The 72,089-nt window shown below is 45.0% G+C and overlaps 3 protein-coding genes and 1 long non-coding RNA gene across 9 annotated transcripts in view; 2 read left to right on the top strand and 2 right to left on the bottom strand.

Annotated features, from left to right (window-relative positions):
- The window catches only part of cadps2 (Ca++-dependent secretion activator 2), a 91,866-nt gene extending 80,852 nt beyond the window's left edge, over nucleotides 1–11,014 (bottom strand). For all 5 annotated transcript variants that reach the window (XM_056415730.1, XM_056415731.1, XM_056415732.1 and 2 more), the window contains exon 1: nucleotides 10,321–11,014. In XM_056415730.1, coding sequence (XP_056271705.1) covers nucleotides 10,321–10,704 — 384 coding nt within the window. In that variant the 5' untranslated portion in view covers nucleotides 10,705–11,014. The remainder of the gene's footprint in view (nucleotides 1–10,320) is intronic.
- Nucleotides 11,015–23,568: 12,554 nt separating this feature from the next.
- Nucleotides 23,569–25,631, top strand: LOC130195543 (E3 ubiquitin-protein ligase TRIM21-like). Its single transcript, XM_056417130.1, has one exon. It carries the CDS (start codon nucleotides 23,861–23,863, stop codon nucleotides 25,181–25,183), a length of 1,323 nt encoding a protein of 440 aa, XP_056273105.1. The 5' UTR covers nucleotides 23,569–23,860; the 3' UTR covers nucleotides 25,184–25,631.
- Nucleotides 25,632–34,830: 9,199 nt separating this feature from the next.
- Nucleotides 34,831–37,687, top strand: LOC130195468 (uncharacterized). Of its 2 annotated transcripts, none has more exons than XR_008832069.1 (2): nucleotides 34,831–35,108; nucleotides 37,099–37,687. It is a non-coding gene; the product is annotated as an uncharacterized LOC130195468 (long non-coding RNA). The 2 variants fall into 2 exon arrangements; XR_008832070.1 differs by lacking the exon at nucleotides 34,831–35,108 and adding an exon at nucleotides 35,662–36,333.
- Nucleotides 37,688–39,846: 2,159 nt separating this feature from the next.
- On the bottom strand, nucleotides 39,847–67,093 carry pot1 (protection of telomeres 1 homolog). The gene is made up of 19 exons (XM_056415846.1): nucleotides 67,059–67,093; nucleotides 62,510–62,676; nucleotides 62,074–62,146; nucleotides 61,247–61,335; nucleotides 59,869–59,976; nucleotides 59,492–59,584; nucleotides 58,561–58,687; nucleotides 57,580–58,004; nucleotides 55,320–55,475; nucleotides 48,014–48,204; nucleotides 47,735–47,826; nucleotides 47,331–47,357; nucleotides 46,748–46,904; nucleotides 45,090–45,349; nucleotides 44,145–44,280; nucleotides 41,816–41,901; nucleotides 41,608–41,702; nucleotides 40,652–40,757; nucleotides 39,847–40,059 (listed from the first exon to the last, which is right to left on the bottom strand). Exons 2-19 carry the CDS (start codon nucleotides 62,666–62,668, stop codon nucleotides 39,944–39,946), a joined length of 2,496 nt encoding a protein of 831 aa, XP_056271821.1. The 5' UTR covers nucleotides 62,669–62,676; nucleotides 67,059–67,093; the 3' UTR covers nucleotides 39,847–39,943.
- Between the last annotated feature and the right edge of the window lie 4,996 nt (nucleotides 67,094–72,089).

Genomic DNA, 72,089 nt, shown 5'->3' with positions numbered 1-72,089 from the left:
CCTCCATGTTGACTGTAGGGAGTTTACAACGATGTCGGATACAGCGTGGAGACACCGGATCATAAAATGCCTTCATCCTCTTTCTCTCTCTCCCTCAAATATCTGCTTCCTCCTTTCTCTCACATGCGTCCTTTAGAGCCGACTCAGAATGTATTCTCTCCTCCTCCAGTGCCGAGTCATGAATGATTGGAAAAAGAAAGAAGATCAACGGGTCAGACTTTAGAAGACCGAGAGAACCAGACTGCCGCCGCTCAGCGAGAGTCGACGCCCCGCTTGGTATTCGGCTACTGAATAAAAGTAAATTTAAATGGCTCCCCAACTTTTTGGGCCTCTCGTCTGTAGAGACACATCTCGATTATCGATCCGCGCCTCAAGTCCACGGCGTTGTTACGTGCTAAGCCCTCTGCAGACATGCAGCTCGGGGTTTTCTGGTTCAGATCCAGGACTCCGTCCCCTCTGGTATCGAAAGGAAGGCGATCTCTGTTTCCTCAGACGTTTCCTCGCATTGTTGGAACCTCGAGCTCCGGGTGACCCGACGGTTCCCACGTGGTTCAGGACCCAGGCGAGTGGAAAAGCCTCAGGAAGTGAGACGGAGACGTGGTGATCTTTGTTCGGCACCGCGGACGCCAGAAGAAGTCCCGTGTCGAAGCGTTTGATTGGTGCCCAAATGTTTGACATCTCTGTGGAGCAGGAGACTTTTCTTCCTGTTTTCCCGACGAGACGCTCATATCAGCCGTATTTAATGACGAAGAGCTTTATAATGCTAAATGGAAACACGACTGCAGCTGACTCCCGCTTGGTCAGAAGTGCAACTGAAAGCCTCGCCATCGAGACACGATTCGTGGAATAAACGGTGGCAGGGGCGGTTTTTCCTACAGGCGGTATAGGCGGCCGCCTAGGGCGCCATTCAGAGGGGGGCGCAAAAAAATGCGCCCAGCAAAAAAAAAAGAGAAGAAAAATATATCTCTTTTTTTTTGCTGGGCAGTTTTTTTTTGCGCCCCCCCCTATATCTCCATCCAATATTTTGACATTTAAAAAATAAATCTAACATGAGGGTAAAATGAGCCAAAAATCGAAAACGGAAGGGGTACGTACCTCCTTGGTGTTATCAGAACATTGATTGTTATCAGAACAATTAGTGAATAATATGTGCCACAAGTGACCCAGACCTTCTAAGATTGTTGTTTGCCAGCCATCAACAGAACAGAAAACAAAAAAAACATTATTTGCAGGCGACGAGGGAGTGAATGTGCACCGTTGATCAGGGGGGCGTGGCCGGAGCGTAGTTCAGCACAGACGTGACATTTTCTCAGGGATTTTGTTCTTTTATTTAATGTTTGTTCATTGTTGCAATCGTTGTTCTGTTTATTTGAAAGAAATTCAGTCTTGCAGGGCAAAATAGCATTTGAAAGTTGCAATTCCGTTTTCGTGCTAAATCGTTTTGGGGGGGGGGGGGGGGGGGCACGAGTGAAGCTCGCCTAGAGCGCCAAATGTGCTAGGGCCGCCCCTGGATGGTGGTATTCACCGTGTTCTTTCCTTTTTGTTTTAATTAATTGTGAACCCAGAATCTACGGTCGGCCGCTCCACAGGCGCACCGCGCTAGTTTTGCCCGGCGCGTTTTTGGAGCGGCTGCACTTTTAAAAGTCAAGTCTGGTGTGATTGCGCCCTGACTGGGGAGGAGGAAGAGGAGGAAGAGGATGGAGGAGGAATCTGGAGTGCAGAGAATGGGAGGATGAAAAGACTGGACTCGGGAGAGAGGCGATGGAAATAGAAGCAGAGCGCCGCTGAAGCTCTTCGTTAGATCACGGCGGCGCCATCACGTTCAACAACCACTTCATCGGCGCGGAGAGACGCGCCAACGTTTCCTCAAGGAGAGAGGACGAAGTTCGCGACTGAGAAGCCGCTTCACGTCCTTCAGAACCGGCGCCGGCGGGCTCGGCCTTCAAGCTACAACGTTTGAGCCAATCAAAAGGGCCGACATCACCTTGAGGGATTTGCAGCTTCAGCATTGAAATCTGAAGCGTGCTACGCTTTATACTTTGAGATTCTGAATACCGAAAAAAGAAAACAGACGACATCGTGAAAACGATTTCATGAAGTCCCTTTGCCCAGATTCAGAATGTTATTATGGAGGCCAGAGGATTAAACAGACATTATTCATTATTATTAATTCATGGACTACAAGTGTGACTTTAGGAGCGCTAATAAATATTAGAGAGGTTGATGGACGTGTGGATCATTGATATCGGTTACATGATATCAAAGTAATATTTTGCTCGCATTAAACTTTTGTGTTTGTCGAACTCGTGACTCATAACAGTGAGTTTTATTATTCATGGCACCTAAATAAATAAATAATATATATAAATATAAATAAATAAATAAATACAAAATATATAAATCAATTAATATATATGTATAAATATGTATGTATAAATAAATATTAATATATATATAAAAATATATAAATAAATATATATAAATATATAATATCAATGCACTGGTATTGGCCAACCACAACGTTCAGCTACCAGTTAGCTCGTCCTCTCAGGCCGGTTAGCTCGTCAAAAGAAAGGAAAACAGGACTGCCTGTCTGCTGACACATGCTTTCACTTCTGACGGGAGGAAGAGGAGGAAGTTACATCACACGGGAGAAATATCCAGAATATTTGAATATTCGGAGCTGAGCGAGAGTCCACAAGGTCAACGCGGGGTCCACAGGGTCAACGCGGGGTCAACAAGGTCAATGCAGGGTCAACAAGGTCAACGCGGGATCCACAGGGTCAACGCGGGGTCCACAGGGTCAACGCGGGGTCCACAGGGTCAACGCGGGGTCAACAAGGTCAACGCGGGGTCAACAAGGTCAACGCGGGGTCAACAGGGTCAACGCGGGGTCCACAGGGTCAACGCGGGGTCCACAGGGTCAACGCGGGGTCCACAGGGTCAACGCGGGGTCCACAGGGTCAACGCGGGGTCAACAAGGTCAACGCGGGGTCCACAGGGTCAACGCGGGGTCCACAGGGTCAACGCGGGGTCAACAGGGTCAACGCGGGGTCCACAGGGTCAACAGGGTCAACGCGGGGTCCACAGGGTCAACAAGGTCAACGTGGGGTCCACAAGGTCAACGTGGGGTCCACAGGGTCAACGCGGGGTCCACAGGGTCAACAAGGTCAACGTGGGGTCCACAGGGTCAACGCGGGGTCCACAGGGTCAACGCGGGGTCAACAGGGTCAACAAGGTCAACGCGGGGTCCACAGGGTCAACGCGGGGTCCACAAGGTCAACGCGGGGTCCACAGGGTCAACGCGGGGTCCACAGGGTCAACGCGGGGTCCACAAGGTCAATGCGGGGTCCACAGGGTCAACGCGGGGTCCACAGGGTCAACGCAGGGTCAATAAGGTCAACGCGGGGTCCACAGGGTCAACAAGGTCAACGCGGGGTCCACAGGGTCAACGCGGGGTCCACAAGGTCAACGCGGGGTCAACAAGGTCAACGCGGGGTCAACGCGGGGTCACCACATCCAGGTGTCAAGGAAAAACAACAAAAAACATATAAGAGAAAAGTAAGCGTGTGTGTGTATGTGTGTGTATGTGTATGTGTATGTGTGTGTGTGTGTGTGTGGGGTTCTGAGTCTGGGCCACGGCGGGTAAAGATCTTCACCCGCCGTGATAATAATTAGAGATGCACCGATCAGGTTTTTGGTGCCGATCACTGAAATCAGTACCTGCCGATCCGATAATACCGATCACGGTGTTGATTGAAGCATTCTATTTATTGTGGAGCATTATTGCTATGAGGACTATGATGAAATACATATATAAAGCAACTCAAACATTAAAGAAATTACAGATTTCTTTAAACATTTAGGACTTTTACTTTGAAAAATGTCCTAATTGATACATTAAAATTGTTTGATTGCTATTGTAGGGGATTCAGATATCAGGGTTTTTCCTGCATAGAGAACATTTGGGCGCGCGCCTACGCCGTTTTCCCGAGCGCCTATGACAAATCCCGAGCGCCTAAGGCAAAAAAAGTCTGCGATGAAAAAAAAAAAAAAACTGTGTTCCTCACGTGCACGTCAGCGAATATGTTCTCAATAGTATGTTTCAAGTCGGCTACAGCCGAACCCTCGTTCTGTTTGGATCAACAGTAATCGAGTTAATAAGCGTGTCTTCTTGTCTGGTCAATACGTAACTGTGAGGTGAATGGACAGAGCGGCCAGCTGCTGGTCACTCAACAGCCCGACGTGCACCAATACACCTGGACTATATAGGGATGCACCGATCTGATCGGCGCCGATCCATATCGGCCAATATTCCCATTATCGATTTTGATCGGCGCTCTCAAAACGGCGTATCAAACTTGGCCGATCAGATGACGTAACATCTGGGAGAAAAACTATCAGAGACGTTTCAATCGCCGTGCACCGCAACGGAGACGATGCGCCCGGCGAGGGCCGCAGAGTGAGAGGTCCACGAGGGGATCCTCACCACCGAGCGGCGTCCCCGTCCCCCGAGTTAAATCTCTGGGTCGACTCAACCGACTCTCACATGTCTGAGGCTCTGAGCCCCTAGAGACTGATGCTCACGGTAAACGCATTCGATCAGGAGCGCGCGAGGGTTTTGATAACGTTAGCGGAAGGATTTATGTGACAACATCCGGTTTTGCAAAGTTAGCGGAAAGAACCACGTGAAACAACATCCGTTTATCAAAATAAGATGTCGACAAATCATACACGAACATATAAAAGTAAACAATGAACTGATTTTGTATCTTTAGAGATCGTTTCTGAGATTTAGCTTAAATTATGCTCACATTAAAACATGTTTACTGTACCAAGGAAGAGTTTATCAAAATAAGTCAGACTTTTGTATGTTAAGAAAAGTCCTGTATATAGATCTCCCCAAGAGTTCCAGGAAATGAATAATGCAGATGTGTTCCATACATATCTGAATCCCCTACAATAGCAATCAAACAATTTTAATGTATCAATTTGGAAATTTTTCAAAGTAAAAGTCCTAAAAGTTTAAAGAAATCTGTAATTTCTTTAATGTTTGAGGTGCTTTATATATGTATTTCCTCATAGTCCTAGGCAATAATGCTACACAATAAATAGAATGCTTCAATCAACACCGTGATCGGTGTTATCGGATCGACAGATACTGATTTCAGTGATCGGCACCAAAAAACCTGATCGGTGCATCTCTAATTGTCAATTTATTAGCCTATCTATTTTAGCAAAATGATTTCCTCAAGCATTGCTTCCATAATTTATGGGGGGAAAAAAAAAATACATAGATGTCTGCTAATTACGGTGAAACGGCAACACAGACCGTGCGCGCTACTTTCTACATCATAATAGTTTATTTGAGAAATTTCAATCAGGATTTAGAAAACACCACAGCACCGAGACGGCACTGGTGAAAATTACAAATGACCTCTTAATGGCAGCAGATAAAGGACTCCTCTCTGTCCTGGTCTTGTTAGACCGTAGTGCTGCATTCGACACCATTGACCATGACATCCTGTTACAGAGACTGGAGCAGTCGATTGGCATTTCAGGCACGGCACTAATTTGGTTTAAATCTTATTTATCAGATCGATCTCAGTTTGTATTTGTAAACGATGACTCTCGATAACCACCAACGTTAATCACGGAGTTCCACAAGGTTCTGTGCTTGGACCAATTTTATTTACCTTATACATGCTTCCTTTGGGCAATATTATCAGGAAACACTCCATAAACTTTCATTGTCATGCAGATGATACTCAACTATATTTATCGATAAAACCAGAGGAGAGCAACCAACTCGGTAAAATTCAAGCATGTCTTAAAGACATAAAAACATGGATGACCTGCAACTTCTTGATGTTAAACTCAGACAAAACCGAAGTAATTTTAATCGGCCCTGAGCACCTCAGAGATCAATGATCTGGTGATGTGGATTCTGTAGACGGCATTGCCCTGGCATCCAATACCACTGTAAAGAATATTGGCGTTATCTTTGATCGGGACTTGTCCTTTAACTCCACGTAAAGCAAATCTCAAGGACTGCATTCTTTCATCTACGTAATATTTCAAAAATCAGGCACATCTTGTCTCAAAAAGATGCAGAAAAATTGGTTCACGCGTTTTACTTGAGACTGGATTACTGCAACTCCTTATTATCAGGCTGCTCTAATAAATCTCTTAGGTCCCTCCAGTTGATCCAGAATGCTGCAGCTCGTGTTCTCACTAAAACTAAGAAAAGAGATCACATCACTCCTGCACTAGCTGCTCTGCACTGGCTCCCAGTAAAATCAAGAATCACTTTTAAAATTTTTCTCTTCACGTACAAAGCCTTGATTGGTGATGCACCATAATATCTTAAGGAGCTTGTAGTACCATATTGCCCCACTAGAGAGCTACGCTCACTAAATGCGGGTCTAGTTGTAGTCCCAAGAGTCATAAAAAGTAGAACGGGAGCCAGAGCCTTTAGTTATCAAGCTCCTCTTTATGGAACCAGCTTCCAATTTCAGTCCGGAGGCAGACACAGTCACCTCGCTTAAGAGTAGACTGAAGACCTTCCTCTTTGACAGAGCTTATAGTTAGGCCTCATACAGGTTTGCCCTGGTCCAGCCCCCTGATATGCTGCTATGGGCTTATAGCTGCGGGGGCGTTTAGGATGCACTGAGTACCTATCTCCTCTTTTTCTCTCCTTAAGGATGAATTTTCATCTCTCAATCACTTACTAACTCTGCTTTCTCCCGGAGTCCTTGACTTCACGTCTCATGGGGTCATCGGACCCTATGAGACGGCATAGATCCTATCTGCTGATGGATCATCGAGGTCTGGGTCGTGGAATTCCTGCTCCTGACTACGCCACTGTCCTGTTGAGACTCCGCCCACTGTTGAGACTCCGCCACCCTCCTCCCCACCGCCATCTGCCTGATGGATCGTGGAGGTCTCCATCGTGGAATATGCCGACTATGAACTATTCATACACTCTGTCACATTCATTGAATGTATTTTAACTCTAAATCTGTCCTTCTGTACACATTACATCTATTGCATCTGTCCATCCTGGAGAGGGATCCTCCTGTTGCTCTCCTGCAGGTTTCTTCCCTTTTTTTCCCCCTGAAGGGTTATTTGGGAGTTTTTCCTGGTCCGATGTGAGGTTTTGGGGCAGGGATGTCTATGTGTACAGATTGTAAAGCACTCCGAGACAAATTTGTAATTTGTGAAATTGGGCTATACAAATAAACTGAATTGAATTGATGGTGCAGGTGGGGTTACAGGTAGGTGATGGTGCAGGTGGGGTTACAGGTAGGTGATGGTGCAGGTGGGTTACAGGTAGGCAGGGTTTTTCCTGGGTCAAAATGGGTCTTCGGTGCTCCCCAAAAAAATGTTTTGCGTGCTATGCGCGCACGGTCTGTGTTGCCGTTTCACCGTAATTAGCAGACATCTATGTCTTTTTTTCCCCCCCCATAATTTATGGAAGCAATGCTTGAGGAAATCATTTTGCTAAAATAGATAGGCTAATAGATTGACAATTAGAGATGTGCCGATCACTGAAATCAGTACCTGCCGATCCGATAATACCGATCACGGTGTTGATTGAAGCATTCTATTTATTGTGTAGCATTATTGCCTAGGACTATGAGGAAATACATATATAAAGCACCTCAAACATTAAAGAAATTACAGATTTCTTTAAACTTTTAGGACTTTTACTTTGAAAAATTTCCAAATTGATACATAAAAATTGTTTGATTGCTATTGTAGGGGATTTCAGATATGTATGGAACACATCTGCATTATTCATTTCCTGGAACTCTTGGGGTGATCTATATACAGGACTTTTCTTAACATACAAAAGTCTGACTTATTTTTATAAACTCTTCCTTGGTACAGTAAACATGTTTTAATGTGAGCATAATTTAAGCTAAATCTCAGAAACGATCTCTAAAGATACAAAATCAGTTCATTGTTTACTTTTATATGTTCGTGTATGATTTGTCGACATCTTATTTTGACAAACGGATGTTGTTTCACGTGGTTCTTTCCGCTAACCTTGCAAAACCGGATGTTGTCACTTAAATCCTTCCGCTAACTTTATCAAAACCCTCTTTGCTCCCGATGGAATGTGTTTACCGTGAACATCAGTCTCTAGGGGCTCAGAGCCTCAGACATGTGAGTCGGCTGAGTCGACCCAGAGATTCAACTCGGGGACGGACGCCGCCGGTGGTGAGGATCCTCGTGGACCTCTCACTCTGCGGCCCTCGCCGGGCGCATCGTCTCCGTTGCGGTGCACGGCGATTGAAACGTCTCTGATAGTTTTTCTCCCAGATGTTACGTCATCTGATCGGCCAAGGTTGATACGCCGTTTTGAGAGCGCCGAAAAAAACCGATAATGGGAATATTGGCCGATATGGATCGGCGCCGATCAGATCGGTGCATCCCTAATAGTCCAGGTGTGTTGGTGCAGGTCGGGCTGTTGAGTGACCAGCAGCTGGCCGCTCTGTCCATTCACCTCACAGTTGCGTATTGACCAGACAAGAAGACACGCTTATTAACTCGATTACTGTTGATCCAAACAGAACGAGGGTTCGGCTGTAGCCGACTTGAAACATACTATTGAGAACATATTCGCTGACGTGCACGTGAGGAACACAGTTTTTTTTTTTTTTGTTTTTTTTCCATCGCGGACTTTTTTTGCCTAGGCGTTCGGGAAAACAGCGTAGGCGCGCGCCCAAATGTTCTCTATGCAGGAAAAACCCTGGTAGGTGATGGTGCAGGTGGGGTTACAGGTAGGTGATGGTGCAGGTAGGTGATGGTGCAGGTGGGGTTACAGGTAGGTGATGGTGCAGGTGGGTGATGGACGGTACAGGTGGGTGATGGTGCAGGTAGGTGATGGTGCAGGTGGGTGATGGTGCAGGTGGGGTTACAGGTAGGTGATAGACGGTGCAGGTGGGCAGTGGCGACTGGTGAATTTTTTGGGGGGGGGGCGCAGTTTAAATATCACTCAACAATGAGAAGAAAAGAGGTTTTGAGTAGAATATTGTAAAAAACAAAGCTTTATTTAAAGAACACAGCGTGCTCAACACGGTCCAATAACAACTATCAACACACTGTAACTTTAACATGAGAGGTTCAGAGCAGCTTTAAGGAACATTGGGTTGGGTTTCAGAGGGTCACAGAATGAAAGAGGTTCAGAGCAGAATAGAGTCAGAAAGAGATCACATGTTACATTGGGTGACAGAGCAGACCCACTACTGTAAAGACAAGTAGCTCCTCTCTTTAAAGTGGTCACTTTACTCTCTGGTTAAAGTCAATCATGTCTGTAACCAGCCTGTTTCCATTATTCTGGAGGGAATGTGTCTGTTTTTCAGAACTTCTTCGTTGTGTTTCGATGCCAGTTCGGTCTCCTTCTGCTAAACAGGGTTAGCTTCAGGCTGTTAGCGAGTTAGCTCCATGCTCTTAGCTAGATAACTGCGGCAAGATTCGTGCTTCTTACACTTGTCTGAAGCTCTTTAGATCCCTCAACCCGTTGTAGTCCAGAGAGTTTCAGTCCCTTTGGAACAACAGACGGGAAACTAAACAGCATTACTCACTGAGCCTCCAGCTGACAGCTCCGTTAGCTACCTGCTCGTAGCTCCGTGGAGCTCTCTGGCTGAGGGAACGATACGTCTCTGATCTGCCGAATAGTCCAGTCACGTGAAATAATAAAACGATGTCATTGGCCAACGAGCGCACATTTTTGCGACCCAAGATTCACGTTTCATCCGCCAATGAGAAGCCAGTCCTTGCCGAAACGACTGAAATATTTTCTCGATGCCGTACACACACGTTAGATCGCCTCGAAAAAGGGGAGGGGCTTCTCTCCGTGATAATGGCGATATATTATATTTTTTCACATTAACTTAAGTGGTTGTTGACAGGCTGACGGTCTCCCACACACATTTAGTGCGTCAACACGGTATATTTACTATTTAAATGATTTGGCATATAATGTTTTTTGACAGGATTTTTTTTTTTTTTCATCTACAAATTTGAAGAGGGGCGGCGCCCTAGCGCCCCCTATGGACGAACCGCCACTGCAGGTGGGTGATGGTGCAGATAAATGCTGAATACAATGTTTCGTTGTGACAGTTTGAGTTGTTTTCCAGCCGCTGTGACTCCTGGTGGCCGAATGCTGTAATGACACTCTACTGTACAGGACTTCCAGTTTACCGGAGGAGCCAAGTCCAGCAGCTGGACATTAAACAAGGAAATGCACTCATGTGTTGTGTGCGTGCGTGTTGAAAAAGTCACGTGTCACACCAACAGCCGCGCGCTCACCTTCTGCTGCCGCCGCGCCATGTCGGTCGGCTGCTTGGCGCTGAACGGGTAGGCGACGCAGCGCAGCACGAACACGTACAGCTGCAGGTGCGTCCTCCGCTCCTCTTCCTCCTTTTGGATGCGCTCGCGCTCCTTCCTCTCCTCCTCCTCACCTTCCTCCTCCTCCTGCTCCTCTTCCGCGTCACCTGTAGCGATGCTGCCTCTCGCACCTCTCCCGGGTGCAGCTCCTCCAGGTGCGGCGGACTGACGCACCTGGCCGCCGCCGCTCCGGCTGTCGTTCCCGCGTTTCTCCGCCGCACCGGTGGCCGCATTCCTCGGAGTCTCCTCCGCGACCTCCGGGTCGGACTCCCCGCCGGTGTCGTCGCTGGAGGACGGGTTCAGCATGGTTCCGTTAACTCTCCGGTTTAGTCGACGTGGCGTTACCGGCTGCGCACTTTCCCGGACCCCCTTACCCCACCGGTCCTTCCCCGGTCCGCTGTTACCGTCGGTGTGGGGGGGGGGGGGTACCGACCGTCAGCCCTCACCGGTAATGTTCGGAAGGGTTCGGCTTCTCCTGAGTCGCCCGCGTGCGCGTTTCCTCCCGCGCGGCTCCGGGGAATGCGAGTGCTGGAATGGCAGCAACGCGTCGCGCGCGCGCGCCCCCGCGCCACAGCTGTGTGCAGCGCTCGAGCGTTCCGCGGCCAGCAGACAGGTGAGCGACCTGTGGCTGCAGCCGCAGAGAGGGGAACGGGAATACCGCGCCGGAGAGAGGTCTCACTCCGTCTGTGTTTCTAAAACCACGGACCACCACGGGATAGCTTTACAGTGACGTCAGAAGATTCACGAACATATGAACCAATAGAGTCGTTTAATTAGCAGCTGTTTGTTATTCATATTTCATAACGCCAATCTCTACGAGCATCAGAGATATTGTCGAATAAACAGAAGAACAAACAAATAACAAGCGTACTTTCGTAGAAGAAGAAGAAGAAGAAGGTTTCATGTCGATCAGCAAGACTAAATATGTTCCACACATCCGTGACATATAAAACATATTCCATGGAAGGAAAGAACGTGTAATAAAGTCTCCACAGCGGTGATTTGTATTATAACTCTTATAAAAAAACAATCTGCAAAGCTATGCTTGTTGCGGGTCAGCAGGGGGGAAGATTCTAAAGGAGTGATGCCTCCTCATGCGTAGACGATCTTTGCCTGGACAACGAAAGCAACACGTGAATCATTAAAAATATAAAATAAATATGTGGTTTAATCCCTTCATTTGACGTTTATACATTAATATTAAACGCTATATAATAATTAAAACATTTATTAAATGTAAATATATTATTATTAATAATACAGGACATTTTCATAAAAAGGTGGAAGTTGATTGATTTTCTTTCAACTCTTTCAATTGTAAGAACAATACTCAATGTAAAGTTATATAACTTATACGTGTGTGACGTACATAGCGGCTTCTTTTTTCCCCAACATTTTTTCTCATTTTTAAATTAATTCTTTTATCACTATATGTAATTATTAAAAGCTATATAATAATTAGAACATTTAATTGTGTACACTATTATAATCACGGGTGGACAGAATATTATATATTATAACTTGTGTTTGGACTAGGATGTAATTTAAAGTTAACACTGTATTAATACTAATAAATAACTGAAGAGGAGATTATTAATAAGACAAAAGGAAAGAGCTGATCAGTGAGTAGAAGAGTGAGGTGAGGCGCCCTCTAGTGGAGCTCACGACACACTGCAGCCTGTGTTCATAGGAGGACGCCCTCTAGTGGAGCTCACCACACACTGCAGCCTGTGTTCATAGGAGGACGCCCTCTAGTGGAGCTCACGACACACTGCAGCCTGTGTTCATATGAGGACGCCCTCTAGTGGAGCTCACGACACACTGCAGCCTGTGTTCATAGGAGGACGCCCTCTAGTGGAGCTCACCACACACTGCAGCCTGTGTTCATAGGAGGACGCCCTCTAGTGGAGCTCACCACACACTGCAGCCTGTGTTCATAGGAGGACGCCCTCTAGTGGAGCTCACCACACACTGCAGCCTGTGTTCATAGGAGGACGCCCTCTAGTGGAGCTCACCACACACTGCAGCCTGTGTTCATAGGAGGACGCCTCTAGTGGAGCTCACGACACACTGCAGCCTGTGTTCATAGGAGGACGCCCTCTAGTGGAGCTCACGACACACTGCAGCCTGTGTTCATATGAGGACGCCCTCTAGTGGAGCTCACGACACACTGCAGCCTGTGTTCATAGGAGGACGCCCTCTAGTGGAGCTCACCACACACTGCAGCCTGTGTTCATAGGAGGACGCCCTCTAGTGGAGCTCACCACACACTGCAGCCTGTGTTCATAGGAGGACGCCCTCTAGTGGAGCTCACGACACACTGCAGCATGTGTTCATAGGAGGACGCCCTCTAGTGGAGCTCACGACACACTGCAGCCTGTGTTCATAGGAGGACGCCCTCTAGTGGAGCTCACGACACACTGCAGCCTGTGTTCATAGGAGGACGCCCTCTAGTGGAGCTCACCACACACTGCAGCCTGTGTTCATAGGAGGACGCCCTCTAGTGGAGCTCACCACACACTGCAGCCTGTGTTCATAGGAGGACGCCCTCTAGTGGAGCTCACGACACACTGCAGCCTGTGTTCATAGGAGGACGCCCTCTAGTGGAGCTCACGACACACTGCAGCCTGTGTTCATAGGACGCCCTCTAGTGGAGCTCACGACACACTGCAGCCTGTGTTCATAGGAGGACGCCCTCTAGTGGAGCTCACCACACACTGCAGCCTGTGTTCATAGGAGGACGTGCTCTAGTGGAGCTCACGACACACTGCAGCCTGTGTTCATAGGAGGACGCCCTCTAGTGGAGCTCACGACACACTGCAGCCTGTGTTCATAGGAGGACGCCCTCTAGTGGAGCTCACCACACACTGCAGCCTGTGTTCATGTGAGGACGCCCTCTAGTGGAGCTCACAACACACTGCAACCTGTGTTCATAGGACGCCCTCTAGTGGAGCTCACGACACACTGCAGCCTGTGTTCATAGGACGCCCTCTAGTGGAGCTCACCACACACTGCAGCCTGTGTTCATATGAGGCCGCCCTCTAGTGGAGCTCACCACACACTGCAGCCTGTGTTCATAGGAGGACGCCCTCTAGTGGAGCTCACCACACACTGCAGCCTGTGTTCATAGGAGGACGCCCTCTAGTGGAGCTCACCACACACTGCAGCCTGTGTTCATAGGAGGACGCCCTCTAGTGGAGCTCACCACACACTGCAGCCTGTGTTCATAGGAGGACGCCCTCTAGTGGAGCTCACCACACACTGCAGCCTGTGTTCATAGGAGGACGCCCTCTAGTGGAGCTCACGACACACTGCAGCCTGTGTTCATAGGAGGACGACCTCTAGTGGAGCTCACGACACACTGCAGCCTGTGTTCATAGGAGGATGCCCTCTAGTGGAGCTCACCACACACTGCAGCCTGTGTTCATAGGAGGACGACCTCTAGTGGAGCTCACGACACACTGCAGCCTGTGTTCATAGGAGGACGCCCTCTAGTGGAGCTCACCACACACTGCAGCCTGTGTTCATAGGAGGACGACCTCTAGTGGAGCTCACGACACACTGCAGCCTGTGTTCATAGGAGGATGCCCTCTAGTGGAGCTCACCACACACTGCAGCCTGTGTTCATAGGAGGACGCCCTCTAGTGGAGCTCACCACACACTGCAGCCTGTGTTCATAGGAGGACGCCCTCTAGTGGAGCTCACCACACACTGCAGCCTGTGTTCATAGGAGGACGTGCTCTTCAACATGGGCAGGAGGAGGAAGTCATAAAGTACTAAAGCAGAATGAACTTTAAACTCATAAAAGGACTTTAAGTTAATCTAAGAGACATCAGAGCTGCAGTCAGACACGTCTCAGTTTCTGTGGGAGAAACATTCACCTGAAGCCACCACAACAACAACAACAGAGTCTCTGACCAAAACTATCTAAGAGGGCACTTTGTCATGTGTATCTACCAGAGGGGCATCAGCGACGCCTTGTTCCTTTGCAGATCCTCCTCTGAGGAAGAGCTCGCCCAGGCGCCGACGTGGAGCTCTACCTGGATCCGGCCACGGAGAAGGTGATCTTCCTCATCTCCAACAGCCTGGACTTCTCGTGGGAGTCGACGGACTCGGACGAGAAGGCCGCCTGCAGAGCTTGCCGGGTCCTAAAAAGCTTGGTCCGCAAGATGAGATGCTCAGGGAAAGAGGAGGAGGAGGAGGAAGAGGAAGGTTGAGGGAGAGGAGGAAAAGTCCGACCTGGACAGCTTGTATGGCTTCGCCGGCTGCTCCCTCCACGAGACGGGAGAGAGTGGAAGGGTTCTTCAGGAGGCGGGACGGATGGCCCGGTCGGCGCCGACCTTCCCGCTGACCTTGTCCTCGGGGCAGGCGCTCCGCGTCCTGTCCAGCAGCCGGTTCCACGACGCCAGCCTGGAACTCCTGAGGGATTACCTCTCGAGGTTCTCCACCACGGCCCCCGACATGCTCGACGCCGTGGTGGACAACCTGAAGGACGTGCCGGCCGGCGGCGGGCCGACCACGTCACCGTGTCGGAGGAGCAGCTGACCCCCGCGGCGACCAGGCTCAAGGCGGACCTGCGGCCGACGCTGCTCCGCTTCTTCAGATCGAGCAGAGAGGCGTCGGACGAGGCGAGCGGGTCTTCGTCCGGCGACAGCATGGCGAGCGAAGGGAAGTCAGAGGTGGACGGCGTGGACGGCGAGGCGGAACCTCGGCGGGACGTCACCGAGCGCGAGAAGACCGCCGTCCTCTTCCTCCAGGAGCTCCTCAACAACAACATGACGACGTGGATAACTCTGACCGTCTTTATCGCAAATAAATAAACTGAATTGTTCAAAGTCATCAGCATATCGTATTTATTGATTTATTTAATCTAACGGACTGAAACATGGAATGAAGTGAAGGAAACATGGAATGAAGTGAAGGACACTTCGAATGAAGTGAAGGACACTTCGAATGAAGTGAAGGAAACATCGAATGAAGTGAAGGAAACATCGAATGAAGTGAAGGAAACATCGAATGAAGTGAAGGAAACATCGAATGAAGTGAAGGACACATCGAATGAAGTAAAGGACACATAATGAAGTAAAGGAAACATCGAATGAAGAAAAGGAAACATCGAATGAAGTGAAGGAAACATCGAATGAAGTGAAGGACACATCGAATGAAGTGAAGGAAACATCGAATGAAGTAAAGGACACATATAATGAAGTGAAGGAAACATCGAATGAAGTGAAGGAAACATCGAATGAAGTGAAGGAAACATCGAATGAAGTGAAGGAAACATCGAATGAAGTGAAGGAAACATCGAATGAAGTGAAGGACACATCAAATGAAGTAAAGGAAACATCGAATGAAGTGAAGGAAACATTGAATGAAGTGAAGGAAACATTGAATGAAGTGAATGAAACATCGAATGAAGAAAAGGAAACATCAAATGAAGTGAAGGAACATCGAATGAAGTGAAGGACACATCGAATGAAGTGAAGGAAACATGGAATGAAGTGAAGGAAACATGGAATGAAGTGAAGGACACATTGAATGAAGTGAAGGACACATCGAATGAAGTGAAGGAAACGAGAGTCGACGTTGGTAGAACATTGTCTCTTTGGTTATTTGAAGGCGTTTGGAGTAAAATACAAAATCAACTTTATTAATGTGAATAGATAAACACATTTAACGAGAGAACGGGCACTCGGTAGAGCGCATACCTTCGCATATCACAAGATTGGGCATTGAATTATGAACATTTTGGCATTAGTTGCCAATTGGATATAAATTGACCGCGCTATGGTAAAAAGACGATTTTGACCTTTTTCATGACCTTTGACCCGATCGATCCCAAAATCGAATCAAATGGTCCCCGGATAATAACCAATCATCCCACCAAATTTCATGCGATTTGGTTTAATACTTTTTGACTTATGCGAATAACACGCATACAAATACACGGCGATCAAAACATTACCTTCCGCATTTTCAATGCGACGGTAATAAGTCTCGGTCAACTCAACAACTAGAGGAGTCGCCCCCTGGTGGTCAAGAGAGAGAATGCAGCTTCCACACATGCCCATAATGAACTAAATGATGACATCATGCTGTATAGGACTAGAGACATGAACTCGTGAACGACGTCATCCCGATCAGAAGGTACCGATGTGATGGATCCAGCCTCAGAACTCTTGATTCTGCTTTCTTTAAAAAAAGGAAAGAACGGTCAGTGATTCAAGCGAGACGGACCGACCGCCCCGGCTCCTCGTCGGCTAACGGATCGCGTTTTCGTCCGTTCATTTCCTTCGGATTTTATTTTGAGCAGCAAAAAACGCTGACAAAGTAAACAAAAGAATAAACGATCACACGATCTGACGGTAAACAAACTATCTGCCCTCTTGTCTGAAGCGGCTCTTTCCTTCCACCTGCTGCCGTCATGACGTCATGAAATCACCTCGAGCCTCAGTCATTAACATCTTTCAATATATTCCACTATAGTTCCTACACCGTGAGCATAGTTCTGAATATTAAATTATAAACAATTCTGGAATGTCAATTTACTAAAAACACACTTGTGGCTCTTACACACGTAAAACTAACGGTTTCAGATTAAACATTTATATTACCAAAAAATACAAAAATACAAGCTTCTGTTCGAATGTGAAGGTATTTCCACAGGCGTCACCTCGGGCTCAGGGGGGGAGGAGCTTCAACGTCACGTTCCAGAAGTGAAAGTGAGTCAGAGAGGCAGTCACTCCGGGTTTCTAAACCATTCACCTGAATCCAGAAGCTTCTCCTCATCCACAGCACAGTCACAGCCTCAGGTGAGTCTACGCACACCAAGTGTCGCTTTAAGTCCGATCCTGCAGCCGAAGTCGGCCGCGAGGAGCCGACCGGTCACGACTCGTGTGACCACGAGCGAGCGGGAAACACCCGGAAACCTCAAAACCTTTTCTCACCTGAGGCAGCTCAGCCGATACGATCGACTGTATTGCATCATCAGGTATGAACCTCCGATCTACTCTGAGACTTTATTTATGTATGTATATATATATATATATGTGTATAGATATATTCATATATATATGTATATATATGTGTATATATACACATATATATAAATGTGTATATATATATACATATCTATGTATATATATATACACATATATATATATACGTATATATGAATATATATATACACATATATATATGTGTGTATATATATATATCTCATTTCTAAAGTGCGGAGGATACAAACCAGAATTGTACGTGCGCACGAAAACTGGAAGATGGCGCATGCCCGAGAATTTTTTTTGAAGAATCCGACTCAAACCAGATGAGCCGCATATCTCAGCCTCGACTCACCAAAACCGCTTGATCACCTCCCACAACCTGGGTTTAGGGATTCGCCCCCGGTGCTGGGCTTTCCCCTGGTCTGCCACACCCCCTCCACCAGGTGGCAGCTGGGAGAGTCAACCAAACAGCTTTCATGTCTCCTGGGCAGGGCATCTGCATTTCCACGTCTGTTCCAGACCTGTGCTCAACCGGGAACTTAAAGTTTTGCAGCTCACCGTGTAACCCGTGCATTCGTGTCCTTGGCTGTTGGCATCCATTTTAAGGGCGTGTGATCGGTTACCAGGGTGAATCTTCTGCCCAGGAGGTAATATCGCAGCTTGGTTTTCACCCATTTAATTGCCAGACATTCCTTCTCAACAGTTGAATAGTTCATTTCATGTTCCTTACGGCTAATGTCAGTCACCGGGTGTCATGACCCAGAGTTTCTGTCTTGTGTGTCTTATTTTGAAGTCCAGGACGAGTACGACGACACGGTACGAAGCCCCACTGGGAATGAGACGGACAGGGTTTACATACACGGGGACACGGAGGTGATTGGACACTGGGGAATGAGACATAGTTGGACACAATGAGGGCGGGGCTAGCAGTCACACAGAAGGAAACAATCAGGACCAGGGCAGATCATCACAGGGAAACAGGTGACACAAGGACTATTACATCGTCCAAGTAGGCAGCTGCATACTCACGATGCGGTCGGAGTACCTGGTCCATCATCCTCTGGAAGGTGGCTGGTGCTCCATGGACTCCGAAGGCCAGGACTTTATAATGGTCCAGGCCTTCCGGGGTAGCAAAGGCCGTCTTTTCCTTGGCTCTCTGTGAGGGGAACCTGCCAGTAACCCTTGGTTAGGTCAAGAGTGGACACAAAGCGGGCTGGGCCTAGTCGCTCGATCAACTCATCCACTCTTGGCATGGGGTAGGCATGACATTTTGAGATTTCATTTACCTTCCTAAAATCATTGCGGAATCTCTGTGCCGTCCGGTTTGGGGATTAGCACACTGGGGCTGGACCAGGCACGATGAGACTCCTCAATAACCCCCATTTCCAACATCTTTCTCACCTCTTCTTTAATTGCCTCCCTCTTTGCCTCTGGGATGCGATAGGGCCGAAGCCTCACCTTCTTTCCTGGCTCGGTGATTATGTCATGTTGGATCACATGGGTGCGTCCCGGTAGGTCGGAGAACACATCCTGGAACTGACTGGTCAGCTCCAACATGTCTTGTCGGTGGGCCGGGCCCAACTGGGGGCCTCGAGGCACCTGTGAAGCAACAGGATCTGGGACTTCAACAGTCAATGTCAGTCGCGGTACATCGTCAGGGGCGTGCCATCTCTTCAGAAGATTGATGTGATAGAGTTGGCAGGGTTTCCTTCTCCCAGGTTGTCTCACCTTATAGTTGACCTCGCTCACCTTTTCCACCACTTAAAGGGCCCATGCCACTTGGCCAGGAACTTGCATTCGGCCGTTGGCACCAAGACCAGTACAAACTCACCGGGCTGGAACACTCTCACTTGAGCTTTCCGGTTGTAGATTCAGGCTTGAGCCCGTTGTGCTTGCTGCATATGCTCCCGCACTAGAGGCCATATTTTACCCATCCTGTCTTGCATCTGGTGAACGTACTCAATCATAGAGCGGTGGGCTGATGGCTGTTGTTCCCAGGCTTCTTTAGCCAGATCCAGCAGGCCCCTGGGTCTCCGTCCATACGGCAACTCAAATATATATATATATATTAGGGCTGTCAGCATTAACGCGTTAATCTATGCGATTAATTTGGCCGCGTTAACGCACTAAAATATTTTAACGCAACTTTGTTTACTTCCGGTGTTCGTTGAAGTTTTTACACTCAAACCGAGTGTCAAACAGCGGCAGTACGGTTTGACACTGTTTCCGTTTTTAAAACAATTATTTCTCCGTGAAAATAAGGATCATAAATCAGTTTAACTCGTGGATGAATCAGTCGGGTTTCCTCCTGCTCCTCCTTCCTCCCGTCTCCCCCTCTGATACACAGAGGAACGGAGGGGCGATGTATCGGGTGACGCGGCGCGGAAAGAACTCGTCACACGAAACCTTCACCGTGATTGGTCAATCCGTTTGTCTGTCAACATTTTGGGGAAAAAACAACCAATGAACACTCAGTAAATCACAAAGGACCTCCCACCTCACAGGTAAGGCTCATTAGCAGCCTGTCAGTCAGAGAGCAGAGAACACGGCACCAGGACAATGAGCCTCATTACAGAGCTGAGATTGTTCTGGAATGTTTGATGTAGAACACGTGGGTATGTGTCATATGAAAACGCCGTTAAAAGGTGAATTTTTTTGTTTGTTGTAAAATGTATAAAATGAGCCCCGCCTCCAGAGGGTGAACAGGACATATGTGAATGTCAAGTCAGTTACCAAGGCCACTGGTTCTGCTGTTCAGTGTTAAAGATGACAGGACCAATTGGGTCTCAATATACTATTTTTTTACTAATCTGATGTTTCACTGAAGAAACAATTTATCATCCACGATATTAAATACCTCGCTGGCACTTTATAGGTAGGAGCCTCTTTGAAAACACAGCTCTGTGTGAAGTTTGGTCTTTAAAAAGAATGAACTTTTAACTTTTAATTGCGATTAATCGCGATTAATGAATTTCAAAATGTGCGATTAATTAGTTAATTTTTTTAATCGATTGATAGCCCTAATATATACACATATATGAATATATATATACACATATATATATGTGTATATATATGTATATATATAGTGTAGGAATATATCTCATTTCTAAAGTGCGTAGGATACAAACCAGAATTGTACGTGCGCATGGAAACTGGAACATGGCGCACGCCCGAGATTTTTTTTTGAAGAATCCGACTCAAACCGGATGAGCCGCATATCTCAGCCTCGACTCACCGAAACCGCTTGATCACCTCCCCCAACCCGAGCTTAGGGATCCGCCCCCGGTGCTGGGCTTTCCCCTGGTCTGCCACACCCCCTCCACCAGGTGGCAGCTGGGAGCGTCAACCAAACAGCTTTCATATCTCCTGGGCAGGGCATCTGCATTTCCACGTCTGTTCCAGACCTGTGCTCAACCGGGAACTTAAAGTTTTGCAGCTCACCGTGTAACCCGTGCATTCGTGTCCTTGGCTGTTGGCATCCATTTTAAGGGCGTGTGATTGGTTACCAGGGTGAATCTTCTGCCCAGGAGGTAATATCGCAGCTTGGTTTTCGCCCATTTAATTGCCAGACATTCCTTCTCAACAGTTGAATAGTTCATTTCATGTTCCTTACGGCTAATGTAAGTCACCGGGTGTCATGACCCAGAGTTTCTGTCTTGTTGTGTGTCTTATTTTGAAGTCCAGGACTAGTACGACGACACGGTACGAAGCCCCACTGGGAATGAGACGGACAGGGTTTACATACACAGGGAGGCGGAGGTGATTGGACACTGGGGAACGAGACACAGGTGGACACAATGAGGGCGGGGCTAGCAGTCACACAGAAGGAAACAATCAGGGCCAGGGCAGACCATCACAGGGAAACAGGTGACACAAGGACTTCAAAATAAGACACACAACAAGACAGAAACTCCGGCTCATGACAGGGTGTTCCTCCCCTCACCTGGAACAGCACGGCGCCAATCCCTGAACCTGAGGCATCTCACCCGAAGCTTGGTGTACTCGAGACCGGCTCGGTGCACGAGGCTTTCTGAAGAGTCACACCAAGTGTCGCTTGAAATCCGATCCTGCAGCCGAAGTCGGCCGCGAGGAGCCGACCGGTCACGACTCGTGTGACCACGAGCGAGCGGGAAACACCCGGAAACCTCAAAACCTTTTTGAGGCAGCTCAGCCGATACGATCGACTGTGTTGCATCATCAGGTATGAACCTGATCTACTCTAACACTTTATTCATGTATGTATATATATACATATATACAGTATATATTAGATATATTCCTACACTATATATATATAGTGAAGGAATATATCTAATTTCTAAAGTGCGTAGAATACAAACCAGAATTGTACGTGCGCACGGAAACTGGAAAATGGCGCACGCCCGAGAAAAAAATGTGAAGAATCCGACTCAAACCGGATGAGCCGCATATCTCAGCCTCGACTCACCGAAACAGAGATGAGTCCTCTATCAGCACTAAGGTCTAACAAGACCAGTATAGATATAAGTCCTTTATCAGCACTAAGGTCTAACTAGACCAGTACAGAGATGAGTCCTCTATCAGCACTAAGGTCTAACAAGACCAGTACAGAGATGAGTCCTCTATCAGCACTAAGGTCTAACAAGACCAGGACAGAGATGAGTCCTCTATCAGCACTAAGGTCTAACAAGACCAGGACAGAGATGAGTCCTCTATCAGCACTAAGGTCTAACTAGACCAGTACAGAGAGGAGTCCTCTATCAGCACTAAGGTCTAACAAGACCAGTACAGAGATGAGTCCTCTATCAGCACTAAGGTCTAACAAGACCAGTACAGAGATGAGTCCTCTATCAGCACTAAGGTCTCACAAGACCAGTACAGAGAGGAGTCCTCTATCAGGACTAAGGTCTAACTAGACCAGTACAGAGAGGAGTCCTCTATCAGGACTAAGGTCTAACAAGACCAGTACAGAGATGAGTCCTCTATCAGGACTAAGGTCTAACAAGACCAGTATAGATATAAGTCCTTTATCAGCACTAAGGTCTAACAAGACCAGTACAGAGATGAGTCCTCTATCAGCACTAAGGTCTAACAAGACCAGTACAGAGAGGAGTCCTCTATCAGGACTAATGTCTAACAAGACCAGTACAGAGAGGAGTCCTTTATCAGGACTAAGGTCTAACGAGACCAGTACAGAGAGGAGTCCTCTATCAGCACTAAGGTCTAACTAGACCAGTACAGAGAGGAGTCCTCTATCAGCACTAAGGTCTAACAAGACCAGTACAGAGAGGAGTCCTTTATCAGGACTAAGGTCTAACAAGACCAGTACAGAGAGGAGTCCTCTATCAGGACTAAGGTCTAACAAGACCAGTACAGAGAGGAGTCCTCTATCAGGACTAATGTCTAACGAGACCAGTACAGAGAGGAGTCCTTTATCAGGACTAAGGTCTAACGAGACCAGTACAGAGAGGAGTCCTTTATCAGGACTAAGGTCTAACGAGACCAGTACAGAGAGGAGTCCTCTATCAGCACTAAGGTCTAACAAGACCAGTACAGAGAGGAGTCCTCTATCAGCACTAAGGTCTAACAAGACCAGTACAGAGAGGAGTCCTCTATCAGGACTAAGGTCTAACAAGACCAGTACAGAGAGGAGTCCTTTATCAGGACTAAGGTCTAACTAGACCAGTACAGAGAGGAGTCCTCTATCAGCACTAAGGTCTAACTAGACCAGTACAGAGATGAGTCCTCTATCAGCACTAAGGTCTAACAAGACCAGTACAGAGATGAGTCCTCTATCAGCACTAAGGTCTAACAAGACCAGTACAGAGAGGAGTCCTCTATCAGCACTAAGGTCTAACAAGACCAGGACAGAGAGGAGTCCTCTATCAGGACTAAGGTCTAACAAGACCAGTACAGAGATGAGTCCTCTATCAGCACTAAGGTCTAACAAGACCAGTACAGAGATGAGTCCTCTATCAGCACTAAGGTCTAACTAGACCAGTACAGAGAGGAGTCCTCTATCAGCACTAAGGTCTAACTAGACCAGTACAGAGATGAGTCCTTTAGCTTTCTCTAGAGTCATTCTCAGTTAGTCTGCAGCACTTTCGACTAGATGATCCATCTGGGACGGACTACAGTTGGACCAGGACTCCTCCATCACATTGAGACATGGTATTGAATCAAATGCAGAAGGCAACTTTAAATGTAGCCGCTGTCAGTCGACATCTGGTGTAGAAACTTGTGTAACGGTCATTACTCCGGTAGTGTAAACTAAAAGGTTCTGAGGTAACGTCATTGGGAGTTCATCCTCACTCACTTTGGGCTTGCCAGGTCTTTCCAGCGGCTCCCTCCATCTGACGTGACCAGCTGACAGCTCTGCTCCTCTCTTCACCCGAGCGCCTCAGACATACGGCCACAGTTCAGAAGGTTGTACTGTTAGTTCATAAAATAACACAAGTTTTGTTTTTCCACTCTTAGACATGTCTGCTGCCAGCATGCAGATGACTGAGGATCAGTTCCTGTGCTCCATCTGTCTGGATGTGTTCACTGATCCAGTCACCACACCATGTGGACACAACTTCTGTAAAGCCTGCATCACTCAACACTGGAACGTCAATGTCACCTATCAGTGTCCCAACTGTAACCAGCATTTTGCCAGCAGACCTGAGATGAAGGTCAACACCTTCATCTCTGAGATGGCTGCTCAGTTCAGACAGGCAGCTCTGGAAGAAGAATGTGAAGGAAAGCAGGCCGAGATGAAGAAGACTGAGGCTGAAACCAAGGAGATGATAAAGAAGAGACGCCTGAAGATCCAGGAGCTCAATGACTCGGTGCAGCTCAGTGAGGAACATGCAGACAGAGAGATAGCAGGTGGTGTTCAGGTCTTGACCGCTCTGAAGGTGTCTGTTGAGAGAAGCCAGGCCAAGCTCATCCTCACGATCAAAGAGAAGCACAGAAACACAGAGAAACAGGCTGAAGGCTTCATCCAAGAGCTGGAACAGGAACTCTGTGAACTGGAGAAGAGAAGCACTGAGGTGGAGCAGCTCTCACGCTCTGAAGACCACCTCCACCTCCCCCAGAGCCTCAGGACCCTGAAGGCTGCTCCACCCACCAAGAACTGGACCGGAGTCAGAGTCCGTCCACCTTCCTATGAGGGTACAGTGATGAGAGCTGTGAAGCAGCTGAAGAAGACGCTCAGCAATCAGATGAAGAAGCTGTTTGAGGGCGAGATGAAGAGGGTCCAGCGGTCTGCAGTGGATGTGACTCTTGATCCTGATTCAGCACATCCTGAACTCATCCTGTCTGATGATGGAAAACAAGTTAAACTTGGTGATGCAGAGAAGAATCTTCCAGATAACCCAGAGAGATTTGATCCTTGTGCTGCTGTCTTAGCAAAGCAGAGTTTCTCTTCAGGAAGATCTTACTACGAGGTTCAGGTTGAAGGAAAGACTAAGTGGGTTTTAGGAGTGGTGAGAGAGTCCATCAACAGGAAGAGAAGCATCACACCGTCTCCTCAGGAAGGTTTCTGGACGATATGTTTGAGGAATGAGAATGAGTACTCAGCTCTTGTTGGCCCTCCAGTCCGTCTCTCTCTGAGGTCTCGGCCTCAGAAGGTGGGGGTGTTGGTGGATTATGAGGAGGGTCTGGTCTCCTTCTATGACGTAGATGCTGCAGCTCTTATCTACTCCTTTACTGGCTGCTGCTTCACTGAGAAACTCTTCCCATTCTTTAGTCCAGGTCTTAATGAAGGAGGTCTAAACTCTGCTCCTCTGATCATCTCTCCTGTCGACCACACGCAGTAGAACTACCACTGGATTCCCTCCAGAGAGATCCACTCATATTAATGTAGCATCTATAATATTGGTTATTTACGCTGTAAACATGATTCTTTTTCACATTCTGATCAATCGGTTATTACTTTTTCTCCGTAAATGTTTTTCTATAATTCGTCATAACTCAGACACACAGATTTAAAGCCACTGATTGATATTATCTAATGTAATCTAATTAATTTTAATAACTTTATAGACGTTACTACAGACTGTTGAATAATCAAACCATGAAATCAGCAATAAGGACCATTTGCACATTAATTAAAAATCAATTAAAATGTTATACGGTCTTATTAATTTATATTTAATATATATTGTGAATACCGACACGTATTGGAGAACTTTTAAAGTACAAATAAAGAAAAAGGTGTTTTGTTTTGTTTTGATCATTTTCAAAATAAAAGAGGATTCAATGTTTCTATGTCTGGTTTGTTTTCAGGGGTAAAATAAAGATGAAACTTCTCCACCTCTAAGCTCACTGTGACTTCATGTCTCTCTCGTACCCCCCTCCTCCTCCTCCTCCTCCTCCGAAGCTGCCCCACCTCCTCCTCCGAGCACGGGAAACACGCCGCGACTTTCACCCCGTGAGCCAGCTGAGGTTCGACATGCCGCTAGCTCGCCGGTTAGCACGCGGCTAGCTGGCGAGCTAACGCGCACAGACACCCACCAAACCCCCCGTGAACCCACAGACACTCGCAGCAAACATACCGTTTAAACAATTTATTATTCAATGGGGAAACCCACCGTTAAACAAACAATTCACCGCAGAGAGAGAGAGAGGTCCTGCTCTGTGTCTCCTCTGTCTTGATTGTTTCATTCCCTTCACCTTCCATCAGTCACTCTTGTCTCGTTACTGTCTGATGTCGTACACCTGTTTCCCCCCTATATATTGTGTCAGCAAGTTACTTTTTTTGCCCGATGCGCGCACTCTGCATCGGGACGGAGAGCCGAGAAGTGTTAACGCGACACGTAGAGACAGAAATGACATGCTGCTGTGTAGATACGATCAACAACAGACATTTAGTTTAATAAAAGAACAAAGACGTGCTCTAGAGAAAATTACAGGGGGGCGGGCCAATTTGTTTTAATGTCATGCGATCTACCAATACCACGCCGCGATCGACGTGTTGAGCACCCCTGGTCTACACTGAGTCCTCTCGATTCCTCTGCGCATGAGCTCCTGCACCTCGCTACCCGAGAGAATCAGGCCTGTGTCATCCATCAATCCAGAACTTGTTGTTTCAGCTTTCCATCACTTCTGGATCCAAATGTGCAGTAACATCGACTTCAGGACTAGAAATGCAAAAGTACAACGACTACACTGTAAAGTACTTCACAGAATACACCAGTCTTTGATGAAGAGCGTCATATGGTCGGCCGGCCAGCAGGTGGCGCTGTACCACCACACAGCAGCAATGTGAAAGAGCTCTGAAGAAAGAGTTGAAGTAGAAGTTAATTACTTTATTAAATACAAATAGAATCCTCCAGAAAAGACAAAGAGTAAATGTTTACAAAGTGTTTTTTCCTCCCTCCTGCAGGACTCAACTGGTGACCTTTGACCTCTGGTTGGTGGTGATGCTGCGGCGGCAGACCTGGTAGCAGGTCTGACCCTCCGCTCGGTACGCCGCCACACACAGATCCACCCAGGGACGTCCGCCTGGCAACAGACACCACATTATAAACAAGATATACATTTATCCATCATTAATATAATAATGAGGAACAGGAAATGAGGGAGGAGGAAACCAAGACAATATACAGTGCATCTGGAAAGTATTCACAGCGCTTCATTTTTTCCACATTTTGTTATGTTACAGCCTTATTCCAAAATGGATTAAATTCATTATTTTCCTCAACATTCTACACACAACAACCCATAATGACAAAGTGAAAACTGTTTTTTGCACATTTTTGCACATTTATTAAAAATAAAGAAGGAAAACATAACATGTACATAAGTATTCACACCTTTGCTCAATACTTTGTTGAAGCACCTTTGGCAGCAATTACAGCCTCAAGTCTTCTTGGGTCTGATTCCACAAGCGTGGCACACCTATTTCTGGGCAGTTTCTCCCATTCTTCTTTGCAGAACCTCTCAAGTTCCATCAGGTTGGATGGGGAGCGTCGGTGCACAGCCATTCTCAGATCTCTCCAGAGATGTTCAACCGGGTTCAGGTCAGGGCTCTGGCTGGGCCTCTCCAGGACCTTCACAGTCGTCCCCAAGCCACTCCTTTGTTACTGGGCTGTGTGCTTCGGGTCGTTGTCCTGTTGGAAGATGAACTGTCGCCCCAGTCTGAAGTCCAGAGCGCTTTGGAGCATGTTTTCATCCAGGATGTCTCTGTACGTTGCTGCATTAATCTTTCCCTCAATCCTGACTCGTCTCCCAGTTCCTCCCGCTGAAAAACATCCCCACAGCATGATGCTGCCACCACCGTGCTTCACTGGAGGGATGGTGTTGGCCAGGTGAGGAGCAGTGCCTGGTTTCCTCCAGGCACTGAGTTCAATCTTTGTTTCATCAGACCAGAGCATTTGGTTTCTCATGGTCTGAGAGTCCTTCAGGTGCTTCTTTGCCAACTCTAGGCGGGCTGTCATGTGCTTTTTACTGAGGAGTGGCTTCCGTCTGGCCACTCTACCAAACAGGCCTGATGTGTGGAGTGCTGCAGAGATGGTTGTCCTTCTGGAAGGTTCTCCTCTCTTCATAGAACAACGCTGGAGCTCTGTCAGAGTGACCATCGGGTTCCTGGTCACCTCCCTGATGAAGGCCCTTCTCCCCCGATCGCTCAGTCTGGCTGGGCGACTCTAGGACGAGTCCTGCTGGTTCCAAACTTCTTCCATTCCCGGATGATGGAGGCCACTGGGCTCATTGGGACTTTCAATGCTGCAGAAATCTTTCTGTCCCCTTGGCCAGATCTGTGCCTCCATACAGTTCTGTCTCGGAGGTCGATAGATAATTCCTTGAACTTCATGGCTTGGTTTATGCTCTGATATGCACTGTCAACTGTGATACCTTATAGAGACAGGTGTGTTCTCAATCATGTCCAATCAACTGAATTTAGCACAGGTGGACTCCAATCAAACATCTCAAGGATGATCGGTGGAAACAGGACCTGAGATACATGTTGAGTGTCATGGCAAAGGCTGTGAATACTTATGTACATGTTATGTTTTCGTTCTTTATTTTTAACAGATTTGCAAAAATTTGCAAAAAACTGTTTTCACTTTGTCATTATGGGTTTTTGTGTGTAGAATGTTGAGGAAAATAATGAATTTAATCCATTTTGGAATAAGGCTGTAACATAACAAAATGTGGAAAAAATTAAGCGCTGTGAATACTTTTCGGATGCACTGTATTTACACACATATATAGATATATAACAAATTATATGATATGATATATATATATCATATTGTAGGGGACTCTGTTGGGAGTACATAATTCACAATACTAGTAGGTTGGTGTGCACGATACGTGACTGGGTCCCTTTAAGAGCTGGGAGCGTAACCAGGGCAACCGGGTGGCGTCGAGGGGTTTAAAAGGTCACGAGGTGTCAGTATCACGGGGGAAATGTTTGTGTGAGGAAATAAACGGCCACAGTGTGTGCAGCCAAAGAAAGTGACTTTGTCCATCTCGTTCATTCCCGCGCTCCTACATTGGTGACCCTGGCTCTACGGGACGGATCCAGAAACGAACATGACGACGCACGCAGTTTCGCTTAAGCTGCCGGAGTTTTGGGAGACGCAAGCATCGGTCTGGTTTGCTCAAGCCGAAGCGCAGTTCGCACTCAGAGACATTACCGCAGACTCGACGAAATATTATTATGTCGTGGCGGCGCTCGGCAGTTCGACAGCGGGCCGAGTGGCGAGCATCCTCGAGAACCCCCCGTTCAGCGACAAGTACGCCACTTTGAAAGAACACTTGCTGACGGCGTTTGGACTGCCGGACACCGAGCGGCTCGCCGGCTGCTCACTGAACGGCCTCGGCGACAGCAAGCCGGCGGAGCTTATGGACAAGATGCTGGAACTGTTTCTACAGCAGCTGCCTTTGCAGGTGCGGTCAGCTTTGGCCAATTCCAGGATTACGGATTGTCGGGAGTCGGCCGAGGAGGCCGATAAGTTTTTTCTTGCCGGACAACAACACTGCGCGGCCGTGCAGAAGCCGGCGCAAGATGTATGGCTACCGGCGGAGACGGCGGTGGTCGCGGCAGCGGAAGCAAGTCAACGACGGGGAACCGCCGGCTTGTGTTATTACCACGCACGGTTTGGACCGAGGGCGACACGGTGCCGCTCGCCATGCACTTACAGCAAGAAGGGAAATGCCGGGCCGGCGCTCAGTAGCTGCCATGAGCGTCGGCCAAGCGGGCAGGCTGCTGGTCATCCAGGACGACGTCTCCGGCCGGCGTCTTCTGTACGGGTGGACATGCTGACAGACGGACATGCCCCCCCCCCCCCCCTGAAGCCGCGAACGGCAGCTCCATCCGCACATCTGGGACACGGAGCGTACAGCTGTGTTTCAGGGGGCAGCATTTCCGCTGGGACTTTGTGACGGCTAGGATTAACATGCCCTTACTTGGTGCGGATTTCCTGTGTGCCTATTGACTGTTGGTAGACGTCAAGGGCCGCCGCCTGATTAATGCTTTGACTTTCTTCTCTGACCCGTGAACACTCGGGGGAGCAGAGGCACCCAGGCTGGCTCGCCTCTCAGCTGCGGATGAGTTTCTTCGGTTGCTGGCTGACTTCCCCGACCTCACACGACCCACCTTCTCATCCTCCACGGTCAAACATGGGGTAGAACATGACATCTTGACCACTGGCCCACCGGTACATGCCCGGGCCCGGCGCCTGGACCCGGCAAAGCTCATCATCGCCAAGACAGAGTTTGACAACATGGAGCGCCTGGGCATCATCCGCCGCTCCAACGGCCCGTGGGCGTCACCCCTGCACATTGCACCGAAGCCTGGAGGTGGGTGGCGTCCGTGTGGGGATTATCGCCGGCTCAACGATGCAACGATCCCGGACCGCGACCCAGTTCCGCACATCCAGGATTTTTCTGCCCATTTGTCCGGTCGCGTGGTGTTTTCTAAGGTCGACCTGGTTCGGGGTTATCATCAAGTGCCCGTTCAACCTCTGGATATTCCCAAGACGGCACTGATCACACCTTTCGGCCTCTTTGAATCTTTGAGGATGCCGTTTGGCCTCAAAATTGCAGCACAGACTTTCCAGCGCCTCATGGACACTGTGCTTAGGGACCTGCCTTTTCTGTTTGTTTACCTGGACGACATCCTGGTTGCCAGTTCATCGAGGGCAGAGCACGTCTCACCTGCGGATATCGTTTGCTCGGCTCAACCAACACGGGTTGATCGTCAACCCAGCTAAGTGTCAGTTTGGGTTGACAACCATTGACTTCCTTGGACATCGCATCACTAAAGACGGGGCCGTTCCCCTTCCAGCGAAGGTGGACGCGGTGGCTAACTTTCAGCGCCCGCTCACAGTGAAGGCACTGCAGGAGTTTTTAGGAATGGTAAACTTTTACCATCGATTCATCCCCCGGGCAGCACAGTTGATGCGACCCCTTTTCGAAGCCCTGAAAGGCAAGACGGTCAAACAAGCGGTTGACTGGACAGAGGAGAGGGACCAGGCATTTGGGGATACCAAGACTGCTCTGGCAAGGGCAACGATGCTGGCACATCCCGCACCCAAGGCTCCGATCGCCATCACCACTGACGCTTCAGATTTTGCAGTGGGCGCCGTGTACGAGCAGTGGGTGAAAGGGGCATGGCAGCCACTTGCTTTTTTTAGTCGACAGCTGCGTCCTAACGAGAGAAAGTACAGCACTTTTGATCGGGAGCTCCTCGGCCTGTTTCTTGCTATTCGACATTTCCGGTTTCTGCTAGAGGCTCGACAGTTCACAGCTTTTGTGGATCACAAGCCATTGACATTCGCTATGCGTAAGACGGCTGAACCACGGTCAGGCCGCCAGCAGCGCCAGCTCTCCTTCATCTCCAAATTCACCACAGATGTTCAACATGTGGCAGGCAAACATAACCTGGTCGCAGATTGTTTATCAAGAGCTATCGTGGGGCCGGTTAATTTGGGACTGGATTATGCTAAGATGGCGGAGGATCAAGTTTCGGACTCAGGCGTGCAGGAATTGAGGGCGGCAACAACGGGACTGCAATTGGAGGAGGTTCCATTCGGCGAAAAAGGGACCACGCTCCTCTGCGACGTCTCCACGGGTCGGACACGACCGGTTATTCCCACCGGATGGAGACAGCAAGTGTTTGACACTATTCATGGTCTTTCGCACCCCGGCAAGAAGGCATCGCAGAGGTTGGTGACGGCGAAGTTTGTCTGGCACGGCTTGAAGAAAGATGTGAGAAAATGGGCAGGGACTTGTGTGGTGTGTCAACGTGCCAAGGTTCACCGCCACATAAAAGCCCCATTGTCACAGTTCTCAGTTCCATGTAAATGTGGATCTGGTGGGACCCCTTCCTCCGTCCCGAGGGTTCACACACCTCCTCACCACATTGGACCGAACCACGCGTTGGCCAGAGGCCGTCCCGCTGTCATCAACGACATCGGATGAGGTGGCTCGAGCGTTCATTGGGACTTGGGTCGCCAGGTTTGGGGCCCCAGCTGACGTTTCCTCGGACAGAGGCCCACAGTTCACGTCGGAGCTCTGGAACGCAGTAGCAGAAAGCCTGGGGGTGAAGCTCCACCGTACTGCTGCTCATCACCCACAGGCTAATGGGTTGTGCTCTCCGGGCCAGCCTCAAGGACGGGGGCTGGGTGGACAGGCTCCCATGGGTCATGTTGGGGCTCAGAACAGCCCCCAAGGAGGACCTTCAAGTTTCATCCGCCGAGTTGGTGTACGGCCAGCCGCTGCGGGTTCATCCCCAAGGTCACAGACCCGTGGTCTGCGACACAGCAGCGGGCCGCTCTCCTGGAAAAGGCTGGCGTGTTCACCCCTGTGCCCACGTCGCAGCACGGCCTCCCGCAGTCACACGTCCCGTCCAGCCTAAAGACAGCAAATGAATTCATTCGCGTCTTCAGGACATCTGGGCCGCCATGGGCCCTTTAAACCGCCCTACGAAGGACCGTTTCGCGTTCTAGAGGCCGGGGACAAAACCTTCAAAGTCGACGTTGGCGGTAAGGTGGAGCAGTTGTCGGTTGATTACCTTAAACCAGCACAGCTCGACCTAGACCAGCCGGTAAGGTTGGCCGAACCCCCGCGGCGCGGGCGCCCTCCTATATTTCCACCACGCCGCTGCAAGGCCCAGAAGCTGCCGGCAACGGCCGCGCTGCCTCCAATTCCGGCTCCAGTAACAAGGAGTCAGGCAGGACGGTTGATTCGGCCCCGAGACTATGAGTTTTTGTTGTTTTCTTTTGTCTTGGTGAATTCTGGGGGGGCGTATGTAGGGGACTCTGTTGGGAGCACATAATTCACAATACTAGTAGGTTGGTGTGCACGATACGTGACTGGGTCCCTTTAAGAGCTGGGAGCGTAACCAGGGCAACGGGGTGGCGTCGAGGGGTTTAAAAGGTCACGAGGTGTCAGTGTCACGGGGGAAATGTTTGGGAGAGGAAATAAACGGCCACAGAGGTGTGCAGCCAAAGAAAGTGACTTTGTCCATCTCGTTCGTTCCCGCGCTCCTACAATATATAAATTATATATATATATCATATGATATAAATATATATACTATATATCATATATAAATTATATATATATATATCATGATGTATATATATATGTATTAAAAATATATCTCATGATATATATAATATATTTATAATTTATATAAATATAATTATATATAATATTTATATATCATATGGTATATAATATATATAAATAATATAAAATATACATAATATATATATATAAATCATGATATATTTGTATGAATATAAATATATAAAATATATTTATATAATATATAAATATATATACATACAATACATAAATTGTATATATATGCAACAGAAGCTCCTCCCCGTTGATGGCGTGTGAATTGTTTCTTCTCTTAGTTCACATGAAAGACGACGTGGGAACAAACCCTCGCCGCTCGGTCAGAGAGGTGAACTGTACCTGCCCTGCCCCCTGCTGGACACAGGGAGTCCATCTTCTGACGGATGCTGTTCTCAGCCTCCTGATTGGCCGCTACGTCCTCGGCCGACACGCCGAATAACGACTCCTGGCGAGAGACACGAACCCTCGTCATCCTCGTTGAACTTGAACTCACTGTTTCAGATGGTTTCACCACGTTTGTTTATTTACTTGTGTACTTGTTTGTTGGTTGTGCGTACGTTAGTGATGAACTCAAATATTATGATTATACATATATGGCTTCGTCTGGACGCCCTCCGGAAATATAGTTAGAAGTCTCAATATCCTGGTTAGTAAATTATGAATATATATTTTCTTTAAATAACATTCTTGAATGCAGACGATCATCATTTTGTCAATTAATGACAGAAAATACTGAAAACAATTTCCCAAAATGCCCAAATTGATGCCACAAAGAGTCCAAAAAAAGGCCCTTAATTAATGATTAATTATTGCACAATAATAGGTCCCATGAAACGCTGCAGGACGTCTCGTGCTTTTCTTTTTCGAGGAACCTTCCTTTAAATCAAAATAAGCTCATTGATCGACGGAGGGTGAAACCAGTTGGGTCTTGATGGGTCCTTCTGGACCCATCAAGACCACTAGCAAGACTAGGAGAACCCTGCGGTGGGAACGCGCTCTGTGAATCCCAAACTCACGGCGTCCCTCCACAGGAAGACGTCCAGCGTGTCGGTGGCGTCCTGCAGCTCCAACTTCATCAACAGGACGAACTGCAGCAGCTGAACGCCGAGCGCTGGAGACCGGAGACACGGAGGTCAGGAGATCATTGTTATCAGAGCCCATTCTCTCTGCTGACCACCAGGGGGCTCCTCTGGTTGTATAGAAGTCTATACTCCATGTGTTAAAGCTGCATTCTCTCTCCTGACCACCAGAGGGCGACTCCTCTGGTTGTATAGAAGTCTCTGCTCCATGTGTTAAAGCTGCATTCTCTCTCCTGACCACCAGGGGGTGACTCCTCTGGTTGTATAGAAGTCTAATCTTCATGTGTTAAAGCTGCATTCTCTCTCCTGGCCACCAGGGGGTGACTCCTCTGGTTGTATAGAAGTCTAATCTTCATGTGTTAAAGCTGCATTCTCTCTCCTGACCACCAGGGGGTGACTCCACTGGTTGTATAGAAGTCTCTGCTTCATGTGTTAAAGCTGCATTCTCTCTCCTGACCACCAGGGGGCGACTCCTCTGGTTGTATAGAAGTCTATGCTTCATGAGTTAAAGCTGCATTCTCTCTCCTGACCACCAGGGGGCGACTCCTCTGGTTGTATAGAAGTATATGCTTCATGTGTTCACGCTGCATTCTCTCTCCTGACCACCAGGGGGCGACTCCTCTGGTTGTATAGAAGTCTATGCTTCATGAGTTAAAGCTGCATTCTCTCTCCTGACCACCAGGGGGCGACTCCTCTGGTTGTATAGAAGTCTAATCTTCATGTGTTAAAGATGCATTCTCTCTCCTGACCACCAGGGGGCGACTCCTCTGGTTGTATAGAAGTCTCTGGCTGTGTCTACTACCGCGCACTTGAGCACTTGGAGCTGACTTTCAGTGTTCGAAGTGCGCCACTGAAAAAACCAGCAGAATTCAGTGCACTGAAAGTACCCGGATGGTGCACTGCAAACGGGCAAAACATGTAAAACGATGGACACTACTCGCACTAAGCGGCCGCCATCTTGGTGACGTGGCGGAAGAGGAGGAGCCCTTTCGCCAGCTTTTCATTTTATTTCAAAAACAATGGCGGACAGCACAAGCGGTAGACCACGAAGCTACAGACCGTAAATGTAAGTATCAGCGGTAGTTACACATTGTACTGGTATTACAATGTACTACTAACATGCCATTCTCAGATTAGTGAGCATACCTAGGTAGCATTAGATGCCATTGGATCTGCATGGCAGTTATGATAAACTAGCTGGGTAATCCACCACCCGGTCCTCTTGCCAGTCCGACGAAGGTGCACTTTTATCGGACACTTTTCGCTTGACGAGCGGGGGCAGGTGGCGGGCTCCAGGCGCTTGCTCCAGTGGCAAGTCCGACGACAGATAGCAGAGCTGCCAACTTTTCAAAAAACCTTGGAGTGAGATTTTGTCGGGGGTGACCAACATGTTGCCGCACACGCAGCTACACACGTTGGTGGCTCAAATATCAGGAAATTTGAATTAATGTGGCGTTGTCCCCATGTTGTCCCCATGTTGTCCCCATGTTGTCCCCATGTTGTAACCATGTTGTCCCCATGTTGTCCCCATGTTGTAACCATGTTGTAACCATGTTGTCCCCATGTTGTCCCCATGTTGTAACCATGTTGTCCCCATGTTGTAACCATGTTGTCCCCATGTTGTCCCCATGTTGTCCCCATGTTGTACCCATGTTGTACCCTGCATTCTGGCCTGGCAAAGGTCTTTTACGAGGCATCTTTGCTACCTTAAAGAATTAAAATGTTTTTTAATAACTCTACTCTCATTTACAAAATCATGCCGAATTCTATTGCATAAATGTCCTGTCTTTATGTTAAATTCTTTATAATACATCGTACTTGTTCAAAGTGCTGTTTGGAATTTTTTTGAGAGGGTCCTTTTCCTAGGCCTGCAAATAAAGTGATATGCTCTTTGGGCAGCCTTAACAAACAATGCTCTGATGTGTTGAGCATGCAGGATACCAAGAGGTTAACACGGTGCTCTCCTGCTGCTCCTTATGACAGCTGAGTTTACATCACCACACAAAATCACACGCACAAACACAACACATTATCAAGATTTAAAGTTTAAGAGAGTGAGAACTTAATTGAACCACATGTCATTAACAGGGCTCTTACGTTTTGAAGACAGGCAAGAGTGACATATCTATCCAGGATGCTTTATTTTCATTGGTTGCTGGATTAAATCTTACCCAGATACAACAGATAAGTTTTTTTCTGATTGGCTATTGTGTCTCCCATTTCTTTTTTTTGATTGGCGGATAAGTGGCTCCTCACAGCAGAACTCCAGGGGAGCGCTTGATTCCACCACGGTGAGGGCAGCGCGGCTCATGTTGGCGCGCTGCGGCACATTAAAACATTAAATAGCCGAGAGTTTTTTCAGCGTGAGAAATACGATGTGTGGCGGGAGTGCGTGACGTAAGACCGAAATGCGTGATTGTCCCGCTCAATGCGTGACACTTGAGAGCCCTGCTTTAACACACCGTAGTCTCTGCTCGTTGTGTCTGTTTGAAAATCTTCTTCTGTTGCTAACTCCGGGACTCTTTGGGGTAAATAGGATGTCTATGCAGCGAATAGGTTTATAGATGCGCTCCTTAGCGCCATCTATCGTTGCGGAGTTTGAAAAGAAACCAACGCGCCTCGGCCCAAAATCAGAATTTCTTTTGCCGTGAGAAATTGGTTGTGTGGCGTGAGAGCGTGTGAAAACATGCAAAAGCGTGTGTCACACGGTCAAACCGTGAGAGTTGGTAGCTCTGAGATAGCTATGTCAGTCATCGGACAGTGTTAAACAACGGCTGTTCTGTTAAACAATCGAAATAGCAATTTTAAAAATGGATTAACAATGGATATGCTCAGTTTAATAACGGGTTAACATGACACCGCGAACATTTGCCCACACGCCGCCCGATAATTAATACCGTTACGATAGCTATCTAAGCTTGTCCTTCTTGAAATAATTGTAGCTTTCAATCATCGTTGTGTGTTGTTTTTTTAATGTCGTGTATGTATTAATTTAAATGTAATCGTGGTCTGGGACAGAGCACTGAATGGCTATCCTCTTTCTGTTTCCTGCCCAGAGACGTTTCCTGGAGGTGCTGGTCCTCTGCTGCCCTCCCGACATCTGGCTCCAATGACCTCTGGCACCTCACATCCACCTCCAGGGCCTTTAAGAAGATGGACCGCCATCGCGTCTTCAGTATCCCGAAGGACCTCTCCACAACACACCTGGCCTTTGACAGGCAGCAGTTGTAGCTTGGAGGTGGACAGGCTGCCTGAAGGGGTCATGAGGCAGATGGGTTGGGACAGGCAGGGGGAGCCACCATCCCCAAGGATACAGTATCCTGGTGGAGGGTATGACTGCTCATAGAAGATGGGGCTGTTATTCAGGACCCTGGCATCATGCTCTGAGTCTGGGTAGCCCACACACACATCTATGAATTTGCACTTATCATCACAGATGGCCTGCAGCTGGATGGAATGAAAAAGCTTCCTGTTAAAATAGCAGGCAGCATCCTCCGCTGGGGGCTTCACTCTGACGTGGCAGCCATCAATAGCCACCACCACTCTGCTGAAGCCTGCCGACCCAGCTAGACGGGCGAAGCGGGCAGGGGAAGGGAAGATTATATTAATATGTAAGTCATTTTATCAATAAAATGTTGTCATTGAGGTTTTGTCGTCTTTTATTGCGTTTTCTGATTTATATTAGAATTGATGCATGTTTGTAACTAATTAATATGCCTGTGTGTTCAATTGCTAATTGATTCCTGTATCAGGGTGAACTTCACTACAACAGAGATGTGTCTAAAAGTACAGTCAGTCAAAGTAGGCCTATTACTGTGTGAATTCAAGCAGATGATGCCTATCATTTCAGTGGATAATTCTTAAAACTAATTGGAATCTAGGGACAAACATGTACAGATTTGTCATGTTTTCTTTCCATATGGTGTGTATGTGTGCTGCAGTGTATAGAGAGGTCAGTGGACTGATGACACTCTGACATACTGATGATTGACATATCGTTATTAATTTAACACCCCCAGTACAAGCCAAATAAAGTGAGTCTGTAGAAAGACAGAGGTGTAAATTACTCAAAGGATAATGATTTAAATAATAATTAGACATCCGTTGTATAGATAAGTAGACTTTGAGTTTGATCAATGCCATCCAAAAGTGTCTCCAGTACATACAAAAATAAAAAAGAGAGGAGAAATGGAGGACCTGACTCCATTGGACCAAATCCAGCTGTGTGTGACTGAATGACAGAAGGAAACTAAAGAGCCAGTGGCTTCTCATTGGAAGGATTGAACTATGAGCCATACGTGCTGAGAGGCATAACTTGGGAAAAGAACATTTTAGACTCCTTTGAAGTGTTGGGCTGGGTCAAACAACATGCCGCCGCCCAGGTGAAACACTCGACCCAGCGAGACCAGTGAGTGACCAGTCAGTGACCACGTGGGAGAAGCTGAGGGAGACACTAGCGGAAACAGAGGCCCAGCTGGAGCACTCGGTCGGTGACTCGAGCTTGGAGAAGCATGAGGTCCTGAAGGGGAGGGTCGAGACCCCTCCCTACCGAGGTGAGACGAGAGGGGGAAGCGTATGCCCCATGCTCCAGAACGACAACAGGAAGTACGTCCGGCTGTCAGCAGCCCCGCCCCTGAGGTACTGGCCAACCTGAGGTACTACACCGGCACCTTGCTCAACCCCCAGCAGCTGCATCAGCATCTGCTGGCGAGAGTCAGACTTCTGCAATACCACCAGCAACATGAGAGACAGTGCGTGTACAACCAAGGACCAATGAGCTGATTTCATGCAAAATAATGACTGTTCCTGCCGTGTTTTTTCAGATGGAAATCCCTAGTCAGGGGGTAATCCATCGGGCATGCCACCTGATCTGGCAGTGTGCCCACCAACTGCAGCATTACGACAAGCACCTCTTTGAGCTCCTGAGGCACGAAGGTCAACTCCTAAATCAGTGGAACAGGTTCTCATCCAACTCAAAGCGAATGCCAAACCTCCATAGAAAAGACGATATCCTTTGTGTAATTTCCGGTTTGCTGGAAGAAGTAGTGTTAGAACCGACTGTAGTCCGTGTAATACTCTTGTTTATCCCAGGCCAAAACATGACTCCCACAAATGGCTTATTGACTCATGACCCAAGAGCAACAAATGTTCTTACGGTTGCAGTGTCTCCTAGCACCCAGATTCGCGATATTTGTTGTCCTTAGACGGTCTACAATACCAGTCCACGCGTTTGCCACAAGGCTAACAAGATGCACCATCAATCATTAACCCAAAGATAAATATGAAGTTTTGTTAAGTTAAAAGTTAAATATAGTGGACAAAAACTAGAAGGTCCAACTAGATCCATTGCAGTGGAACATCTCACGGTAATTGCGGCAGCACCACGCCCCACAACGATCAAACAATGGTTTAATCTTTGGTAAACGGCGGTTATGGCCGTCCGTGGATTTCAGATTATGCTCTCACGTCTCAACCTCTACGGAATCTGGTTAAATTGGGCGGTCAAAACAAAACAAATTTTCCTACAGTGTCAGACACTGTGAAGGAGGCGTGGCTACATTTAAAGACTGATCTCATCAGGGCACCTGCCTTGACGAACCCTGACTAATCAAGACCGTTTCAACTGTAAGTTGCTTTAGCACGCAACGCAAACTATCAGAGGCATAACTCCCTGCTACACTGTAAAGTACTTCACAGAATACACCAGTCTTTGATGAAGTGCGTCATGTGGTCGGCCGGCCAGCAGGTGGCGCTGTACCACCACACAGCAGCAATGTGAAAGAGCTCTGAAGAAAGAGTTGAAGTAGAAGTTAATTACTTTATTAAATACAAATAGAATCCGCCAGAAAAGACCAAAAGAGTAAATGTTTACAAAGTGTTTTTTCCTCCCTCCTGCAGGACTCAACTGGTGACCTTTGACCTCTGGTTGGTGGTGATGCTGCGGCGGCAGACCTGGTAGCAGGTCTGACCCTCCGCTCGGTACGCCGCCACACACAGATCCACCCAGGGACGTCCGCCTGGCAACAGACACCACATTATAAACAAGATATACATTTATACATCATTAATATAATAATGAGGAACAGGAAATGAGGGAGGAGGAAACCAAGACAACATATTTACACATATATATAGATATATAACAAATTATATTATATGATATATATCATATATAAATTATATATATCATATGATATAAATATATATATTATATATCATATATAAATTATATATATAAATATCATATGATATATAATATATATTATGATATATATATATGTATTAAAAATATATCTCATGATATATATAATATATTTATAATTTATATAAATATAATTATATATAATATTTATATATCATATGGTATATTATATATATAAATAATATAAAATATACATAATATATATATAAATCATGATATATGTGTATGAATATAAATATATATATAAAGTATATTTATATAATATATAAATACAATACATATATTGTATATATATGCAACAGAAGCTCCTCCCCGTTGATGGCGTGTGAATTGTTTCTTCTCTTAGTTCACATGAAAGACGACGTGGGAACAAACCCTCGCCGCTCGGTCAGAGAGGTGAACTGTACCTGCGCTGCCCCCTGCTGGACACAGGGAGTCCATCTTCTGACGGATGCTGTTCTCAGCCTCCTGATTGGCCGCTACGTCCTCGGCCGACACGCCGAAGAACGACTCCTGGCGAGAGACACGAACCCTCGTCATCCTCGTTGAACTTGAACTCACTGTTTCAGATGGTTTCACCATGTCTGTTTATTTACTTGTGTACTTGTTTGTTGGTTGTGCGTACGTTAGTGATGAACTCAAATATTATGATTATACATATATGGCTTCGTCTGGACGCCCTCCGGAAATATAGTTAGAAGTCTCAATATCCTGGTTAGTAAATTATGAATATATATTTTGTTTAAATAACATTGTTGAATACGCAGACGATCATCATTTTGTCAATTAAATGACAGAAAATACTGAAAAAAATTTCCCAAATTGATGCAATAAAGATTCCAAAAAAAGTCCCTTAATTATGGATTAATTATGAGACAATAATGGGTTCCATGAAACGCTGCAGGACGTCTCGTGCTTTTCTTTTTCGAGGAACCTTCCTTTAAATCAAAATAAGCTCATTGATCCACAGAGGGGGGAACCAGTTGGGTCCTTAACCCTCCTGTTACCTTTCGGGTCAATTTGACCCCAGGCTGTTTTTCACCGTGTCAAACGTATAAGAAATATCAACTTTTTAATATATTTAAAGGGCTATTTAGGTAGTCAACAAACAAACATAAAGTACCTCACACTTAAACTTGGAAAACAATATTAATTCTAATAATTTTCTGGAGGTTTTAATTGCTGGGGTCAAATTGACCCCGAGGGTAAAATATGTCAGTAAATATAAAGGTAACAGGAGGTTAAACATTGAATGGGGTCAAATTGACCCTAAGGCAACAGGAGGGTTAAGGAACCAGCAAGAGCACTAGCAAGACTAGGAGAACCCTGCGGTGGGAACGCGCTCTGTGAATCCCAAACTCACGGCGTCCCTCCACAGGAAGACGTCCAGCGTGTCGGTGGCGTCCTGCAGCTCCAACTTCATCAACAGGACGAACTGCAGCAGCTGAACGCCGAGCGCTGGAGACCGGAGACACGGAGGTCAGGAGATCATTGTTATCAGAGCCCATTCTCTCTGCTGACCACCAGGGGGCTCTCCTCTGGTTGTATAGAAGTCTAAATAAACGACTCACCTGCTGCCAGGCCCTTCTCGTCGAGGGGCTCTTCTCCCTCGGCATACAGCGGTTCCCTCACCGAGGCCTCGGAGCACCGCTTACACCTGCGGAGATCAAAGGGTGAGTTCTGCCCTCTGATTGGTTCAGGTTGTTTGCAACCGGTGAAGAGGAGGTGACAGTATCTGGACTGAGGAGGAGCGACGGAGAGACGCCACCTTGTAGCCCCGCCCCTAAAGCGTGACCAAGATAGTTCATTTAACTGCTATTAAACGGTTTATAAATACTTTTTTTTAAGTTAGACTGATCAATAGTTTCAACATTATTTTAACGAGTTTCTTCATTCTCAATTTAGTCCATATTTAACCTTTGTTGTGGTATTTTACTTTTTCTATTTTGGTTATATTGCATTATTTAAAGGGGACATATTATGAAAATTCCACTTTTTTAGTCCTTCTATACGTTAATTTGGGTATCTGGCATGTCTCCCAACACAAAAACGCTGGAGAAAAAAAAAACTCCCGCGGATTTAATAAGTAAACAAGGTTTAAACGCTAATTAATGGAGGTAAACACGTTAGCCCCGCCCCTGCTTGGTCACTTACTGTTGTCAGATAACACTTTAGTTAACAGATGGAACTTTACTCATGGAGCATTTATATCTTTATGGCGTTCCCGTTTCTTGCATTTACACAAACACTTTCACAAACAGTAACTTACATAAACACACTGTATTTGCTACATACTCATACATGCACAAACTATTCACGGACTCGAATCTCTAGCACCGCTATGCTCTCAAAACCGCGAACAAGACTGTGAGACCTGAGCCAATGTACAAACAAACAAAATGTAGAAGTGACATTCAGAAACGTCCTGTTGAGCCCTAACGTCTGGTACTTGTTCGGGAGCCTCTACTTGTTCAGGGTCTGACTGGTTCAAAACCAGATGGTTGCATGACGCAATCTTCATCTGCAGGCAGCAGCTAGGCGAGCGCATCTCGTGGAGGAGGGGGGAGCTGGCTCATTAGCATTTAAAGGAACAGGCACTCAAAACAGGTAAATCTGTGGGGAGGTGTTTTTGACAGGGTAAAAAGGTGCCGTTTGAAATGATTCTTGTGGTATTTTGACCATAGGAACCATATCAACTTGTGGAAAAATGGGTATAATATGGGTCCTTTAATTACCTCAGTATGATTGCTAAGTATTAGAGCATAAATACTATGAGCACTTATTCATTTGTATTTTATTGTTTATATGTTTTTATTTTTTGCTGTGATTATAATCGTTAATCTGGTATTTAGATAAACATTAAACATGTTATTATAATCAGAATGTTTCCGGTATCAGCTATAATATATTAATATATTATTCATGATAAATTAATATATACTTTATGATACATTAATATATAATTCATGATACATTAATATATAATTCATGATATATTAATATATACTTTATGATACATTAATATATAATTCATGATACATTAATATATAATTCATGATATATTAATATATAATTCATGATACATTAATATATAATTCATGATATATTAATATACTTCATGATACATTAATATATAATTCATGATATATTAATATATACTTCATGATACATTAATATATAATTCATGATATATTAATATACTTTATGATACATTAATATATAATTCATGATATATTAATATATACTTTATGATACATTAATATATAATTCATGATACATTAATATATAATTCATGATATATTAATATATACTTTATGATACATTAATATATAATTCATGATACATTAATATATAATTCATGATATATTAATATACTTCATGATACATTAATATATACTTCATGATACATTAATATATAATTCATGATATATTAATATACTTTATGATACATTAATATATAATTCATGATACATTAATATATAATTCATGACATTAATATATACTTTGATACATTAATATATAATTCATGATACATTAATATATAATTCATGACATTAATATATACTTTGATACATTAATATATAATTCATGATATATTTATATATAATTCATATTAATATATACTTTATGATACATTAATATATAATTCATGATATATTAATATATACTTTATGATCAAATAAGATAATCCTTTATTAGTCCCACAGTTGGGAAATTTCAGAATGATACATTAATATATAATTCATGATATATTAATATATACGCTATGATGCATTCATATATAATTAATGATACATAAATATATAATTCATAAGTGTATCATCATAAGTGTGAAACATTATAGTTTTATAACATTGACTATTGATTAATCTGTTTACTATGAATTTAAGAGCCTCTGACCCAAAGTATCTCTTCCGGCCTCTGAACAGGAAAGGTGCCGATAGGTCGAGCAGCGTCATGTGACCTCCGGATGACCTCACCGGGACCACGTTCCGGTATCCGGACGCGAGTCGACGCGTTTCCTCCAGAGTCGAACCTACGGGAAAAAGAAAGAGAAAAGGCTCCGTCACCGGGTGAGTCTGAAGAGTGAGATTAGGGTGATATTAGAGTGAGATTAGAGAGAATAGAGTGAGATTAGAGATATTAGAGTGAGATTAGTGACAATAGAGTGAGAATAGAGTGAGACTAGAGTGAGTCTGCAGAGTGAGTCGGAAGAGTGAGATTAGAGAGATATTAGAGTGAGATTAGAGTGAGTCTGAAGAGTGAGATTAGAGTGAGTCTGCAGAGTGAGATTAGAGTGAGTCTGCAGAGTGAGTTGGAAGAGTGATATTAGAGTGAGATTAGAGTGAGTCTGAAGAGTGAGATTAGAGAGATTAGAGTGAGTCTGAAGAGTGAGATTAGAGTGAGTCTGCAGAGTGAGATTAGAGTGATTAGAGTGAGTCTGCAGAGTGAGTTGGAAGAGTGAAATTAGAGTGAGATTAGAGTGAGTCTGAAGAGTGAGATTAGAGTGAGTCTGAAGAGTGAGATTAGAGTGAGTCTGAAGAGTGAGATTAGAGTGAGTCTGCAGAGTGAGATTAGAGTGAGTCTGCAGAGTGAGTTGGAAGAGTGAAATTAGAGTGAGATTAGAGTGAGATTACAGTGAGTCTGAAGAGTGAGATTAGAGAGATTAGAGTGAGTCTGAAGAGTGAGATTAGAGTGAGTCTGCAGAGTGAGATTAGAGTGATTAGAGTGAGTCTGCAGAGTGAGTTGGAAGAGTGAAATTAGAGTGAGATTAGAGTGAGATTAGAGTGAGTCTGAAGAGTGAGATTAGAGAGATTAGAGTGAGAGCCAAAGACAAGCGGTCACCCGAGAGGAAGAGGAGCTCGGTGGGTCTGTCCTCGCCCAGCAGCTGCGTGGACAGGTGGACTCCCACCGCTCTCGGGGGGGACGCCGGGCGCTCTGTGGGGACGGCGACGCCCACCGCTCTCGGGGGGGACGCCGGGCGCTCTGTGGGGACAGGGACCCGGCCGGACAGCGCCCACGCCGGGGGGCCGCCGGGCCCGGGGGCCGCGGCGGAGGCCTCGGAGAAGAGTCGCGCTACCAGCTCGTCGTTGGGGACGTCCCGCCTGAGGAAGAAGACGTCCAGGTGTTCACGCCTCACTCACGAGGAGTGCTCACGCTTTGGAACGTTGGAATGAGGTCAATACAGATTCACCTACTAACTTTAGATACTTAAACATTTAAAATGTTTTTTTCCCCACCGAATGTAAACATGTAAAAATGTAAAATAAGATGTAAATACTAGGGCTGTCAGCGTTAACGCGTTAATCTATGCGATTAATTTGGCCGCGATTAACACACTAAAATATTTTAACGCAATTAACGCAACTTTGTTTACTTCCGGTGTCGTTGAAGTTGTTGCACTTCTGAGAGTGTCGAGCCGCGGCAGTCCGCCTCCTTCCTCCCGTCTGCTGCTCGATATTCACAGAGAAGCAGAGGGCGACGTGTCGGTGACGCGGGGCGGAAGGTAAAGGGGACTTTGTTGTTGCTCCGCCCCGATGCGCGCGCAGACACGCCGGCATGGAGCTCTTCGGCGCGCGAGACGGAGAGAGAAGAGTGACCGACACGTGGAGACAGAATGACATGCTGCTGGAGAGATGACCAACAACAGACGTTTAGTTTAATACAAGAACAAAGATGTCTCTAAGGAAAGAACCGTACATTACTTCTGCTGTAATCTGGCGCGATAGAGAACATGACAGGGGGGCGGGGCCTCACCCTGATAGAATGGTGGGGGAACACTGGGATGTGTCACATGCAAAAGCCTTTAAAAGGTGAATTTGTTTTGTAAAATGGAGAACATGAGCCCAGCCTCCAGAGGGTTAACGTGACATATTGTCAGTTTACCAAGGCCACTGGTTCTGCTGTCCAGTGTTAAAGATGACAGGACCAATGGGGTCTCTAATGCACCTTGTTTACTCATCTGATGTTTCACTGAGGAAACAATTTATCATCCACAATATTAAATACCTCGCTGACACTTTATATGTAGGAGCCTCTTTGAAAACACAGCTCTGTGGGAAGTGTTGTCTTTAAAAAAAGAATACAATTAAACAAGTGTCTAAAATACACGCCGTCTGAAGGGATTACTCGTTCATTTAGAAGATTTAGTCTTTAGAAGAAAAAAAAACTTTTAATCGCGATTAATGAATTTAAAAATGTGCGATTAATTAGTTAATTTTTTTAAATCGATTGACAGCCCTAGTAAATACATAATCTCATGAAAACATGTGTAATACACCCACAACAAATAAATTGGCACGGTTGGTCCTCTTCCACGACTCTGCTGGCTATTCAGTATTTTTTTACGAATTTAATAAAAAATGTACGGCCCCAAAGTAACAAAGAAGTAGTCAATTCAGCGTTTTCCTCCCTTGACACGAAAAACAATCACATCGTGTTTCCAGGGAACTGGAGCGCTTTGAAAGGACAGAGTGTGTGTGTGTGTGTGTGTGTGTGCCTACATCGCCATGCACTTGCTGCAGTACAGCTTCAGCGCCTGGTGGAGTCTGCGCGGCTCGTAGGACCTCAGCTGGACTCTGACCTGGTGAACGAGACCCGGATCAGAACGCTTCAGGTCGGACAGCCTCGCCGTCCGCGGGTCGTCACCACAGCTTCTGTCTGAGAGACAGACAGGCAGACAGAGAGACAGACAGGGAGGCAGACAGAGAGGCAGACAGAGAGACAGACAGAGAGAGACAGACAGATAGAGAGACAGAGAGACAGACAGACAGGCAGGCAGACAGAGAGACAGACAGATGGAGAGATAGACAGACAGACAGGTCATCCTGAGACATTTAAAGACCTTTTAATTCCACATGAAATGCATTTTAATGTTTTTTTCATCCATTTTAAAATCAACATACATTTCAAAAGTTTGATGGAAAAGACAAATTATAAATTATAATAACCATCATAATTATCTCTGGACCCCCACGTGGACCCCCACATGGAGGGTCTCTGGACCCCCACGTAGAGGGTCTCTAGACCCCCATGTGGACAGTCTCTGGACCCCCATGTGGAGGAGTAAAGGGCTCATTAAAGTACCTGTGCTGCACTGGATAGACTCCGCCTCTAAAAACAGAAACACAGGAAACACGTCAATGACAGAATACCCAGAAATAAATGAATAAATAAAAAGGTCGGACACACAAATCAAGAGTGGAAAGTCAAGATGATGAGATTTGTGAACGTGTCCAATTATGTGCAAAGTGAATATTCACGATATCCTGAACTTCTAGAGCCAAAGATCCAACAGGGTCAAAGGTCAACCGCAGCACCAACTATACTCTACATAAATAAATCCTTTGGCATTCAAGTTCATCCGTTGGACAGAGAAGTACGTTTTATCGTAAACAATCGTCAAATCTATCGCAGCCAGAAAAAGATCGTCAGATGTCCATATTTCAGAAGGTCCTCGAACGCATCGCGGGAGGTGCAGCAGCTCTCACCTGCAAACTCCGGAGGAGTGCTCCACACCTCCAGCAGCTGAGAGTCATTCAGCTCGGAGAAGTCGTCCTCGTCCGGGACCGCCTCCATCACTCTGGAGAGAGAGAGAGAGAGAGAGAGAGAGAGAGAGAGAGAGAGAGAGAGAGAGAGAGAGACATAGAGAGAGAGACATAGAGAGAGACATATAGAGAGAGAGATCGAGAGAGAGAGAGAGACACACACTTGAAATTCTTCTCGTTCCTCTTCCTCTTCTCCCTCTAAGCCCATGGCGTCCGCCGTACCGCTTCATCTCCTGCACGTCGGGGCTGCTCTCTGGGAGGACCCGGACCCCCCTGCCGTAGGCCGTGCCCCCGTGCAGGTGGAAGGCCAAGTGGTCCACCTCCTGGTCCTGCTGCTGGCTGCCGGGCCGGCCCAGGACCTTGCTGGACCCCGGGATCGCTCGCAGGTTGTAGATCCTCAGGAAGTCCCCCGGCTGGCGACCGGACCAACGGGACCACCAATTAAATAAAAAACACATCGAAGAAAAGATGAGTAACATATTAGGAACATTATTATTGCAGCAATAGAGAAGAAGACCTTGGGAGGAGGACACGTTCATACATAAAGTCAAGATGATGAGATAGAAAGTCAAAATGATGAGAGGCAGTCATAATCATGAGATGGAAAGTCTTAATTATGAGATAGAAAGTTGAAAATATGAGTCATAATTATGACATGGAAAGTCTTAATTATGAGATGGAGTCAAAATGATGAGATATAAAGTTGAAAATATGAGATAGAAAGTCGATATCATGAAACAGAAAGTCAATATTAGGAGATAGAAAGTCATAATTATGAGATAAAAAGACAATTATTACATGGAAAGTATTAATTATGAGATTGAGTCAAAATGATGAGATAGAAAGTTGAAAATATGAGATAGAAAGTCAATATTAGGAGATAGAAAGTCATAATTATGAGATGAAGTCATAATTATAGGGAAAATTGATTAAATAATAATAATAACGGGAACATTAATTAAATTAAAAAGATAATTGAAAGATGATTGAAATATTAGACATAATTATTGCAGCGATAGAGAAGAAGACCACGTACTCCTCAGCCTCGCCAGCAGATGGCGCTGTTGCACCAAACACTGAGTCAGAGGACTGGCTGGGAGGTTGTCATTTATTTATTGATGTTCTTCTTTCCCTTCAGAGAGTCAACGGGTCGCTCTTTCTCGCTCTCATCATCATCATCATCATCACACACACAGTCTATCACCGTTTATCACAGCCCGAAGCTGTGAAACCCTGATTAGTCACATTTCCACCTTTCTGATGGTCCTTGAACACATCGTGTGCGACGAAGGAAACTTGGAAACACTTTGTATACATATGGATTCCATTGTTTTACTTGCTTTTCTTTTCTTTTGAGGATTCATGGCATCATAACTATATTATTCTGCACGTATGTGACTTCATGTTCCTTGTGTTACTTAAAGGGTACCTGTAGCCCAAAACAACAACGTGCTACATCCATTAGGCGCATCAAATAAATCATATTTTCCCCGCCGCTATTGTCAACAAGTCACGCATAGCCCGAGGCTTTACATTTCTTTGTCAACATTCCGAGTCCGTGAACGCTTCAGGGCGCAGACATATTGCCAGTTATTTACTCATGTCAAAGGTCACTATGACGTAGAGTCGTTGAAAGGAATTCAGCCAATCCGGAGCCACTTCTACACGCGTTGCTTCTTGGGATAGATCGGTGGCCTCAAACCAGTTCACGTCTGGAGTTCACGCCAAGATGGCGCAGTGCAAGGCGTTCGGTTGTCTAAATAATAAACGGACTCACACCAACTCTGGTGATCGCAAATTAGCCTACATCAGGGCTCTCAAGTCTCACGCATTGAGCGTGAGACTCACGCATTTCGGTCTTATCTCACGCACTCCCGCCACACATCGAATTCCTCACGCTGAAAAAACCTCTCGGCTATTTAATGCTTGAATGCAGGGGTGCTCGATACGCCGATCGATTGTTCCGCTGCAGAGCTCCGACGCCGGTCTGCGCGCATTGGGATGGAGCAAAAATAGTCACTAGTTACATTGGTTTCTGAACACATCCGCTGTGGTTGGCTGTCGATCTCTCAACGATGTGACGTCACACCACCGGCGCCATATTCAAGCACCAGTGCAATGAAGCTTGTCGGAGTTGAGGACTTTGAACAGCCTAAACTACGTATTGTTATTGAATACTGGACCGTCAGTGCATGAATAACCTTTAGAAACACATTATCTTTTGATCTGGCTACATATTCGCGATCACAACAGGCACCCTTTAAAGTTGTGCCATAAACGTGCCATTCATCTGACTTTAGCTGGCCACCTGGAGGGATGTTAAACATTGATTTGCATAAACTACCCACATTCACGTTTCGCGATGGTGCTTTAGAATCTTGCTGCTATCTTTGGGGCTACTGCTGTTATGGGGATCTGCTGTTATCCCAATATACAATGAATAATATAATTGTGTCATATCCGACATGTATGATGGTATCCGATGCGATTACGCTGTTTTTTATACACAACTACATTTTGACTGACCTGCACCTTTACACACAACCACCAATCAACATTTCGAAGAAAGAAGAGAACCATGTATGTTTCAACTCCTCAATCTTCAAAGCATAAATTCTGTCTGCTCTCTTCTCAGAATGTGTGTCAAAGTTGTGTGTTGTGTTCTGCGGCGTTGCAGCGCCGCGCGCCCTATATGCAATGCATACGCATGCCAAATCCTGAGAGTCCACAAATCCTATAAACTAGGCAAATAATAAAACTTATCATAATTATAATAATTATAATATTATATTATAAATATTATTAGGGAGAAATATTATTAAAGTAAATATATCACAAAATACCCCCGCTAGGTCGCATCGGTCGCATCTCTCTGCGACCGCGCGCGCGACATCCCACACACAGACCTCCATGAGGGGCATCATGAGGGGGTTCTGCTTAAGGCACCATGGTGAGCAGCAGCGGACTTGTTTTTGTTGTTTTGTTCCGCATGTCGTCTCTTTCACCTCTTCCCACTCGGTCACCGCGGAGGGAGGGAGGGAGGGAGGGAGGGAGCGGATCTCGCGATGCTAAAGACAAAGAAGTCCAGTTCCGAAGTCGAATCGAATTCAAATTTACATGCCGCGATCAACTGGATGACCGATCGGATATCAGCTATAATCGGTTCCGGAGTCGGACCGGCACAGTCCGACTAAGGTGTTTACATGAAACGGATAATTCGATTTCAGTCCGACTAAGCCAATAATTCGATTGCATGTAAACGCACTGATTGTTGGCACACAGCTGGTTGACAATCCGTCAGGTGAGATCAGTCTCAATGCAGAGTTGCAAATTAATCAAAGTCAGCAGCGGATGCTATTTTGTTTCCAGGCAGCGCGAAAAAAACCAGAAAATAAATCATGAAGTGGAAGCTAATGCAACGATGACATAGGCAGCTTCCTCCGCTTTCTAAGCACATAACACAACTTGTATTGGTCGTTATTGAGGCCACGTGGACCACGTGTGGCCGGCAGCCAACAACAAGACCAAACACAGGACTTCTGGCCGCCGGGGTTTTCATTTCGTCTGAGGAGACCTTGAGCCGTTGAGCCGTTGAGCCGAATGAAAACAACGGGTAAGTCTCGGGAGTCTGGCGGTGTTTTCTCAGAGCTGCCTGAGAGTTTAGAAGAATTCACCCGCGTTTGTGTTTGAGGGAACAGGTGTAGAGCGAGCGCACAGAGTGACTAATGCTGGGAGGCTGTGGGGAGGAAAGAGAACACACCAGACGGCAGGGAAAATAAAAGGCGGCTCCATGTGGCGTCGGCTCTGATGGAGCTCGCTGTCCGTGCCCACGTATTAAATCCTCGGCAGCGGTTCCTGAGAGGCCAGGTGTGAGAATAACGAGCAGACATTCAGCTGAGGGAAGCAGCACTAAGTTTAGACCGGAACACGACTCCTCTGATCGGAGGACCAAAGTCACACCGTATCCAAAAGGCAAGTCACTTACGATCAGCGGGAGGTAGAAAGGACTTCATAGGTATGGACGTGATAGAAGAGGTAGAATGGACTTCACAGGTATGGATGTGATAGAAGAGGTAGAAAGGACTTCACAGGTATGGACGAGATAGAAGAGGTAGAAAGGACTTCACAGGTATGGATGTGATAGAGGAGGTAGAAAGGACTTCATAGGTATGGACGTGATAGAAGAGGTAGAAAGGACTTCACAGGTATGGACGTGATAGAAGAGGTAGAAAGGACTTCACAGGTATGGACGTGATAGAAGAGGTAGAAAGGACTTCACAGGTATGGACGTGATAGAAGAGGTAGAAAGGACTTCACAGGTATGGATGTGATAGAAGAGGTAGAAAGGACTTCACAGGTATGGACGTGATAGAAGAGGTAGAAAGGACTTCACAGGTATGGACGTGATAGAAGAGGTAGAAAGGACTTCACAGGTATGGATGTGATAGAGGAGGTAGAAAGGACTTCATAGGTATGGACGTGATAGAAGAGGTAGAAAGGACTTCACAGGTATGGACGTGATAGAAGAGGTAGAAAGGACTTCACAGGTATGGATGGACGTGATAGAAGAGGTAGAAAGGACTTCACAGGTATGGATGTGATAGAAGAGGTAGAAAGGACTTCACAGGTATGGACGTGATAGAAGAGGTAGAAAGGACTTCACAGGTATGGATGTGATAGAAGAGGTAGAAAGGACTTCACAGGTATGGATGTGATAGAAGAGGTAGAAAGGACTTCACAGGTATGGACGTGATAGAAGAGGTAGAAAGGACTTCACAGGTATGGATGTGATAGAAGAGGTAGAAAGGACTTCACAGGTATGGACGTGATAGAAGAGGTAGAATGGACTTCATAGGTATGGACGTGATAGAAGAGGTAGAAAGGACTTCACAGGTATGGATGTGATAGAAGAGGTAGAAAGGACTTCACAGGTATGGATGTGATAGAAGAGGTAGAAAGGACTTCATAGGTATGGATGTGATAGAAGAGGTAGAAAGGACTTCACAGGTATGGATGTGATAGAAGAGGTAGAAAGGACTTCACAGGTATGGCTCTTTGGCCAATCAGATCCCTCAGCTGTGACCACCTTTAGTAGAATGGCCACATTTTCAGCATCAGCATGTCCACAGGAGGAGTGTGTGTGTGTATGGGGCATTCAGGGGCCATGGGACACGCTGGGCCACAGCTCTGAAAGCGATGGGCCTGTCTGAGGAGGAAATGGCTCCCTGCAGCTTCTCCTGCAAACAAACCCTCCTCCTTCTGAGAGGAGGCCGAGTGGAGCAGCTAAACACTAAACTCTCCTCCATGAGACGCCGCCGCCTCACGGCATTAGTGCGGCTCGGCTGCTCAGTAAAAAAAAGAAGGGCTTCCTTAACAATCTAAAGATTGCTTTTGGGCTTCTCGTTGAGCGGAGGCTCAATAAAAGCCGCGCAAAAAAACAAAGAAAGAAAGAAGCCGGTGTCCTCGCTGAGAAGAGGAAACTGTTCATTTCACCCCGGCCCTCATGGAGCAGCAGGAAAACGGCCTTTAAAAGCCAGCCAGCGGGGCTCTATGTGCTGGAAGCTCCGCCCCTCACTTCAGAGTAAAGGACTCCGCTGCACCCCGAGCCTTCAAAATAAAACAATCGAGGGCAGAACATGGAATATTCTCATTCCTGAATAATAAGTCAACCCACGTTGAAATTCACTGATCACAGCTGGAGCCCAGCAGGCGTATCGACCAGGGTTCATGGGCATGTTGACCAATGGACTTCCAGGACTGTCCATGAATCTTCCATACATCTTCCATGACCTATCAATTCATTTTCTATGACTTTTCCAAGACTTTTCCAGGACCTTTCAAGGACTTTCCCAGAAATGTTCCATGCCCTACATTTTTTATGACCTTTCCATACATTTTCCTGGAACTTTCCAAGACTTTAAAACTAATTTCCGTGACCAAACATTTTGTGAAATCTCGGTGTACAACATGAAAGAGTGATAAAATGTTGTATGGAGACTAACAATGAGAATTCCAAAGCATACAGTAAATAACCTTAAATGACACCAGAGAGACACATTTCCAGGTCTATTCAAAAATTCTTTGGAAATTATATTTCTTGTCATAACTTTTCCAGGCCAGGAAACAACCATTTCAAAGTTCCAGGACTTTTCCAGGTTTCCCATGGCCGTACGAACCCTGATCGAGGTATACTGTATATGTCGGTCCAATAATGACAAGAGAAGTCAGATACAGTAGTTTAGAAACAGGTCTCACACGATATGCAGAGCATCACCTCCAAGAAAGGGAAGCGCGAGTATTGGAGAGAGTTTTACTTTCGGGGGCTTCTCATCCTCGGTTAAAAAAAAGAAACAAAAAACGAGCTTCAAAATTCAATATTGACTTTAGGAGCCTCGGAGGAGCTTTCGAAGCCGAAGAAGACGTGCTCAGATTAAAATGTGAATCTGGTGGTCTACGATCTCCATGACGACTGCCAACTTCAGTTTGCAGAAGATAATTGGACGCGACCCCGGGGTGAGGTCAGACCGAGCTCGCGGCCCGTCGGGATCGAAGCGCCGATCCTCCGATTGAAGGACGGCCCCCCGATTCCCCGCCGAGCCACACCATGAAAAAGAAAAGGTGGATGAGATGGAGCCGGAAGACGTGAAGACAGACGGAAGGAAAAATAAAAGTTTGTCGAAATATTTTACAGAAAAAACCTCCCCCGAGTTCATACACATGTTGACCAATGGATTTACATTTTATATGTATATAAATATATATACATACATATATTTATGCATACACATCTCATGGGGCAAAATATTAGAAAACTTCAGTTAAAGTAGTCTCTTTTTTCCAGGAGTGATGAAGTAACATTAATATTGTTAAATAAATGTATATACATAACAAAATATATTTAAAAATAAATCTTTATGAATAAAAGAATATCTATATATATATTTTTAAAAATCTGTACCTATATATAAAATGAAAAAGTATATAAAAAATATATATATACATATAAAATAAATAAATACATATATATATTTTAATAAAAAAATGTATTACAAAATAATATATATATATATATATATATATATATCTTGATATAGCTGATGTAAAACTTCCTTTGTAATGTGAGATGAAGGTGGTTTGACTGGAGATGGATCTGCACACAAACAAGTAGACACTTTCTTCTTCGTAAATATCTCTTTTTTTGCAAGCAGTGAACAGGAAGTATTCACATATTTGGTGTCGACCTGTCTATCACCCTGTAGCCCCGCCCCAATAGCGTCCCCTGCTTTATGCTCTGACTCTAGATGACCATAAAGTATAAACGATGACATCATGCTGTATAGAAGAAGACTTGAAGTTAGAGATAAACTCATGTAAACGATGACATCATGCTGTCTAGAAGAAGACTTGAAGCTAGAGATAAACTCATGTAAACGATGACATCATGCTGTATAGAAGACTTGAAGCTAGAGATAAACTCATGTAAACTCATGTAAACGATGGCATCTCGCCGCGGTCATCGACCTCTGACCTTGAGCCGCGCGGCCAGCTCCACGTGGTTGTCGTACACCAGGACGTTGGCGATGAGGCGCTCTCGGCCTTCGGAGAAGCGGGTCGGCCCCTCTGTGGTGTCCGGCTCCACGGTCACCTTCAGCAGAGTGTGAGCGCACCTGGTCCCGTCCCACACCTGTTGGGAAGACACCAAGGGACGCTGACGCAGCTTTTCAAAATAAAAGTGCTGAGCGGCGGCTATTCAGGAAAATAAAGACAACGGCTATCTCTTTAAAAAAAAGAAAAAATAAGACTAAATAAAATCTCCTGACGGGCTCGCCGACGATGATCTCAGGCGCTCGAGGAGAAGTATTACAATAAAAATCTCCTCCGGCTAATAAACCTTTGTTTTCAGAGAGCATCCTCCCCCTGGTGGAATGCCGTTGTTGCGTAACATTTTTATATATTATAAAATAATAATTATATGTGGATTGAATAAAAAAAAATCATTATATATTATTAATATGATCGTTATATGAAAAAATATATAATATAATTATTTGACCGTGTTATAACATGTGATTAAATTATTATTATATGACCATATGATGACATGTGATTTAATAATAATAATAATTATTATTATATGCCCATGATGACATATGATTCAATTCTTATTATTATTATTAATGATTACATGACCATATGATGACATATGATTCAATTATTATTATTATTATTAATTATTATTATTACATGACCATATGATGACATATGATTCAATTATTATTATTATTAATTATTATTATATTATGACTATTATCTTTCATAGAATGGTCATATATATATCAGGCATGAAAACGGGTCAGGGGTGAAAAAGGTGAGGAGGATAGGCGCACGCGGGAGGGGGGGGGGGTGGGGGACGACGATTTCCACGAACATCGATGTTGGCCGTTGTATGATAATCTATAGGTCCTACATTCTGACACCAAGTCAGTGATCGGGCCCTATAATACTATAATAATAGTAATATTGTGTATAATATGGTCATTCATGAACCAACTTCCTTTTTTGTTGTTGGCGAGAACAAGTCTTCAAGTCTTGTGCTCTGCTGAGCCTCGAGTCTGTTCCTTGAGTCTGTTCCTCGAGTCTGTTCCTCGAGTCTGTTCTGCCTCTACCTGGTTGTCACGATCTTCTATACCATACCTGCCATAAATATCATGATACAATACCATAAAAACAGTATACCATAAATACGATACTGGTATATTTATCTATAATAGTAATAAATAAAATATCTGTATGGTTCACTTTTTACAAACTTTTTCAACACTTAACAAATAGCAGTAATATTAGTATTAATACAGCAAGATATGAATGAAACTACATGGTTCCATCATAGCATTGATGATGCACTATGAGGCCGTTCTGTATCTGGCAAGAGGATACAGAGTTCATCAGGATGAGCAGCTGTAGAGTTACACAACTTTACAGACTGAACTTAAATATTTCACTTCTGGCATCTTTTTTTATTTTTATTTTTAAAGCCGAAAATTCTGCCACTTAACGCCCCTCGCTGTGAGCGCTGCGCAGTGTGTGCAGACAGCTCGACACGGAGCAGCGCGTGCGCTCTGATCGCTCTTTTAATTAAGTATCGATACTAAAAATATGCGAAATCACATCGTGTTTAACGTACGGGTACTTTGTTAGCATCGCTACACCGTGCAGCGTGACAGCAGCAGATGTAGCGGGCTAACATTCAAGCTAACCTGAACCCCCAAACGCTGAAGACATCTTGACGCTGATTGGCCGAGACGCGACACGTCCCATCAAAGATGTTCTATTGCGAAGAGCACCACTCCACATTTTCTCCGTGTCCCACTCCAATCTCATAAACGCCGGCCGGCCAATTGATCCCCCACCCCCCTACCCCAAAACAAAAACTCTTCGGATCTACACGATTCACGTAAGTCACCTATTTTGGTTTCAAAACGGCGAATTTCGCCGAAAGGTGAGGGATTCTCATGCCTGATATATATGACCATTATCTTGCATTAAATATATAAATATATATTGATATATATTATATAAATAAATATATATTGATATATATATATATATAGCACTGCACCGCCTGAACGCATCACGTAAATATTGACTAGATATTGAATAGATATATGAAAAAACACAGTAAAATACTCTTCATTGCAACAAGAGAACTCATGGTGGTTTTTCCCTCTATAAATGCGCCGCACTCGTCCCGTGATGAAGTTCCTCTGCACGCCGCACGGCGTTCTTACCCTCAGCAGCGTGCAGGTGGAGTCGATGGGCGCTTTGGCCAGCAGCTGGCAGGTCAGGTCGAAGTAAGCTCTGGGCTGAGCGGCGGACAGCGGGGTGCTGGGGGCCGGGGGCAGGAGGGCCTGGCCGGCGGCCCAGGTCCTCAGCTCCTCCACGGCCCGGTGGCCCTCCTGGTCCAGGTGGAAGGAGCGGCTGGAGGTGCGCGGCTCCATGGACCCGCCCTCCGCCCCGTCGAACGCCAGCACGGAGAAACCGAAGGTGTTGACCAGCGTCATGGAGTTGTTGAAGAACTGGACCTTGAACCGGTGCAGGCGGACGATGTCGCCGACCCGAAAGACTTTGGGATGGTTCTCCAGCTTCGCGTCGAACACGGAGCAGGAGATCCTCTGGTTGGACTGATCGGTGATCTTCAGGGTGGAGCACACGTCTGTGGAGAGAACACCTCCTGAGGCCGAAACCAACACCACAGCCACCAGGGGGTGACTCCTCTGGTTGTATAGAAGTCTATGCTTCATGTGTTAAAGCTGCATTCTCTCTCCTGTCCACCAGGGGGCGACTCCTCTGGTTGTATAGAAGTCTATGCTTCATGTGTTAAAGCTGCATTCTCTCTCATGACCACCAGGGGACGACTCCTCTGGTTGTATAGAAGCCTATGAGGAAATGACTCTTCTCTCTTGATTTATTCCCCAAGTATAGATTATAAACATGAGTACATGTATATATATATGTATATATGTGTAGTTATTGTGCGTTACTGTCGCTTTAAGAGGCTATGAAGAAAAAAATAATAATAATAATTGCTGGAAGAAAGAATAACATTTACAATTTCAGAGCGTTCAAATATTTTTGAGGGAGAAAAGCTCTGGATCCAAGACCCTCTGCTAATAATGAAAACAAGATCTTTACCATGGATCAAGTTATATTTACATATTTTCTCCTTTTTTAAAACCTTAAAACTTCTTCATAATTAAGACACAACCGACCTGTGCCGCAGCTCCTGAACGGCTGCTTGAAGAAGACCACCACGCCGTAGGTGTTGACCACCAAGCCGGACTTCAGCCCGTCCAGGCCGACGTACGTGTATTTGGGAGCCTTGGTCGCCATGGAAACCTGAGCAGGAAAGTTTTTATTAAATTAAAAAACATTTGTTTTTAAAGGGAGGCGAGAGGGAAATTTTAATCTAAAAAAAGTAATGAAGAGAAAGAAACATTGTAATGATGTAAAAAAATTAAAAAGTAAGAATCTATTTTAAATAGGGAGGCACCGGCAGCTCGGGTTAGCATGCAAAATGTTAAAAAAGTATCCCAAAAAAGTTTATAAAAGTCCAAAGAAAACAGGAATGTGACGAAGAAAAGGTTATAATGCGAATAATTATTTTTTTTAAATCTAAAAATAATGAAATAATAATGTAAAAAAGAGAAGGAAAAATGTAATAATGTAAAAATAAGTTGCAAATATATTAAACAAAAATGTAAGTAATGTAATAAAAATATATTTTTTGAAAGAAGGAATACCAGAAACATTTAAATTGTAAAGTATTATGATAGAAAATTTTTAATTTTAATCTGAAAATAATGTAAGAAAAAGAAAAATAAGTTATAATCATATAAGAAAAAGTTGCAAATGAATCAAAAGTTTAAGTAATGTAATAAAAGATTCTGAAAAAAAAATAGTATTGTATAAAATAATTATGTATATTTAAAAAAATGGCCCGCAGACACGAGAACAAATAGTAACGAAATAATCACCTTTTTAGAAGTATTTCTAGAGAGGGAGCGTGGCTTATCTCAGTGAAATAAATTATGTTTTCCACCGTCCACCATTTTTATATGTATTAATATGTATGTATATATATATACATATAAATATGAATATATGCATATATATATATGAAGTCACTTTGAACCGACTGACCTCAGCGTGGGCCGCAGAGCGCTTCCTGTTGGCCGGCGGGGATCTGACAAGAGGAGGAGGAGGAGGAGGAGGAGGAAGAGGAGGGCGGGACACCTGAAAGGAGGAAGACGGAGAGGAGACGTTACAGTGAGGAGTATTAAAGTCACTCAGCAAGCTTCACTTGAGCAAACGCTGTCATAACAACCAGAGGAGTCGCCCCCTGGTGGTCAGGAGAGAGAATGCAGCTTTAAGTTTGATTGTCGGCTTTGAAAAACCCTGAGAAAAAGCCAATTAAGTAATATATAATAGTACTCTGTGTGTGTGAGTGAGTGAGTGAGTGAGTGTGTGTGTGTGTGTGTGTGTGTATATGTGTGTGTGTGTGTGTCCAGGGTCCTCACGTAAACGCGGGCGTCGTCTCCCGACAGCAGCAGGTTGAAGGGGTGCAGCTTGTCCTTGTGAACGGTGGGAGATCGCCCCACGGTGAAGCCGGAGGCCACGACCACGTCCTGCCGGGAGGAACACGCGAGACATCCAAAGACGTTTAGACATGTGTATTAATAATAATAATAACAACAACAACAATACACATCACAGCATTCTGGAGGCAGCTACTCTGTCAGAAGAGCAACCAGTGACGCGATGAGCAGGCGCAATGCATGCTGGTTAGATTCGACCTCGGAAGGTCAAAGCCGACCTGAAGCGTAGACTTCTATACAACCAGAGGAGTCGCCCCCTGGTGGTCAGGAGAGAGAATGCAGCTTTAACACTTGAAGCAGAGACATAAAGGTGTAATAACGCATAAGCTGGGTTTATTTGTTTCAACAGAAAACTGTAAACAACTTTGTTGAAGGTGGCGGAGCAACACCGCTCCAGGATGTTGTTCACACTCAGACGACGCGGAGGAGAGACAAGGAAACAGAAGAGCTGTAAATTAGATTCAGCAGCCATACACCATCGTCATCTTCATCTTCATCATCTCTCTTCACACTTCATCCCAACACCCTAAATTTAGATCTGCACGACACACGTTTCATATTTAAAGGGCTGAGTTGCTTCTTCACTTCCAGGAATATCAGAAAACCTCGAAGGAGTCATCAATAATACAACGTGGCAGAACTCTACTTGAGAATATCTACTTGAATGTATTTCTCGACCTTTTTCATCTCGTGAAAATAACAGTTAGGAAACAAGATTATATACAATATATATGTTATATATAAATAATATATATATCGAAATATATAATCTATATAATATATATGTTATATATAAATAATATATATATAATATATAAATAATATATATATGTATATATATTTATAATATAATATATATCATATATATAGTATGTATATAACATATATATTTGATACATATATATCTCAATTCCTGAACTGTATATATAAATATATATGTGTGTAAGATATATATATAAAAATGTATATTCGATGGACTGGCGGCCTGTCCAGGGTGTCCCTGCCTTCGCCCTATGTCAGCTGGGATCGGCTCCAGCGCCCCTAATGAGGATAAGCGGTATTGATAATGGATGGATGGATGGATGGATTATGTATATATATATGTTACATATTATATATATAGCAAGCTCCAGAGCGTCGGGTGGTGTGAGGTCGTCTGGTTCCACGTCTTCTACGCGGTCCATGAAGTCTGAACCGGAACGGGACCAAGAATAAAAAGGGCACCAATGCGTCATCTCACCGGGTGACCCCGCCCACCCCGCGCCGCGAGCTCCACGCCGCCGCCGCCCGGTGAACCTACCCCTTGATTGACGGCTTGATCGAAGTCCTTGGCCAGCGCTCCGAACAGCACCACGTTGATGGAGGCGTTGGGCGGGGGGGCGTCTTCTTCTGCAAGAAGAGACACGGGGGACAGGTGAGGCGTTCAGGTGTCGGAATGCTTCAACGTCCCAAACACGGTGAAGTCTGTGAGAGGAAGATTTGCATCTAACAAACTAAATACAGGGTTCTAACACAGGTTGACCAGTGGATTTCCAGGACTTTAAACCAAATATCCATCACCAAACTGAAATCTCGAAGATAGCAAGCTCGCGGTAGCTCCGCGCTGTGACGTCTGCTTCCTTCAGCGCGGCTCGTTACGTCTCCTCTCCCATGTTTAAATGTCTGATGTGTTGCCGCCACTCAGAGGTGCTACGGCCGGCGAACATTCCAGTTGCGGTGTGTTCACTTGCAACGAGAAAAAACAATAATTGCGCCGATAGCACGAGAGCGTATGCCGGCTTATATTTTGAGCGTCTTCCTTTCAAAAATGTATGAATTATTTCAAACTCGACGTAAGCGAACACGTGATTATAACACATTTCCATGACTTTTCCAAAACCTTTGAGATTTAAGTTTTTTCCAGGACTTTTCCAGGCCTGGAAATGACCATTTGGAAATTCCTTGACTTTTCCAGGTTTCCCATGACCGTACGAACCCTGTAAACAGGTTCTGAGACCATGTTTATCGTTTGTAAGCGAAAAATATCGAAACTGAAAATAACACTCATAAGTTTTTCTGATGAAACGAGAATTTTCGGCTGCAGATCCGAACTCGTGGCTCGAGGCCTCATTCAGGGACCGCCGGTACCTTGAAGGACGGTCTTCAGGAGGGCGTTGCCCGACGCCAGCGACACCAGCCGGCCTTTACGGACCACCGTCCCCTGGAGGGAATGAACACACAATACAGGAAATAAACGAATAATCCTCCAGAAGAGACCGCAGAGTAAAAGAAGAAGTGACAAAAGAATTTGCACAAATAAATAAAAAAATAAGCATTTTTTTTTACATGTTGAAGAAGAAGAAGAAGAAGAAGAACCACCGACATGTGTGTGGTTGTCTGGGGAAAGTACCCGGTACTCGTGTACATGAGTAAACGTAGAATACTCTGTCAAAAGTGTTTTGAAATTTCGCTTCTTTAGCGTTGAGTTGTATGAATGTATTTATTTTTTTACATTTTTGGAGATGTATTCAGAGTATCTCAAGGTATCACCGGATCACGTGAACACTCAGATGAAGAGACCCACCTGGACGGTTCTCTGGGAGAAGTCGGCGTCGGTGGCGATGAGCGAGATGGGAACCCTGGTCATGTGCGCCGGGACCCGGAAGCCAGGCCCCGCCCCCTCCAACACCACCAGGACCCGGGAGCCAGGCCCCGCCCCCTCCAACACCACCCGCCGAGGCATGGCGTCACCTGAGGGGACCGAGAACGGGAAGACACACATAAATATATATAAATAAATACACATATATATATATATAAATATACCTAGACCTCATCTACACCTGGACCCTGCAGGACCTCATCTACACCTGGACCCTGCAGGGCCTCATCTACACCTGGACCCTGCAGGACCTCATCTACACCTGGACCCTGCAGGACCTCATCTACACCTGGACCCTGCAGGACCTCATCTACACCTGGACCCTGCAGGGCCTCATCTACACCTGGACCCTGCAGGACCTCATCTACACCTGGACCCTGCAGGACCTCATCTACACCTGGACCCTGCAGGGCCTCATCTACACCTGGACCCTGCAGGGCCTCATCTAGACCTGCAGCCGATGGTGGGAGACTGCGGTCCCTCCCACACAGGAGACCAGAGACGCAGTAGTTTTCGGCCTCGACCACGCACACACACACACACACACGGAAATTTCTTCTTTTAAAAAAAAAATGTTGTACCCTCTTGTCCACATGCAAACAAATGTTGAGGTCAAGCGTTCGGGAAACAACAACAACATCTAAACATCTAAACCCCAATGTAACTTTGTGTGTGCCTGAAGCAACAACAACAACTTACTAAACTTGTTCCCATTAAATCTGAATAGCGATGAACTCCCAACACACCTGGAGGTTCAGCCTCCAGCTGCCACAGGGCTCACCTACTCAATACGAAATAACAGCCCCGCGGCGAGTTCAGGTGAGTTCGGGGGTTTGTGTGTTTTTATCAGCTGCGGAGCAGCTGGCGGGGGAAGTGTGTCGAGGGAGAGAATCGGTTATTATTATTAAAGAAATACATTCCAGGTCAGAAAACAGACCTGGACACGGTCGTTTAATTCTACACGATTATAGGATTTAAATTATACATTTTTTAATACTTAATCCCTTTTTAATTTTTTTAAATGATAGTCTTTCATCATAAAAAAAGAAGATTTATTTATAATAATTTCCGTTATTTAAAAATGTTCTTTTTTAATGTTATTGAAATACATTTCAGGTCAGAAAAGAGACCTGGACAGTCGTTTAATTCTACACTATTATAATATTATAGGATTTAAATTACAATATGTTTTAATATTTTGTAATACTTAATCCCTTTTTTTTTTTTTTACTAAACGGTATAGTTTTTCATCTGTTTTTTTAAATTAATTTGTTTTAAATATATATATATATATATTTTTTTAATTAGATTTGTTTCTTACTATTCTATTTGTTTTACCTTGACTCTGTAGAGCACTTTGTAAAGTTGGTTTTTAAAGGTGCGATATAAATAAAGCTATTATTATTATTATTATCATAAAAAAAGATATATATTTACAATAATTTCCGTTATTTAAAAATGTTATTAAACTCTTTTTTTCCACGTCTCGCATGCGCATTAAAATGTAATAAAAGGATTCTTTTCCTGGGTTTATTTAATATTATATTCGTTGTTTAAACAGGTGGCCTCCCAGAATGCAACGTGGTTCCTACCCGATACGGAGATATTATTTCTTCGAAGATTTCGCTGCTGAAGTAAATGTCAGAATTCTCCCAAATAAAAGCTTTAGGCTGATAACTGCATCCGTAACGAGACCCTGAAATCAAAACCAGCGCCGCTGTAACCACGTCTTCTCGGAGCGACTTGTATCCGCCCCGCGATCAGAAGAGGAACGAGTCCAAGAGGTCTGGAGGAGGAACCGTCTGTGCGGTGGAGATAGGCGTCTCATCTAATCCCCCATCCCCCCGCCACAGGGGAGGGAGAGCACAGATATAAACCAAACAAAAACAACAACAAAGATCTTCCCATGCAGACTGGAGGAGCCTCCTCTGCAGTGGTAATCCTCCCAGAGGCCAGTGGGAGATGAAACAACCTCTTTTTGAACACACTTTAAACCTGCAGAAGAAGAGGAAGCTCAGTCTTGAGAACAGATGACATGTTGAACAAACACACGACCGCTCACTGAGAAACCTCCTTCTCAAAGCACTGTTTTACTCAATGAAGATAACATCAAATCATAAATGCTCTCTCTACATCGGGGGCGTCAAACTCATCTTCACCGTGGGCCACGTCAGCGCCATGGCCGCCTCTTAAAGGGCCGGTGTAACTGAAGCGTTGTATAAACTACTCCCGAACATGTTAAATAACTCTCTTTGCATTTTATGATTGTTTATTCGAGAGAAGACATATTGTACGCATTAACATTTCTCTAATATTATAACACAAATCCATTTAATTTGAAACCTTCAAAATAAAAGCACGGGATATAAAGGTGATCGTGTGTCTTTCAAGCCGTCAGGGGCTGCATTCGGCCCGCGGGCCTTGTGTTTGACAAATGTGCTCTACATAGTTAATGTGGTAGTGACTATTCTCTGGTGTGTAATAAAGTCTCTACAGAGGTGTGTAGAGGCCCATCTCCAGGGTTCTAATGGTACATTGTGTTATCGCCTTAGAAGACGAGCGGAGGAGTAGAAAACCCTTTAAATCCTTTTTATGTGAGCGCAGCTGAAAACAGTTATGCTGCTGGTGAAGCTATAAAGCTGGCCTTCCTTTGAGCCACAAGAACATTAATATTTACTATAAGAATCATGATTTATAACCTCGTCAATGTGTTGACTAGTGTTTATAGACACTTTTTTATTCATTTGATAAATTAAAGTGAGAGTTTTCATGGAAAACTTTTGAAGTGTATATTTAATGAGTTTCTTCCAGTGCCGGTTAAATGGATTCAAGGCGTCAGACGACTTCTTAATATTACTATTTAAATAAAGCCTTCAGCTGCTCTCATTCACCGATTAATTCTAACTTCTTTAAAATACCTTATTGTGGTGGTTTATGGTGAGTGACCCTGAACGCCTCCCTGTGGATGCTTCGCAATAGAAGGCCTGATCGCGTGACTTTGTAAACAACAGGGTTCAAACACGTCAGGGTTCATACGGCTATGGAAAACCTGGAAAGTCATGAAATTTTAAAATGTTTATTTCCAGGCCTGAAAAGTCATGTAAATGTGTTTTATTCATATGTTCATTTCCGCTGAGTTTTAAATAATTAATATGCTTTTTAAATTTTTTTTAATGACCCTCAAAATACCAGCCGGCATACACTCTTTCTTACTCGCAATAATTTCACGTTGCAAGTGAACGCACCTTATCTGAAAAGACATAAATGTTTATTCTTTTAATCAAACTATTGTCACAAAATGTTCGGTCATGTAAATTCGGTTTAAAGTCCTGGAACCCCATTGGTCACCATGTGTATGAACCCTGACATGGTGACCAATGGGGTTACAGGACGTTAAACCAAATTTACATGAACAAACTTTTTTTTATCTCGGTGTAAACATGAAAAAGTGATAAAATGTCGTATTTAAACTTAACAATAAGAATTCCAAAGTTTATAACCTTAAATGACTCAAATGAATGACAATAGTTGCATTAAAAGAATAATAACATTTAAGTATTTTCAGTTCAGGTGCGTTCACTTGCACCACGGAAAATGTGCAAAAATGAAAGCGCTATTGCCGGCTTATATTTAGAGTGTCAAGATTATTAATTATTTAAAACTCAGCATGAAACGCACATATGAATATAACAAATTTCTAACAACAAAAAAGGCCATAAGAACAGGAACGCCTGTGATATATTATTGAAATTAAACAATCACATGTGGTGCCTTAGTGTATACTCTTTAATTGTTTTATTATTATTAATTGTATTTATTATGTATTATTTTCTAAGGTTGCCCTCCTCCCCCTGGCATGTTGTTTTAAATATATTAAAATGTAATACTAAATAAAAACCTGTCACTCTTCATTATGCACATCTACGCTAATGCTACGCTAGTTAGCATGCTAAGCTAACCCCACCGTCTCTGTTGTGATACACAGTGTACATAATATAATAATATTACAATAATAGACTCGTTATATTAAAGAGGCTCTTGTGGTACATGCGGCGTGCAAACGAAACCCGACGCGGCTCGTTATTTAATTATATGTAATATTTGGGGTCGAGGGAGACGACGCAGACACACACATAGCAGAGCAACGTCACTGTATTAATTAATACAGTGCGTTGTGTGTCGGCCGAATGTGAAAAGATATTATACACGTGTAAAATGTATAAATATATAGTCTAGCTGTCCGCGTGAGTGTGGCAGGAGGCAAAGTAACCGGAAACAGGAGGATTTTAGATCGGGTCTGGCCACACACGGGTTGAGCTGACGCTAAACACACTTTAAATAACTAAATAAACTACATTCAGAAACGTGCAGTTCATAAAAAGAAGAAGAAGTGAAGAAGCCCATGTTTAGAGTGTAACGCGTGGATGTAAACACGACGTCACGTGCTGGAAACGGGAGGAAAAACACTTACGAGTGGAGGACTTTGTTTTGTTTTTCCCTCGCTTGGTTTCGAATTGACAGGGTGCCGTACTGCGCATGCGCGTTGAGAACCGGATATGACGACTTCTTTACGGAGATGAGCGTGAGAGATGTCAACAAACTAAAAAGAAAGAACAAGAATTATAATAATAATTATTATTATTGTTCTTATAATTATAATTATAATAGTTATTATTATTATTAAAATAGAAAATACAATGAAGCCGGGGAAGAAAATATTTAGAAAAAATGAAAATTAGAAATTTAAAGTAGTGGATCATGACATTAACAACTTAAAAACTAAAACAAGTTTAATTTAAGTTTGAGCAAAGTTTTCTTAGCTTAAACATTGTTTATTTTTATAGACCTTCTGTTGAATCGTTTTCATTAGTCTCTCTACTTTCAGCGGTTGAAATGTGGAAAACACCACCAGAGATCACTAAATCTTACACGCTGGGCCTCAAACGTCACCTAACATTGTAAATCCTTTCTGTTCTTTGACATACATCTGATAGTTCTCATAACATTTACATTTCATGTTTTAAGCAGAAGTGGGCACCTCCTCTGGTTGTATAGAAGTCTCTGCTTCATGTGTTACAGCTGCATTTTCTCTCCTGACCACCAGGGGCGACTCCTCTGGTTGTATAGAAGTCTATTCTTCATGTGTTAAAGCTGCATTCTCTCTCCTGACCACCAGGGGGCGACTCCTCTGGTTGTATGTCTATGCTTTATGTGTTAAAGCTGCATTCTCTCTCCTGACCACCAGGGGGCGACTCCTCTGGTTGTATAGAAGTCTATGCTTCATGTGTTAAAGCTGCATTCTCTCTCCTGCCCACCAGGGGGCTCCTCTGGTTGTATAGAAGTCTATATAGTGACTCTACTTCTCTCTTGATGTATTCCCTCAGTAAACATTGTAAACATGAGTTTATGTCTCAGTCTCTAGTTTCAAGTCTTCTTCTATACAGCATGATGTCATCATTTCGTAAATGATTTAGAGACAAGTGGACCATAAAGTAGGGGATGCTTTAGGGGCGGGGCTTACAGTGATTGACAGCGTCCACTCCTCATATACAGCCTCTGGTTTAAAGCGTCCTACCTCGTTGGCTGTAAACGGATCTTGAGTCAGCTGAGGCGTTGCTAAACATCGTGGCCGCCGCCACGCGACGTCCCGGAGACGGACGCCTCAGAAGCTTCTACAGCCGGATTACTGACGGTTTCATTAAATTGAATAATGCCAAACACTCAGGGAGGCCGCCGCCGTGTGAGCAGGAGGCTCATTACTCACGCTCATGACTTCCTCCCTTGGAGAGCGACGCGAGAGCCCAGGTTCTTGTCCTGCTTCGGGAAGAAGATCGCCCGTAAACTGGGAAGCTGCTGAAAACAACGACTTCCACGTTGTTGTGTTTGGCCATGTTGCTGTGTGTGTAGTAAGAAGAGGAGGAGGAAGAGGAGGAAGAGGAAGGGGAGGCTTCTGGTTGTATAGAAGTCTACGCTTCATGTGTTAAAGCTGTAATCTCTCTCCTGACGGTCTGATGGTTCTGATGGTTCTGATGGTTCTGATAGTTCTGATAGTTCTGATGTCTGATGGGTCTGATGGTTCTGATGGTTCTGATAGTTCTGATAGTTCTGATGTCTGATGGTTCTGATGTATGATGGTTCTGATAGTTCTGATGTCTGATGGTTCTGATGTCTAATGATTCCGATGTCTGATGGTTCTGATGTCTGATGGTTCTGATGGTTCTGATGGTTCTGATAGTTCTGATAGTTCTGATGTCTGATGGTTCTGATGGTTCTGATGTCTAATGATTCCGATGTCTGATGGCTCTGGTGGTTCTGATGTCTGATGGTTCTGGTGGTTCTGATGTCTGATGGTTCTGATGTCCAATGGTTCTGGTGGTTCTGATGTCTGATGGTTCTGGTGGTTCTGATGTCTGATGGTTCTGATGTCTAATGGTTCTGGTGGTTCTGATGTCTGATGGTTCTGGTGGTTCTGATGTCTGATGGCTCTGGTGGTTCTGATGTCTGATGATTCCGATGTCTGATGGTTCTGATGTCTGATGGCTCTGGTGGTTCTGATGGTTCTGATGTCTCTAGTTCCTGTTTTTATTCATTTGTTTACTTTTAGTGTTTTTCTAATGGGACTACCAACACACACACACACACACACACACACTCACACACACACACACACACTCACGCACACACACACACACACACACACTCACTCACACACACACTCACGCACACACACACACACACACACACACACATACCTCGGTGAGTCCATGTTTATTGTTTGGCGAGGTGTTTTATTGGCCTTAACTTTGAGTGAATTGGCCGCGTCGCCACCGCGTGATGGAGAAACAACGGCGTGCTGCCAGATAGCGTCGGTGGGGGAGGGGGGGGTGAAGGGGGGGGGGTGCGGAGGGGAGAAGGAGGGGGGGGGGTAATGCATTCAATCTAGATCTACAGAGGCGTATGAGGCAGACACACAGTTACTGAGCGTTAAGCAGGAAGTAAACAACTTTATTGTGAAATGGCTCCTCCGTCCCTCACAGACGGAGCTCCATCAGCACCAACAGCTGCTGGAGCCGTTTGATTAAAGCTGCGTGTGTGTGTGTGTGTGTGTGTGTGTGTGTGTGTGTGTGTGTGTGTGTGAGTGTGTGTGTGTGTGTGTGTGTGTGTGTGGGCTTCTATACAACCAGAGTCCTGAAGAGCATTGAAGAAGTTGTGGAACTAGAGATTGAGACTTAAACTCATGTTTACTGAGGGAATCAAGAGAGAAGTAGTCATTATGTACCCTCTCTACCCTCCTTACCCTCCTTACCCTCCTTACCCTCTCTACCCTCTCTACCCTCCTTACCCTCCTTACCCTCTCTACCCTCCTTACCCTCTCTACCCTCCCTACCCTCCTTACCCTCTCTACCCTCTCTACCCTCTCTACCCTCCTTACCCTCTCAACCCTCTCCACCCTCTCGACCCTCCTACTAGCTTATACTACCTTCTACTACCTCCTACTACCTTATACTACCTTCTACTACCTCCTACTACCTTATACTACCTTCTACTAGCTTATACTACATTCTACTACCTCCTACTACCTTATACTACCTCCTACTACCTTATACTACCTTCTACTACCTTATACTACCTTCTACTACCTCCTACTACCTTATACTACCTCCTACTACCTTACACTACCTTCTACTAGCTTATACTACATTCTACTACCTTCTACTACCTTATACTACCTTCTACTACCTCCTACTACCTTATACTACCTTCTACTACCTCCTACTACCTTCTACTACCTCCTACTAGCTTATACTACCTTCTACTACCTTCTACTACCTTATACTACCTTCTACTACCTCCTACTACCTTATACTACCTTCTACTACCTCCTACTAGCTTATACTAGCTTATACTACCTCCTACTAGCTTATACTACCTTCTACTACCTCCTACTACATTCTACTACCTCCTACTAGCTTATACTACCTTCTACTACCTCCTACTACCTTCTACTACCTCCTACTACTACCTCTTAGTACCTTCTACTACCTTATACTACCTTAAACTATCATATACTACCTTATACTACCTCATACTATCTTATACTACCTCCTACTAGCTTATACTACCTTCTACTACCTCCTACTACCTTCTACTACCTCCTACTACTACCTCTTAGTACCTTCTACTACCTTATACTACCTTAAACTATCATATACTACCTTATACTACCTCATACTATCTTATACTACCTTCTACTAGCTTATACTACCTTCTACTAGCTTATACTACCTTATACTACCTCCTACTACTACCTCCTACTACCTTCTACTACCTCCTACTAGCTTATACTACCTCCTACTACCTTCTATACCTTCTATTCCGCGATAAGAATCAATACTCACTAGTAGTATACATACTGCATATTCACACCGTGTACAGTGCGTATGGAATGAGACTTATTGCTTATTGTGATGCATCACGAGCATATTAAACCTTTGTACCCCTGAACACACACACACACACACACAAACACACAAACACACACACACTTACAGTATAATTACAGAGCTCGTTATTTGTCTCTGCATGAGATTCAGATGGTTTCTTTGTTAAAGGAACAATTTAAAATCAGCAGCTGGAATGGAAGAAGCCCCCCCCCCCCCCCGGCCCTTAACCCCCCTAACAATAAGATCTGTCAGCTGCATGGACATCAGAAGGTGGAGGCTTGTTTGACCCCCTGTGGAGCGACATGTTTGATGACGACGCGTTCAAACACAACATCAATAATTGTATTTATTGGTGTTCATGGAAGAACGCAAAGGAACACGACATCACACAGTATGTGTGTGTGTCTTCAGAACTTTACACTGATGGTTCTACATGGAAGATTTTCTAATGATGGTTCTACATTTATGGTTCCACATTGATGGTTCTACATTGATGGTTATACATTGATGGTTCTACATTTATGGTTCCACATTTATGGTTCTACATTTATGGTTCTACATGTATGGTTCCACATTAATGGTTCTACATGTATGGTTCCACATTGATGGTTCCACATTTATGGTTCCACATTGATGGTTCTACATTGATGGTTATACATTGATGGTTCCACATTTATGGTTCCACGTTGATGGTTCCACATTTATGGTTCTACATTTATGATTCTACATGTATGGTTCCACATTAATGGTTCTACATGTATGGTTCCACATTGATGGTTCCACATTGATGGTTCTACATTGATGGTTATACATTGATGGTTCTACATTTATGGTTCCACATTTATGGTTCCACATTTATGGTTCCACATTGATGGTTCCACATTGATGGTTCTACATTGATGGTTCTACATGTATGGTTCCACATTAATGGTTCTACATGTATGGTTCCACATTGATGGTTCTACATTGATGGTTTTATAATAAGAAATTGAAGTACTTCCATATACATATACTTCTTCAGTACTTCTATATACATACTCCTATATACATGTATGTAT

The sequence above is a fragment of the Pseudoliparis swirei genome, chromosome 6, assembly GCF_029220125.1.
Source record: "Pseudoliparis swirei isolate HS2019 ecotype Mariana Trench chromosome 6, NWPU_hadal_v1, whole genome shotgun sequence".
In the NCBI taxonomy this organism is placed as follows: Eukaryota; Metazoa; Chordata; class Actinopteri; order Perciformes; family Liparidae; genus Pseudoliparis; species Pseudoliparis swirei.
This window is presented reverse-complemented; position numbering and strand designations above follow the sequence as displayed.

Bases quoted from the DNA above. Each gene is read 5' to 3' on its own strand.
- pot1 (XM_056415846.1), bottom strand. From the start codon at position 62,668: ATGCCTCGGCGGGTGGTGTTGGAGGGGGCGGGGCCTGGCTCCCGGGTC. The intron at 59,977-61,246 runs GTAGGTTCACCG...TCCTCCCGGCAG, and splicing joins ATCAAGCCGTCAATCAAGGG to GACGTGGTCGTGGCCTCCGG. The intron at 48,205-55,319 runs GTCAGAGGTCGA...TCCGGTCGCCAG, and splicing joins AGCTGGCCGCGCGGCTCAAG to CCGGGGGACTTCCTGAGGAT.
- LOC130195543 (XM_056417130.1), top strand. From the start codon at position 23,861: ATGTCTGCTGCCAGCATGCAGATGACTGAGGATCAGTTCCTGTGCTCC.